The sequence below is a fragment of the Rattus rattus genome, chromosome 5, assembly GCF_011064425.1.
Source record: "Rattus rattus isolate New Zealand chromosome 5, Rrattus_CSIRO_v1, whole genome shotgun sequence".
In the NCBI taxonomy this organism is placed as follows: domain Eukaryota; kingdom Metazoa; phylum Chordata; class Mammalia; order Rodentia; family Muridae; genus Rattus; species Rattus rattus.
In genome coordinates, this window is record NC_046158.1 from 130421082 (window position 1) to 130482029 (window position 60948).

The window sequence follows — 60948 nt, forward strand, 5'->3', positions numbered from 1 at the left end:
CAATCTGCTTCTAGTTTTATGTGTCATCTTGTAATGCCTAGTGAATAACATCATGTTGGATGAACAGGGAGGCAGATATCCATGCATGCTGTACACGTAGGGACTGACTAACGGGTGACGTATGTGGTAGATTTAGCTCAGCTTTCCACAGATAATCGAGGGAACTAATCCTGCTAAATGAATCTGTTTTTCTCATGAAATTGGTCCCTACACTGTGCCTTAAGAAGATGTTTATCCTGCACGTGGATATACCCTACGTTCTGCAGATGGGAGTGGAATGTTGATCTTGCCCCACACTGTGATGCTAATGGCTCCTGCTAAGAGCATTAACTGTGAAACATACCACTACTGCAGCCCCAGGGTCACAGAGCCAAAAGTCATTTGTAATGGACAGTATCCACCTTATTGGTTTTTATTATTTTCAGTCCTAAAAAATTAGATCGAAAGTCTCACACATGCTGAGCAATGCTTCAAAACTGACTACCCTCCCAGGGCCTCATCTTATTTTTAAAATATCTTTCGGAGTTCCAATATTCTTTCCACAAAAGTCAGTGATAACATTCTCCCGTCTGGAAAGAAGGCTGCTGATGAAAGTGTGGGCTAGAGGCCTGGAGATTTGGCTAAGCGATAGAACGTGTGCTTAACTATCATGGGGTCCGTCTCTAACGCCAAAAGAAAAATCAATCAATCAATCAACCAATAAATAAGTAAATAACTGGAAACTTACCTCCAACAAGTTCTCCTCATCTTACTCAGCTGGTTGTTCTCCCAAGTATATTGGTCATAGCTACATAAAGGAAACGCTCTTAGAATTTCCTCCTGAAGGCTGGGAGATGGCTCGGTAGTTAAGAGCACTTGCTGTTCTTCCGAAGGAGCCTGGTTCCGTTCCCAGCACCCTGATTGGACAGTCACAGCCACCTGTAGCTCCAGCTTCAGAGAATCTAAAACCTCTTTCTGACCTCAGTAGGTCCCTGCATACACACACCGTATCCTCAGAGAGACGTACACACGCTTACATAAAGAAAACTCCATCTTTAGGATTTCCTCGTGACCTGTGCACCTACAGCAGCTCATGAGAGTGACTGAGCTTCGGAACATCACACTTCTAATGCCTTCCGTCTACTGCTGAAGGGCGGGTATGCCGTTAAAACCTTCTCTTTGAGAGAAAAAGAAGGCGCTAGAAACAGAGAAGCAGGAAGGACAAGGGTCCAGGGACACCTGTCCAGGATGCAGCTTTTGTCAGGTCTTTGTTTATTCATTAAATCATTAAAAGTGATTTAATACGATTTTATATGTATGAATGTTTTGTCTGCGTGTACACAGGGGAGCCGCCTGTGTGTACAGATCAGAGGAGGAGCCCTGGCTGTAACTGGAGTCACAGGCAGTTGTAAGCTGCCTTGTGGGTTGCTGGGAACTGGACCCAGGTATTCTGCAAAAGCGGTACACACCCTTAACCACTGAGCCACCTCTCCAGCCTCTACAGCCGCACTGCTCTGAGAAGCGTTCAGAGTTCTGAAGCAAGCCTCTCCCGGCTGGTGTCGGGGGGCCAATGTGTGATTATTTAGGATCTGGCTTAAGTTTTACGTTGTTCATTTTGTTTTTCACTTAGCAGCTTTGTGTTAATAGAAAGTCCACTCGCTGAAGGATTTGCCTGGGATTTCTGTAATAAAATAGAAGGATTTGCAACGAATGCTGAGCGAACCTTCAGCAGAAGTGGTATTTTCCAAGCGATTATAGAGCCTGGAACATATTGTCATCCCACGGCTGCGGGCCCAGCTTCCTCACTGAAAGGCTGACAGATGTCCCCCGCTAATGTCCAGTGATTAAATGTCACTCTGAGCCCCTTCCTATCTATATATCCTGTCTCTTGCTTTCTGTAGCCATAGTGGTAGTGTTGCCTACAAAACTCCCATTTCCTGAAAACCAGGGGCCTTCTCTAGAGGTGAACTTTGTGTCCGTAGCCGCCATGCCTTGCTTTATTCTGCCTTCACCTCAGAAGACACCTAGGGATGACGAGACTTACGCCAACAACTGGGAACTACAACCTTCCTTCAGTAGCATGTCCTATGGAGAGGGCTGTACTAGCAAGACATGCAAAGAAAGAAGGGGCCATAAAAAAACAAAAACTGAGAACATCTCAGAAATCCTGAAATGTTGATCCATTCACCGGATTGGATAAGGTGCAGTCATTTGGTGATGTGCAGTCATTTGGTTAAATGTGGCCAACTGACCCACAGTTTTCCCCTCATATTCTCATCGAAATTAAATAGAGAAAACCTAAAATAAAATAAAATTTAAAAGCAGAGAGAATGGGATAGGAGAAAAAACAACCAAGACCGTGCTGCCCAGAGGTCAGAAGAAGCTGGATACCCTGAAATGGGAGTATACACGGTTATGAGCCACCATGTAGGTACCAGGAACTGAACCCCAGTCCTCTGAAAGAGGAACCAGGGTTCTCAGCCACTGAGCCATCTCTCCATCTCCTTAAAACAAACTTTTGAAAGATGGAGAGAGAGAAGCCTTCAAATGAGTGTATGAAAATGAGTGGTCACTTCCTCGGGGTCTTCATCAGTAAGGTGAGCAGGTTTCCCTCAGAAAGTTTGAAAGTAAAGGAAGATGAAGAGGTTGGAGGGCTGGGAAGAACACTGCCAACTGAGTCTTACAGCCAATGGAGCTATTCTGGTTTGAAAGCACAAAAGAAATTAAAACGCCTCCAGACAGACCAAAGCTGAGGTGACTCATTGGCACCAGACCTCATCTGCAACAAATGCCCACAGTCCCGAAGGGCAAGGTGGACAGATGCAAGACAATAAGCCAACCTCATGAAGAAACGGGGATTTCCATGAATGTCCACGCAACTCTAAAGGCTACGATCACCCTAGTGACAATTTCTAACTCTTCCATAGGATTTTAAAAACTAATAAATATTTTGTGTTTAGATAGATTGACCCCAGGCCCACAGTCCTGCTTCAGCATCCACAGTGCTGGGATCGCAAGCCTGTACCGTCATAACCAGCTTGAGACAAAAAGGTATCCTTTTAAATTACTGATCTGAAAGATGCTGTCACTATAACTTGGTTTCTAACTCCACATCCTTATTAATTCTCCACATAATTTTTTAATTTTATTTTAGTTCTTAATTATCTTTAATTTTTTTACAGTCTAGTCATTATCCCCCTCCCATTCTGCCCTCCAACCTTTCTTCATCCCATTCCTTCATCCCACCACTGTCTCCAAGAGGATGTCCCATCCCACACACCCCACACACTCCCATACCCTTCCAGGCTTCCCCACTCCCTGGGGCCTCAAGTCTCTCAAGGGTTAGGTACATCTTCTCTGAGGACAGACCCAGCTTTTTACGTAATTTAAGAGAATAATTTATCTAAAGAAACATTCATTTAAAAAGAGCATACTGTGTTGTAAAAATGTCGTTTTATAGCATTGACGACTGAAAACAAAGAGTAAAACCCTGGAAAGGGTCCATCTTTGTACTGTTTCTGCCCACCTTTCAAAGTAACTTTTCTTCTCTTTCTGTCTTTTAGGTGCTTCCTCTAGTTCTCTCTAGGTAGCTCTTGATGTCCTGGAATTCACAGAAATCCATCTGCCTCTGCCTTCCAAGTGCTGAGATCAAAGTCATGAATTACCAAAGCCCCAACTTGGGCTGTCTCTCTAAAGCTCCCTTCCCCACCCTGTGGCTGCTTGTCCATGTCTAAATCAAACCAGCATGGCTCCTCTCTCTCCCTCTAAACCTTTTTACCCATGAATCTATAATATTCTTCTCTCCAAAACAAAACAAAAGACTGTGTCACTACTAAATAAAATCCATGATCTTTGGTCAAACTCTGGCTCGTAAATAGAACCAATTGTGTATAAATGCATTTTGTGGTGGTGGTAGGGATTTGAATATAGACTGAAGACTAGATCACAATCTATTATATGTGCCCACAGAGAGTGGTTTCAGAGTTCTATAGTGTGTCTCCAGCCTTCAGTAACGCATGCTGAAGCATTTGAGTGAGATGTCAAGATGTCTGCCACATATTTCAAACAGAAGGAGTACAGATACTGAAAGACGAGAGCAATTGCTGAATTCAAGTGGTTGTTTGTATAAGTTCTCATTTCGTGATTCTCAGTCTTTCTGAAAGTCTGAAACAAGAGGGCAGAGCAAACACAAAACTGATCCCTCTCAGTTGCTAGAACACAAGCAGAGGTTGAGCTCTTATTTCTGGTCCTTGTAAAGCCACCTACACGAGGTTGGCTGAGTTCTCTGAAAGCAGCCCGTTCTTCAGCGGACTCCGGATGTAGGAGGTTTGAGTAAAAAGCAGCAGGACTGGGATGCAGGAGGTTTCTATTGCTTTGATAAAACGCTTGCCCCAAAAGCAGCTTGGGGAACGAAAGGGTTTATTTGGCTTACAGGCTACAGTAACCCTTAGAAGCCCAGGAAGGAACCTGGAGGCAGAAAGTGAAACAAAAGCCATAGAAGAAGACTGGTACCTCTCCCCAAAAGATGGGAACTTTCCACATCACTCTCATCAAGAAAATCCTGGGGATGGGGATTTAGCTCAGTGGTAGAGCAAGCGCAAGGCCCTGGGTTCAGTCCTCAGCTCCGGGGGAAAAAAAATTAAAAGGGGCTGGAGAGATGGCTCAACAGTTAAGAGTTCTGACTGTTCTTTCAGGGGTCCTGAGTTCAACTCCCAACAACTACATGGTGGCTCACAACCATCTGTAATGGGATCCGATGCTCTCTTCTGGTTGTCTGAAGAGGGTGCATACACAAAATAAATCAATCTTAAAAGAAATTAAAAAGGGAAGAAAAAAAGAAAATCCTCACAGACATGTGCACAGGCCATGCTGATGAAAGCAATTCCTTGATCCAAGTTCCTTCCTCTCAGAAGACTCTAGTTTGTGACAACCGGACAGAAACCAACCAGCCCAAGTGCGTATAACAAGAAAAGGGAAGAAGATGAGGGAAAGGGTGATTTTTGTTTTGTTAATCAGAAATTTATTTTCTAGGGTTGGAGAGATGGCTCACAGTTAAGAGTATGTGCTCGGGGCTGGAGAGGTGGTTCAGTGGTTAAGAACATTGGCTGCTCTTCCAGAGATCCTGAGTTCAAGTCCCAGCAACCACATGGTGGCTCACAACCATCTGTAATGGGATGATGTCCTCTTCTGGTGTGTCTGAGGACAGCTACAGTGTTCTCACATACATAAAGTAAGTAAGTAAATAAATAAATAAATAAATCCAAAAAAAAAAAAAGAAAAAAAGTATGTGCTTCTCTTTGCAAAGGACCTGAGTTAGAATCCCAGCATCCACACTGGGTGTCTCACAGTCAATCCTCTGTGCCCTGTTCTGGGTCCTGTGAACACATACTGCTCTCCCTCACACACGACAGACACTTCATTAAAAAGAAATCTTTTTTTTTAATTATGGAACACTTAACAAATTTGCGTGTCATCCTTGCACAGGGACCATGCTAATCTTCTCTATATCTTTCCAATTTTAGTATATGTGCTGCCGAAGAGAGCACTAAAAATAAATCTTAATAGTAAGTGTATATTCTCTCAGTTCTGAGGGGTGGAAGTCCATGATCAAGGTGCTGATGGAGTCATGGGCTCCTGAGGTCCATCTGATGGCCTCTCTCCACAGCTATAGATGGTCACCTTCTTGCTGTGGCCTCACGTAGCCTTTATCTCCTGTCCTTTGTTTTGTTTTTGTCTCAATTTTCTTGTAAAAGACCCTGTCTTCAAACAGTCATGTTGGGAAATGAGGTCTCCAACATACGTATGTTGGAAGGATTCTACCAAAATTGCGTCAGTTAATTCTCTGTCACTGTGACCAAATTACCTGACATAGACAACTTAAAGGAGGGCTGATGATTTGGGCCCGTGGTTTCAGAAGGTTTTGTCCCTTATGTACCAGAGCAAAAGAGCTTGTGCCACAACTGGCCAAGGGAACAGAAAGGGGGGGGGTTGCTCATCAATACTCAGCTTTTCTTCCCTTTCCTCCTTTACTGTGTCTAGCCCTTGGCCTATAGAATGGTGCTATCCTCATTTCAGGATGGGTTTTAGCCTCAGTCAATCCTCTCGAGAGGTCAATTTTGATGAATTGAGAGGAGCTCGGGGTTCTGGGTGGGATACAGCTCCCAGGCTGCCTTAAATAAATCACTGAACAAAGTCACTGAGGAAAGAGCGTGGTAGCATCTATAGCTGAGACAGCTAAGACCCCAGGCCCTACAGCTACCACCTCAGAGCTGAGCTGCAAGTCCCTTTCAATGGGGTCTTTGAGGATAGTCCCTGCTACTGTAGAGATGGTCACATCCTGCTCAGTGCACACAGGAAGGAAGCTGCAGATCTGTGGTCTCCATTCTCCAGAGCAGAATACCACTGCCTTTCAGTATCCCAGGGGCCCAATTCCAGGACCTGGTAAATAGGTGGAGTGGTGGTACCTGTGCCTTAAACCCCAGCACTCAGAAGACAGAGGCAGGGGAATCTCTGAGTTTGAGGCCAGCCTGGTGTACAGAGCAAGTTCCAGGATGGTCACAGCTACACAAGGAAACCCTGACTTGAAAACCAAACCAAAGCAAACAAACAAATAAACCGGGACCCAGTAAATAACAAAACGTCACCCATGTTTAAGAGGTTGACATAAGGTGACTTAGTGTGTAACTATAACTACACACACCCTCATGTAGACTATAATCACCACTGCATGGCTGATAACACCCTGTACCATGTCAGGACTAGGAAGGGGACTGAAATTGACCTCTTATTAATTACCGATTTTTCTCCAGAGGATATGTGCTAGAAAGAGAAGTAATGCCATTGTTTAAACAAATTTTGCACAAACACTGTCTTTAGGAAGATTGTAACCAGCTTTACCCACTTTCCATCTAATCTGATTGAAGCAGATTTTCTACAAAATCTTTTTTTTTTATTTCGTTGCTATTAAAAGATCATCTATTTGGATTGGCCTCAAACTCATAAGTTACCGGGTCCAGTGTATAAGTTCACAGATGATCTAACCAGAAGCTAAATTAAAACAGAAAAAAAAAAAAAGGAGAAGACAAAGAAGGGGATTTTCCCATGCAGTGGAATTTGCAGGGGAACTGACAGGTACTGCATTACTGAATGCATAGACTGTTTTCCAGCTCTGTTATAAGTCGGTCATCAGAATGCCTTTAGACTCTCTGCACTTACTCCATAATAATTATCCTTTAATACTCTTATAAATGAACTTTCAGCTTATCTTCCATTAATTCTACAGAACAAGCAAAGCCATCTAGATAAAACGTTTAACCCTTCCGTGCTCTTCTCTATCAGAGGTAAAATAGAAAGCCTCTTGAATGGAATTTCGCCACACCCGTGCATACATGAACTTGAATTCGGTTACCCGCCTCTCCTCCCAGTTCCACGGGAGATTCACGGTAAGTGTGTGGAACGACTTGCCTCTAGGCATCTCCTGCGGGGAGGGCACCGTCTACATCTTCCTGCTGCTGCTCACGGCGTAGCAAATGGTGTCCAGGGTGTGGATGCTTGGCTAACAGGAGCCCACGGTAAGGTCAGATGCCAGAGGCAGGTGCCTTCCTTCATCCTCAGTGGGGAAGCTCCCAGGCAGTAGAAGGACTTCAGCCTCAAGGCCTACCCTGCAAAGATGTGGTATCATTCTAGGTAACAGACTCCCCCTCCTTGGCTCTGTGGCTTGTAAGGTAATAATGTCCTTCGTGTTTATTCCACAGATCCATGGCATGGTATGGTCAGGGCAGGCTGAACACAATACCAGAAAATTCCACTGTGCAGGTACTGTCCTACCTACTGATAGTGGAAACAATGTCTCATCTAAAGTGCAAAATGATTTTTGTCTAGTCTGGGAGCTCACTGTGAATGCCCCTGAGAGCAGTCCTCAACTGTAGGCAGGAGTCCTCGCAGGATCCCCTCAGGTCTACAGCACCACTGACTCTGGTGCAACAATGTTGTTCACGACAAAGCCAGCAGGGTGATGTGCAGGTTTAGGCTCCTCTCTCTCCTGCCCCTACCACAGTTCCCTGAGATTGTGAGGAATTCATTAGCTGTGGCTGTTTAGTCCCTGGGAATGAAGGCTGAGCCACCTCCAGCTGCCTCTGCTTAGCTTTCCAGCCTCACCTGGGGTGGTATCTTCCTGTCAGTCACCTTTGATCAAACCCCACCCGGGGCTGAGTTATCGTATCCACCTAGAGCTAGCAGAAGCATCTACCAGCTTATTCTGGGGGGTTCTCTAAGCAGATGAGTGTCTCCATTGTCTCTGGACTCCAGGGAGGCCCACACTATGCTTGATCTTCAGGAGCTACAAAAACAGACAAAGAAAAGGTCCAGTCCCCAGCTTCCCAGGGAGCTGGAGAAACTAGAATAGCTCAGAATAAACGTCCTGGTCTTAGGACCACGGAAGCACAGTTAAGTTAGGAATCCCTGTGTCAGGCTTACTTAGGTGTGCTCTCCAGGATACAGCAATACCCCAGCTCTAAGTGCTAGCACCAAGACAGTCCAAGATCAAGGGTTAACGGACTAGGCATCTATTAAGATTCGTTCTTCCTCATCAGAGGCTAAAACCAGACGCAAAAATGGTGGAAATGAAATCAACCTACACATCACGAAGAATACAGGCAAAGATCCCAAGCTAAGCAGTGACATGCTGAGTTACCCCCAGAGGTATCGTCCTCTTACACAAACATCCTGGCCCGTGGCAAGTGTGAACGACTATGGGCGCTTGACCTGCTGATATACATGAGCCGTGTCTGCTGCAACAGGCAACAGGCTAAGATCACTCCAATGTGGCGCGTCTACATGTGGAGAAGAGTGGACTAACTCCTGGGTTAAGGCAGCAAAAGGGACAGACACATAGTGAAGACAAAGATGACAAGTCTTTTATTCCATTTTAGTCATCCATAGAGTGTCTGTAGGCTCCCCTGAGGGTCAATGTTTTCTTTTGTTTGTTTGCTTGTTTATTGTTCGTTTTGCTTTGTCATTGTCTACATGTTGTTGTTTAGCAAGAATGAACCGTGAGTTTTTGCAAACTACCATGGGAATGGCTATAGTCCATACATCAGAGCTGTGATCTGCGGTGGGAGCTAACCATGTATGCTCAGCCACGTATCCTCCGGAATTTGAGATTTTTTAAGTTAATGAAGAGCAAATGCTATGATTTTTTTGTCCCGACAGATTGTCTGCCGTATGAGTTGATTCTGTAGGCTTATCAAGGGCATTTTTTCCTTGATAATAATCCCCTTACCTTTGTCATTTGTCCAGTTTTAGCTTGCTTAGTCATAAGGGCTCTTGGTCTGTAGAATTCTGGCCTTGTGGCTTAATCTGGTGTTTTATAAAAAAGCTGTAGAAAGCATGCTTTTTTTTTTTTTTAAGTGTGTGTGTGTGTGTGTGTGTGTGTGTGTGTGTGTGTGCGTGTGTGTGTGTGTGTGTGTGTGTGTGTGTGTAGCCATGCACATGCCATACTTCGTGTGTGGAGGTCAGAAGATAACCTCAGTTGTGGGTCCTCATCTTCCAACCTTGTTTGAACCTGGGTCTCTTTGTTGTTCACTACTATGTACAACCAGGATAGCTTCTCCACAAGCTTCCAGGGATTCTTCTGTCTCCATCTCCTATCATCCTGTCTTCATTCTTTTTTTTTTTCAGGGCTGGGAAACTGAGATTATGAAATATACATGCTCTCCTACCACATATGACTTTTACACAGGCTATGGGTTTTGAACTCAGATCCTTATGTTTGCATGCAAGCACTATCCACTGAGAAATCTCCCCAGACTTAAAGCTTTTAATGGGAAGCAGTTTAGAGTCCCAGTGTTTGTCTGCCTTTTATCCTCTTGTGGTGATGCCTACATCACAGACTGTACGTCCTAAGCATCCTGGCAGGATAGAAGTCAACGAGAGAAGGACACTGTGTCCTTAGATGGCAGAAGAGACTAAAGGACTTTGTCACTGTGATGACTAGTGTTGACTGTCAGCTTGCCACAACGTAGAATCACTTGGGAGGAGAGTCTCGGTGAAGGACTATCAACATTGGGCTGGCAGGTTGGGCATGTCTGTAGGGAAACTCTTAATTAAGTTCATTGACATGGGAAGATCCAGGGGATCCAACACCTATTTCTGGCCTCCATGTGCAACACACACATACACACACACACACACACACACACACACACACACACGGTACACACCAGCGAGAAAACTCTGCTATTAAGGTTCAATTCCACCAAGACAGGACAGCCTTAGGGCTCGGCTTATTATGGGAGATTCCCATCATTAGCAGGCTTTCTGACCTTGTCCAGGGAATCCTAAGCCCCCACACATACTCTACCTGAGGAATGTCACGTAGCCTCAATTACTTTATAGAACCAATTTCCTTTCTTCTGACAAAACCTGTTCAGCCAGACCTGAGATTCCTGAATGCTTCCCCCATGCTAATGAGACATTTCAGGTACCCTAAGTCCCCAGCCAGTGACCTTTGCCCATCCTGGATGTCCCTACCCTCAGTCCCCCAAAACCTTATAAGCCTTCGATCACCCTAAGTAAGGTTGATCTGCCTACATGACTTCGGGTCCCTGGCTTCCAAATCCCCTCTTCAACATCTCTGCTTTCACTGCCCTCATAGATTGTATCAGCCAATCCAGGAGGGCAGAGAGGCCCACACGTGCCCACAGATACACACATGTACACATAAACAAAAAGGAATAAGGAAGAATAAACCATGTACAATATGTTATGTACTAGGAGCCACATAATTAACTGGACAAAATGGTACTGAGTGAGACTTAGTTTCTGATCTATTTGGTCAACAAATATTTATTCAGTGGCAATGATGTGCTGGACTCTGATCTTTATATTCAGTAGACATAGACTGTCTTTAGTAGACATAAATTCTATCTTCATGAAGGATGTCTCTTCCTTCAATCTGAAATTCCTTGAGTCTCGTGCAATGTTGCGATCATTCCCTTGGCCTTGAGGAACTGGGCTCCAAAAGAACTGCAGAAAACGACAACTCTATTTCAAGTTTCAACACTCGTAAGTATTGAGGCATGAAACCAGGTGTGGTGGCTTGAAAGGAGAATGCCCCACCCTAAGCCCCTATGTTTGAATGTTTGGTCCTTAGTTGATGGACCTGTTTTAGGCAAGCCCTAATCAAATGTTCTCTTTTGTAAGTTGATTTGGTCTTGGTGTTTCTTCACAGCAACAGAAAAGTAACTAAGACACCACAGATGTGTCCTGGGCTCTCAAGCAACCCCAGAGAAAGGACCTCAGGGCTAGGACACCTTCTCTCTGGAAGCCTATAGGCAGTGCCTGCCTTCTAATTCAACCAACCAACCACATACTTTCAGATAGACTTTACCATTGAATTGAGATGCTGCAATATACCCAGGGTGGTGAGTCTGGTGTAAAGACCTAAATTTCAAACAATGTAAGGAATGCACTGGTGGCGGGTGAGAGTCTTGTCACCAAGTAGTACTTGGGGAAAATTAAAATTCCCACAAAAGGGACTAGGACCGGAGAAACTCACTAGCGCATCATGAACAACAGCACCCACCCCTTCCTCATTTTTTCCTCTTTCAGGTAAAGTTTCTTTATAGATCTATGACATTCTTCCATTGGCTTTGAAGACAAAAGTACGTAGCCACCAAAGCTCTTTGCAGGTGTCCCCTGGCCAGAGTGACCCACTTGTTTACTGCAGGCTGAAGAAATTGTTGGCTAGGAAAGGAATCGTCCTAAAAGCATTTTCTGGTCATTGTTAAGGAACTCAATCCTCTCTCTTAGATTAGAGATAAAGTCCTGATTACCAGAGCAAAGCACCTAGCAAATTCCATACTCATTCCCCCGATGGCATAATCCCCATGCCAATCAATTGACCACCAAGCATACATACCCCTGCAATGTCATGTGTTAATGTCAGAGAATCTAATTACCATCTGATTCTTTCTCTGTAAGGGGCAGAGCTCAAAACAACGTAACATAACCACATCATAAGCAGACACAAAATAAGATGCTCATCCATTCCATGTGGACTCCAACTGCATCTCCCCTTTAAAAATCATGTTTACTTTCTAAAGTGATCCTCATGTCTGACTATAGAACTTCCTGCTCTTGTGGAAAATGCAGAATATAAGAAAATAACGGTTTCTCATAAGCATTTGAACCATCAATAAGCCCTGTTAACAGTTTTGGTATGTTCTCTCTCTCTCTCTCTCTCTCTCTCTCTCTCTCTCTCTCTCTCTCTCTCTCTCTCTCTCTCTCTCTCTCTCTGTGTGTGTGTGTGTGTGTGTGTGTGTGTGTGTGTGTGTGTGTGTGTGTGTGTGTGTGTGTGTGTTGTTTTTGAGACAGGGCCTCCCTACATAGCTTTAGCCGTCCTGGAACTAACTATATAGACCAGGCTGATTTCAAAGACCCAGAAATCCACCTACCTCTGCTTCCTGCTGGGATTAACATGTGTGCCCCACCATGCCCAGCTTGGTACTTTACACAGTAATACTTTTCAGTCCATGTACAATTTTATAACTCATTATCACAGTGTAGGGACAATTTGTTAACTGTCTTCTTCACCTTGCATCATTTGACATTTTTCTTCCTGTGTACTTAGTATGTAGTTCATGGGTGTACATTCATGTTCACATATGTGTGGCTCCACATATGTGTGTAGCGTATACGCACATATGTGTGACTTTATGTAGAGACTGAGGTTGATGACCCTGCTCATTCTCCACCTTACTCACTCAGGCAGGAACTCTGAGTTGAGCCCAGAGCTTGCTGATGTGGCTAGCATGGCTGGTCCGGCCTTGCTCTCCCTTCCGAGGATGATAATTAGAGATGGCAGCCATGACTGCCCAGCACTCACACAGGTTCTGGAGAGTCCAACTCCAGGGTCTCATCCTTGTGCAGCAAACTCGAGCTGCTGAGCCATCTCCACAGTCCCTCCTTTATCGGTGTTTTAACTCTTTTGTAAGCATATATCTTGAGATATAAGTGATAGCCTCTGGGTAGTAGGGGTATTTTGCTTTTTGTTTATTTTCTTTGTTTTTAATGTCTGTATTTTCAAGTTTCTCTCTGTCTTTCCTCCTCCTTGTCTTTCTTCTCTTTCTTAACTTTTTCTGTGGCTTCTGGTTCTGTTCTGGTTCTGATTCTGTGGGATTCTGAACAGTGGATACGACAGGGTGGGGTTGACAAGATCCAACATCCTGTCCAGAGCAACAAGCAAGACATCACATGGCCCATCCGGTTCTTTCTGGTTACTTGGGAGTTCAGCTAATTACCAGTTCCTTTTCCTGACCCGCCCTGGGGAGCCCTGTGAAACTGGGGATCCAGAAATTGGAAAGACTTAGCCCCTGAGTATCCACTGGTAGGATTTCAACACCTAGGCTACATAACAGAGCTGAGGTACCCTGAGGACCTTGCATGATACTAAGGGCCAAGAGATTGGATAGGCCTATCTCACAACATCAGGTATTACTAGGAGCTGAGATGGAAACCTAAAAGGCCAGGCCTAACTGAACCAGGGAAACCTGATACTTAGGAAAGCCTCTGGTGGGTTCCTGAGTTGTATGGGGAGGTGATTGAAAAGAAGCCTCCTATTTGTTTAAAAAAACTTGGTTTAGCTATCGACTCTGCATGACCCCGATTGTTGTTGTTGCCCCCAAGATGGTGTTGTGTGGCTTTGTGTGTTTTGTTTGCTCATTTTTTTGGCCGTTTCTACCTCCCGTACTTTCTGTGTTCTGTGCATTGGTCTCATTTGTGCTTTCTCCATGTCTTGTGTGTTTCTGAGCCCCCATTAATCTTCTCCAGTTGCAAGTGGACTTGGGAGCCAGACCAAGCTCCAGCTGCTGCCTCGCCCAAACCACTGGATGGAGCAATGTGGGTTCCTCCTCCCGCCCTGGGTGGCTTCGTGTACACACACACACACACACACACACATGTACACACACGTACACACACATACACACACACACGTACACACACGTACATACACATACACACACGTACACACACATACACACACGTACATACACACACACACGTACACACATATACACACACACGTACACACACACACACAGCACACACGCACACAACCCTGTCGAGGCCCAAATCCACCACTGCCACTTGCCATGGCTGCTTCAGTAGCCAAGGCTCAAAATTTCTTTCTGGTCACTGGATTCAGTTTAGCAGGGAGTCTAAGGTCTTTTGGGTCTGAGTAATGGTTGAAATATTGTTTTATGCTACTCTGCTGTATTGGAAAGCTTGTTCTGGAGCTGGGAGTTTCTGTCCTATGTCAGGTGAGCCTATGTGTGTCCTACGCCACCTGACCTTGTTGCAGAAAGCAAAAGGAGCAAGGCAGAGCAGCTAAGAAAATTAAACTATTGGTTTAACTGCCTAAAAGTTTTGCTAAGATACAAACCTTATCTCAAGATTTGTAAGACTAGTATATGACCTTTCTATACCTCGGGATTTATAAGCTTATTGGGTATGTTTTTAAAAGCTATAGAATCTGTAACAAAAGTTGCCTTAAAATTTATAACACAGGGTTAATAATTAGAAAGTTATATAGGTAATCTTAAAACAAAGGCGGAATACATCAATGTCTATAGCTCTGGGCTAGTATCCAAATTTACTAACCTTGCTTTTTTTTAACTCCTGCAGTTCTGCTTCTGGCTAACTGTTCTAGAGAACATGGATTAAATGGATTAAATGCTTAAGAGCTTACCCTGAGAAAGGCTCAAGGCTATACTGGAATCCCAAACACTCCATGTAGTTGCCAGCCAACTAAAGTTAGGATCGCAACTGCTAAACACCAGCGACCAGGATGGTCCTGTCTCATGGTACAGCAAGACAATGACCTAAGCAATCTGCAAAGAGACTCTGCCATGTCTCCTTACCTAAGGCCTGTCCAGGCCAACAGAAGCCGACTTAAGAATGCACTGGTAGGGCTGGAGAGATGGCTCAGCGGTTAAGAGCACTGGCTGCTCTTCCAGAGGTCCTGAGTTCAGTTCCCAGCAACCACATGTGGGCTCACAACCATCTGTAATGAGATCAGATGCCCTCTTCTGGTGCGTCTGAAGACAGCAACAGTGTACTCATATACATAAAAAAAAAAAAGAATGCATATGCAATCTTCGTGTCTTTGCTAACTTTGTTAAGCTTTAGCTATCTTGATAGACAGGGGCCTACAAGAAACTGTGATATTCTGCAATGCTGCACTATGAGAGGACCGGGAAAATGAAGTTGGCAATTTTCCTATGGACTGTATTTATGACTTGAAGTTTTATTTTGATATTAAAAGACCTTCAATTCAAGAACTGTAATTTTTTTAAAGGCTAAACTTAACAGGGGCAAAACTGTAGAATCCTAATCTTAATAGTCACCTGATAGATGATCAAATTCTGTACAAATATAATTGATTCACAAGTAAAAGCTCTGCTTAGTCTCCTATGTGTTTTCAAAGCTAAACCTAAGATAAGTACTAAAAACAAGAAAAGCTTATTTAAAATCACGTATACTTAATAGAGGTCCCTCAAAACTCTTCAGAGATTTGCAAAATATGGTATTTAAAATGTTTAGTAGAAAGAGCTTCTATCAAAGTTTAGAGCAGCGACTCAAGGAATGGCCATTCAGAGCCTGCCCAAAGTTTAGAGCATGTGGCCCATATATACACAGCCACCAAACTAGATAAGATTGATGAAGCTAAAAAAATGCATGCTGAAAAAGGATTGGATATAGATCTCTCTGAAAGACACATCCAGAGCATGTCCAATACAGAGGTCAATGCTGGCAACAAACCACTGAACTGAGAACAGGACCCCTTGGGGGAATTAGAGGAAGGATTGAAAGAGCTGAAGGAGCTTGAGACCCCATAAGAACAACAATGCCAACCAACCAGAGCTTCCAGGGACTAAACCACTACCAAAGACTATACATGGACTGACTCAGGGCTCCAACTGCATATGTAGCAGAGAATAGCCTTGTTGGGGCACCAGTGGAAGGGGAAGCCCTTGGTCCTGCCAAGGATGAACCCCAATGCAGGGGAATACAGTGGGGGTCAGTAAGGGGGATGGATGGGGGAAAGTCTGGGATGGGGAGGGGGGATGGGGGCTTATGGACAGGAAACCAGGAAAGGGAATAACATTTGAAATGTAAATAAAGAGATATATCTAATTAAACAAGAAAAGAAAAAGCAGCAGCAGCAGCAGCAGCAGCAGCAGCAGCAGCAGCAGCAGCAGCAGCAGCAAGGCTATTCCTAGGTCCTAAAACTGTAGGAGAATACCAGGAAATGAAGTTTTGAGCAGGCAGCTACTAGGATGGGATGGTCTGCCCTGTACTAGATTATTTCTCACATTTACTAACCAGGATACTACTGAATTCTACAGGCTTCAGGGCAGAACAGAGACCTCAAACTCAGAAACTACTCTCTCGGACTCCAGAATGCTGAGATTTCCAACTATGTATCACCCTATGGAAGCAGGAAATAAAAAGAAACGATATTCAAGAAGAGAGAGAGAGAGAGAGAGAGAGAGAGAGAGAGAGAGAGAGCTTCTATGATTGACAGAGATGTCAGATTCTAGCAGCAACTCTAAAGTCTCCAAAGAAGACAGATGGGGCACTGCCAACTCTACCTGGGTCTGGCAGCCGAAGGCCAGTGCTGCTCTGAGTGGCAGGTAAAGATGGAGTACTGTTCTGTATGATAGCCGAAGGCTGGTGCCTGCCCCAGAGAAGCCCTCAAGGCCCCAGGAGCCTAGGGCAACCATCCAGGTAGCTGGTACGTGTCCGCAATTTTAGCTGATAGACCATATATTTCCTGCTATAATTTATCCTTCTCAGATCTCTGATGGTGTCTGACAGCTCACTGAAGATCCATCAATTTATCAGCTCCCTGGTCAATGCATTTCAGATGTAAAAACCAGGCCTTACTTTTCTGGAGCTATTAGGTCACCTGACGAGAAAGGCAGTGCTTTCTCACTAACGGGCTTCATATTAGAGGATAAACAAGTTTCAGATGTAACTTTTATTATTTAAAGAATTTTCTTTGCAAAGACTTCTCTCAGCAATCAACCACTTATGTCTATTTAACGATAAATAATTGGATAAAAAAAAAGTTAAAGTTTTCTATAAATTATAAAATTCTAAAAATAATTTAATTATAAACATCTGAGGATATAAAAGCCTAAATAAGTTGTAAGAGTCTAAAAAATATGATTTAAAATGTATAAATGCAAGGTACTCTATGCTATTGTTATATTAAGATTTCAAAAGTTCAGAGTTTTAACAGTAATCAATGGAGTTCTGATAATCTGGTAAAAGCATTGACTACTAGCATTAGTCATAAGCTCAAGATTTTCAATTTCCTCTTATTGTCTTCTAAATATAAACTTAAAGATGCTTCTCATCATACTAAAAACACCTCTGATATATACATATATACGTGTGTGTGTGTGTGTGTGTGTGTGTGTGTGTGTGTATTCATTCCTCTGGACAAAGAAAAATATGTTCATGCTTTTAATGCAAAGCCATAGCTTTTGCCCTGACTTGAAGGAATGAGTCTACTCCAGCTGTTTTACCTACACTTCTTTGCCTCTTTTTCTACATCATGGATTTCATTCACGTTACAGACAATGGTAATATAAGGTTCAGGGAGCCAAGAAGTCCTACGACTTAGATCCACCTCTCACAGGTCAAATGGACTCCATATAAGTGCTCCTGTCAATCAACAGCCTAAGCTTTCCTGTCTAGTTTCTAGAAACTAGAAACTCTAAACATAAACCTTTGTTCACATTATTTAACTTCTGTCCCAAGTCTGTATCTGCTCCGGCAGAGATCCACTCAGACTAGAAATCAGCAGCAGACTTCAAACTGCTCCAGAGGTGCAGTACTACCAGCCCCAGTGGTCCTACGAAACCAGAAATCTCTGTACTTGTGATGTAGGGCAGCCCAATCGATGTGACTGATCCTTCCTCTTCTCTTCAGATGGGTCGGCGGCAAACCAGATTCATTAGAAGATGAATATCCCACTGCCCTAATCCCCTCCCAGCCTCTGGTGAACATTCCAGCCTTCCTGGGCCCCATGACAGCATCCTAATTTCAGCAGGAAGTGGAGTAATAAGTTGCCCCTTATCCTTAACAGAAGGCTAGAAGAATAGCTTCAAAGGAAACTCCTTGGCAAAGGGAGCACAAAGGCCACCTATCAGACCTCCTAGCATACCAGTATTATGCAGCCTTAAAATATTTGTTCTATATATGCTAACCAAACAGGTATACTTTATGAATGGGCCATGCATCTTTTGATAAATTTCAAATGCTGTTTCCCTGTAGATAAAGAACGCTAAGACCCAACCAAGGACTTGAGAGGGACACATAAAACAAGGGTAGAATGAAGACCCAGCCTGCCTTCATCTTGGATTTAAAAGTCCTCTAATAGAAATGACAAACTAGCTTCATTCCTGTTTATCATGAAGTATACTTCTCAAAGGATTGGACCATAGCCCATCTGTAACCTTAACTAAAAATGGCTCTGTACTGCCTGTTTCAGAAATGGTAACCATGGCAACCATGGCACCATTTGCCTCCTTTGTTTCAGAGGCTGCAGTTATGACTAACTTGTTGTGTTATGTTCTGTTCCTGTAACCCTGCCCATTTTGCCTGCCAAACCCTCTATTTTGAAACTTCTTATCCCTGAGCTATAAAAACTTTGTCTTTTTCACATCCAAGGCTGATCTCTAGCATCTGTCTTTAGGGAGAGATAACCCGTGTTCATACACACAAAAAACTTGCTTGAATTAATTTAGCCATGGTGATTTGGATTAGTGGTCTTTCTCCTTGCATCTTTGGGATTAACATTTTCCCAAAGGAAAAATGTCTTTATTTGTGTGTTTGTGTGTTATATTACAGTAACCCAAGAGTGTGCAAGAACATAGGGAAATAGTGGGTAAACTCTTGGGCCCTTTCCTCTCCAACTTGCTTTTTCGTTGTGGTATTTCAATTATAGCAATAGAAACCCTAACTAAGAAAGGGTGGTCTGTCACAATCAGACCAAACCGACCATCTCTGTGGAATCAGCATGGCGTGTATTCCTTCACTGGGGTCCCAGGTTTACACCCTCATGGATATCGCCAATGTCCAGGACGACTGCAGGGAAGAGCCTTGGCATTCCCCAGGATAGACAGCATGGAGGTCCTTACCTTTTCTTTCCTGGGCCTCTTCACATCTCCCTCTCGTTTCATCTCGCCTCCAAACCTCCCAAGCTTGCTTTGTCACCAGCAATGCAGCTCTTGTGGCTCTACAGTCCAGGCCAGATGTCAACTGTGAGCTTCAGCCCTTGAAAATGGAAGCCACCTAGGGAAGTCAGAGTGATACAAGGTGGGGCCTTCATGGTCAGGAAGCCAGCTCCCTGCTCACTTTCCTTGTGCCTCCAAAATTTATACTTCGGAACTCTCTGGTGGTGGCTGCTCCTGAACTCCAGACAAGGGTGTTACCTTCTCAGGCTCCACGTTGAGTCCTTACCCCAATCAGTCTTTATATATGTCACTATGTCAGCATTGTAAGCACAGCTGGACCCCATCAGAGGCCCAATGGACCGACGAACAAGGCCTCTGTCCCCACTTCTGCCTGTCACCATAACTCTGGTCACAGCACCTTGTTTTTATTCTCCCCTATTGAATGTCCCTTCCCGAAAGACATTTCTGATCCCAAATTTCACCACAGCGGCTATTTTTTTCCTGCTCTGTTTGGATCTCAAACTGTTTCTGTGATACTGTCCCCCTGTGCTGTGCTGCGCTGTGCTGTGCTGTGCTGTGCTGTGCTGTGCTGTGCTGCGCTGTGCTGACTTTCTGAAGGACTTTTCCCTACTCACTGACTGTGGGGATCACGGAACTCTGCACACTGTGCACCCAGGTTGCCAGTCCCATGCGAGGTGCTGTGAGGGTCAAGTGTTTAAAGCAAAGTCTAAAGCCAGGGACAACCCAGCTCATCATCCTGAAGCATGGGTGTTATCCCTACCATTCAGAGGACACTCAAGAGTCATGGCTGCAAGTGGCAGAGAGGACCCTGAGAGCCAACACCTACAGAGCAAGGCATGAGTGTCAGCGACAGTTGTGACAGGGGAGAGGAAGGTGGCACCCAGAACCAACCTGGAGATCAGCCAGACTGGACTGCAGACTGCCTGGTTACCTAATTCTAGCCTCGGGTCCCTTGCAATGACTGTGCCCTGGGCTCTTGTATGTGGCTGGGTGGGTGGTGGTAATGACATGGATTTGGAAAGACAGCACTGGGCCATGTTCTTCTTGTCCTCATTTCCGATGTTTTTTCTAAGTTCTGTTTCTGGCAAGCACTTGTGAGAACAGAAGCAAACTTTTCAAAACTTTTTGTGTGTGTAGGTGCACATGTGTCACGTGTGTGTATTGGATGGACGTCAGAAGAGTCACCCTCAGGTATCATTCCTGTAGTGCCATCCCCCTTGGTTTCTGTTTGTTTGCTTTGAGGTAGGGTATCTCACTGGCCCAGAGCCCATTGACTTAGCTAAGAGTAGCTGGCCCTTCAGCAAGCCTCAGGGACCCGTCATTACTCCCAGCTTTTTACATGGGTTATGGAAATCAAACGTGGGTCCGCATGTTTGCCCGGAAAGTACTTTGTACACTGAGCCATCTCTCCAGCCCAAGAAGCAGATTTTTAAAGTCAGAATGACTTGACCTATTTTTTTCCCAGCAGGCATTGTTAAATTCAGGAGTCACTGAAATTTACTTAAGAGAGAATCCTGAATCGGGTGCAATTGTGCTGGCATTACCTGAAAGATGGAGGCAGAAAAAACAGAAATTTAAGGCTGCCCTTCACTATTAGTGATTTGAAGGCTAGCCTAGAATGCATGAGACCCTGTCTCCATTAAAAAAAAAAAAATTAAGAAAAAAATCTTTATCATCAGGCACGGGTAGTTCCTGACAAAGAAAGAACCAGATCCTCCCCCATTTCCCCAAGAGTCTCGCTATCATAATCTTACAGTTCTTTCCATCTCTCTAATTAAATTGTCTGATTGGGTTCCGACTCCCCGCACACTTCCCTCACCCTTTCCCTTCAGTCTCTGCACACATCCTCGGAAGGGGCAACTGACAAGCTGTTGGTGTGCAGTCTCCACTCCTCACAATATGCTGCACAGACAGGCTGGCCCTGCCCAGGGCCACTACCCTCCTTTGTGTGGAGGCCAACTGGCAAGGGGCAGTTGAATGTCTTCTGAGCAAACAAAAGACCTGCTCAAGTGTGTAGCTATTTGGGGCAGTGGCCACTCCCTCTGCTGGTGGTTAAGGCCGACCCTACCCAGGGCCAGCTGCTAAGTCCTGGGGAAAGAAAAGAGCAAGCATGTGGCCTTCACAAAGACTGCCGGCCCCAGGGTCGTCACCAGCCACTCCAGTGGAGCATCCCCAGCATACGCATCCCCAGGGCCCTCCTCCCAATTAACAATCATGACTTTCCTCTTCAGGACACAACAATATTCTGAGACCTTAAATGGGCCATGAAACTACATTAAATTCCCAAGGCAGCCTGAACCAAGATGCTAATTGGCTTGGCTGGGGGGTTTCTCCCCTTCCAGGAGACAGATTGGCTCATTTTTCAAAGGACTAATTATTAATTTGAAGCCATGAATAGAAAGAGATGGGAAGGACCTGTCACCTCCTGCTTAGTAAATGTTAAAGCTCTGTGATTTGTTTTAGTCACAACAAGGAGCTGAGGGGTCTGGGGTCTTTGAGTGGGCAGGAGGCCAGGTGAGGCTCTCCTACAGACTGCCTCGTATTATTAATTTCCTCTCTAAAACGTACGGAAGCTCTTTATAAAGAATGCCGCCATCCAAGTTTATGGGAGGCAAGGACCATGTCACCTTAGGGTCGCAACAAATTGATGAGCTCTCCAAACTTTACATAAAAGGTTAGGTTGGTACGGACATGGTGCGGTTTTGAGTTGACAGAATTCAAAAATGAAAAACCGCTTCATCCAGTGCTAATCCATGACCATACCACACCTTTGGTACTGCCATGTTACCAAAGTGTTCTCTGCTATCCTGTGGTTGGATGCCATAGCTTTACTGCATTGCATTTTAGCCTATTAAAGGCGTTTGCCTGTTATTAATGTACCATGATTTTACAGTGACCCATATTTCTCCGACATTTAATTTTTACATGTTCAAATATGTATGAGTTTTGATAACATTTATAGAGCTTCTCCATAGACACACCCAAGCCTCCGCCCCACAGGGAACTCTATTTTCTTTATCATATTCAAAATTCTTTTTGCTATTTTACTTTAATATTGGGGAGACCTCCCTCCAATTGTATGAAGGCGTGTCTCTGTATTCTCAGTTGTTAATTCTGTAATGGCAGGGAGCTAAGCGCAGGGTTTTTGTATTGTCATTTCTAGGGCCCATCACCGGCTTCTTAGTTGTGGCTGTCCTTTCACATCTGCCCCAAAACATGAAGGTCAGGCATGGTTCGTTGCCCAAAGGAACCTAAGAGGTGTTCTGGTATTGTCTTACTGCTGGCTGTTTGTAATCAAGAGCTGACCTCTCAGAGTTGAGACAGGATGTATGGGGGTGGCACTTCCGGGCAGGCAGAGAGAGGCGAGAAGGATGAAACAAAGGGGAGAGATTGAAGGAGACCCAGAAAGGAAGAAGATGGAAGGGAAGAGCGGAGGGTTAGCCACGTGGGGGACCCAGATCGGGAAATCAGGCTATGTTAGAAGCTAGCTGAGAGTCTGCCCCAGCAAAAGGTCCACAGCTTTAAACTACGTAAAAGTCTGTATCTTAGTGAGCCGCTGGCGGGATATGCGAAAGCCCCGAAATATTTTAATATATAGGAAACTTCAATAAATGAAATGATCTGTATTTTTCTCAACTCCTATTTAAATCGCCAAATTGTTAATATGACCATCAATATCTAAGGAGGCTGAGGATTATTCAAAACCAAAACTACTCTTTTAAGCCCACGTGTGCAAGGTGTGATTTTCTGCAAACAGATATGTTTTTCACATATCACTTCAGCAATGGCTGAGACATCCTGTACTAAAGGGCCTCTGAATCAGGAATATTCACAGGCGCTATTTTGAGAGGAGAGAGAGAGAGAGAGAGAGAGAGAGAGAGAGAGAGAGAGAGAGAGATCGCAATCAATATTTGAAATTAATGGATAGAAGTTTGGAAGATATGGGGGGCGAGGTATTTACTAGTCTGAAGTATTTCTTCACAAGATACTTACTGATTTCAAAAGGAAGTGTGGAAACTTACCAATGGAGGGGGTCTGGCAAAGCCACCTTAACCAACCAATGAATGAGCGAATGAGAGGCAGATGGAGGAGGGGCCAGATGGTGGTGGGAGGAGCCACAACACCAGGCTGACCAGAGGCACAGAGAGGTACACTCTCCTGTTCAGAGTATTCTTGACAAATAGGTAAAATCTGAATCTAACCTGTGTAATTGTTAGTTGAACCCATAGTAAGACAAGAAAGAAGAGGAATGAAAAGAAATTTCCTGCTCCTAACATTTTCTCCTACATGATGCCCTTGAGAGGGCTGGCGGGCAGAGTCAGCAGATAAGAGCATGAACTGCTTCATGCACTGCTCTCCCGAGCTTGGTTCTCAGCACCCACATCAGGTAGCTCACAGACACCCATGACTCCAACTCTAGGCTATCCAATTCCTCTAGCCTCTGTGGGCACTGCGTTCACATACCCACCTGCATGCACATAAATAAAAAGGAAATAAGATCTTAAATAAACAATAAAAAGATACTGTCTTAGTCAGTGTTCTATTGCTGTGAAGAGAGGCCATGATCATGCAACTCTTATAAAGGAGAGCATTTAGTTGGGCTGGCTTACGGTCTCAGAGGTTTAGTCCATTATCATCATGACAGGAATTGTGACAGCATGCAGGCAGGCGTGGTGCTGGAGAAGTCGGAAAGTCTGCATCCTGATTCACAGGCAGCAGGAAAAGAGAGCCACTGAGTCTGGCTTGGACTTCTGAAACCCCAAAGTCCATTCTCCATGACATATTTCCTCCAACAAGGCCACACTTCCTAATCCCTCTTGAGTAGCACCACTCCCTAACGAACGAGGATCCAAATATATGAACCTATGGGGACCACTGCTATTCGGACCACCAAAGATACCCTTGGTGACGTTGGTGAAACCCGAGAAGTGTGAGTTTGATTCTGGTTTTGTGCGAGTGTTGAATTTCTGATTCTGTTTTGAGACAGGGTCTGACTATGTGGTCCAGGCTGGCCTTGAACTCATGGCCTCTAGCTAGCCATACTAAAAGAGAATGCTGCCACACCTGGATACTTTCCTGATCTTGGTGAGCCACTGCCACTGTGTAAGAGTGTCTTAGACTGAGATTAACGAGACTAATTACAGCTACTGAACTCCTAAGCAATTAGAGCCGGTCTGGCACGGTCTAGTATTAAATGCTCTTTTATTGCCTAAGGATTTGTTGGATGGATGCTACCTCCCTGAGGGGGTTTTGCGTTTGTAACAATCAAGTTTAATACATTGGTAAATGTATTTGTTTTCGCAGCAGACTTTGGGCCACCAAGGGAATAACAGAGATAAGAGAGTTAGCACTGGGGTTGGGGGGATTTGGCTCAGTGGTAGAGCACTTGCCTAGCAAGGCTAGGCCCTGGGTTCGGTCCCAGCTCTGAAAAAAAAAAAAAAAGAGAGAGAGAGAGAGTTAGCACTGGCTGTTCTAGAATGGATCCACCTCGTGGGTGAAGCCGAGAGTCCTCACAGGGGCTAAAAGGGGAGCTGGAGATCTAAAGTAGGTAACGATGATTTAGAAATAGGAGATGAAAATGACCCAGTCCCTAGGTAAATAAATAGCATTTTAGGTCACCGTTGTGGATACTTAAGAGGGCATAACCAGGAATGGATCCAGGACAGTCATATACTCTCTTTCAAGTCACCAAAGGTTGGTGACGACCCAGGAGTGAAAACTGGCAAGCCACTGAAGATCTGTGTACTTCGCCACATGTGAAGTATAACTCAGTTTCAACAGAGCTCTCAAACTGTAGGGAACTTTCTGTGTAGGGGGTGTGTATGGAATGCAAGCTTTGACAGGGAGCAGGGGTTCCTGCTCCATGAAAAAAAAAGAGAGACAAACTTTCTTTGCCTGTGCCTGGAATCTTATGGGAAGACAATGGGAGTAATCACTTAGACAGAGGACCTGTCACAGCACTGGGGTGGGGAGTGCACAGATGGGGAGCAGGTTAACTCATTTTTTAACGCCAGGAGAAATATAAACATGGAAAAGTGAGAGAACCTCCATTAGTACTTTTGTAGGACCCGATCAGTCCTATGTCCAGGAGGTCCCACTCACAAAAACATGGAGATGGAGATCGATGCAATAAGCAAGAGGTTTAATGATCTAGTACACTGGGGTGGCCCTGTAATTAAGACAGAGGCAACCCCCAAGAACACAGTCCCACACCCTTTATACTGTCTTAGGGTATAGGCTTTAGGTTACAGCATGAGTTGGTTATTTCTCATTGGTGGGGCCTATTACTTTTTAAATTCATTGATGGCTGCCTATTGTCCTTTGAATTCACTGCAGGCCCTTGGTGGGGAAATATCTTTAGCATGCAGAGGGGGTGGTGAAGGACCCCTGCTAAGGGCGGTTAGCTCATTTCCTGGAACAGGGGGTTTTCCTAAATTCCACCTGGTGTTTGTCTAAGGCAGCCTTTGTCCTTAAGTTTGAATCTTACACTTTAATACTACAGGGTACCTGTTTACATGTGTTTAAACAGGTAAGACACTAACAGCTTAAAGGCATGAGGCTGATGCAGTCACATGATCTGGAGAGAATAATTAAGGAATCTGGCCAGAGAACGACTTGATCATACTTTTTCATTTTTAAAGGACAATTTAAAAAATTATATGTAGGGGGCTGGAGAAATGGCTCAGCAGTTAAGGGCACTGACTACTCTTTCAGAGGTCCTGAGTTCAATTCCCAGCATTCACATGGTGGCTCATAACCACCTATGTCCTCTTCTGGTGTGTCTGAAGACAGCTACAGTGTACTCATATACATAAAATAAATAAATATTTTAAAAACTATATTTATGTATAGAAAACATAACAGTATATGTTTTCTCCATAAAGGAAATATTTATGAGTCCCCAACTCAGACTCCAGAATTCACTTTATAATTGATTTTTTAACTGAGCTAATTTCCCATTCATTTTCATATATGAATCCATGAATATGTGCATACATGTATTTGTGCAGCTGGCTCTATCCTTTTTGTGGTCTTATACTGCCACCTAATGCTTGCAAAGGAAATTACCTCAGTCGGGCCTGCTGGCAATGTACCAAAACCCTCTGGAAAAGAAAAGAAAGACACCTCAGCAACGAAGATACAGACTACCTCAGAGCAAAGGCTGGAAAAGGGGTTTTCAAGCAAACAGACCCCCAAAACAAGCTAGAGGAGCCATTCTAATATCCAATAAAATAGACTTTCAATCAAGATTATCAAAAGAGATGGGGAAGGATGCTTCGTATTGATTAAAGGGAAAATCCACCAAGATGACATTCAATTCTGAACATCCATGCCACAAATGTAAGGGCACCAACATTCATCAAAGAAACTTTACTAAACCTCAAGTCACCCATTGAACCCCACACAATTATAGTGGGAGACTTCAACACCCTACCCTCACCAATGGACGGTTCATAAAACAGAAAATAGATATGGGAACAATGAACTAACGATCTTATTTTTTTTTTCCAGCATTTTTAAAAATCTTTCACCCCAAAAACAAAATAATATATCTTTCTTCAAGCGCTCTACCTCATGGACCTAAATCTCTCCAAAAAACTGACTTATAACCAAATAGCATCCAGCATATTTACAAAATCTTTAGACGCAAAACAAAATAATATAGGTCTTCTTAGCTAGGTAGAGCCTTCTCCAAAAGCTGACCATATAATCAGGTTTGGCCCAGCCCAAAGATGCAAGAATATTGAAGGAACCCTTGCATTCTATCAGATCACCAAAGATTAAGGCTGGACTTCAAAAACAATATAAATAACAGAAACCCACATTCTCATGGGCAGTGAACAACTCTGTAATCAATGATCACTTGGTCAAGAAAGAAATAAATTAAAGACTTTTTAGAATTCAAAAAAAGGAAGTCCCAACCAATCAAAATTTATGAGACAAAACTCGTGCCTTCATAAAGAAATTGGAGAGCTCTCACACAAGCAACTTAACAGCACATCTGAAAGCTCTAGAACAAAAAGAAGCAAACATACCCAAGAAGAATGGAGGGCAGGAAATAGTCAAACTCAAAACTGAAATCAATCAATTAGAAACAAAGATAACAATACAGAGAATCAACAAAACCAAGAGCTGATTTTTTGAGAAAAATCAACAAGATAGACAAGTCCTTAGTTAAAGTAAAAGACACAGAGACAGTTTCCAAATCATAGGTGAAAAGGGAGATGTACAAACAGAAATTAGGGAAATCCAAAAAAATCATTAGGTCTTACTTCAAAAGCCTTTACTCCACAAAACTGAAAATCTAAACAAAATGGATGAACTTCTAGACATCCACATAGCAAAGTTAAATCAAGATCAGGTAAATTATTTAAACATTTTAAACCAAGAATTGTTTCTGTCTGAAGGAAATGCAGGGACAAAAATGGAGAAGAGACTGAAAGAAAGGCCACACAGTGACCAGCCCAACTTGGGATCCATCCCATGCACGTACACCAAACCCTGACACTATTACTGAGGCCATATTGTGCATGCACACAGGAGCCTGGCATGGCTGTCTTCTGAAGGGATCCACCAGCAACTGACTGAGACAAATGTAAACACTTACATGGAGGATGATGTCATTGTGCAGGTGAAGGCAGGTACAAGATAGAACTAGGCCTGTCATTGGACGAGAAGGAAGGATGACGGGAGAAACGTTTTAGAGAGGAGGAGGAGGAGGAGGAAACCAGAGCGAGAGAAGGAGAGTAACCAAGAGAACATGGAGGCAGATGTTAGAATTCCTCTCTGCACATTTACAGGTTGTTATGAATGTTCTTAAGGGATGGGTGTGTACGGGGCTTTGTATGTCTAGGTGGGCAATTATATCTTATCAATTGGATCAGAGGTTATTGTGTTGTGTGTTCTTTCATGTGGTGATTTAATTGAATTCAAGAGAATGTGTGGTGGCTGGAGACACTGGGCCACCACAGAATTGGGATGTGTATGTCTGGCATGGTGGCAACCTGCCTTGGGAACTAGATGGGTAGAGAGATTGTTGCCAGGCTCAGAGGGTAGCCATCAGCAGTGTGATATGGGATGGAGCAAAGCAGGTGAGACGCTTTTGCTGCTTGAGATGAAAATATCTACCAGATGTGATGTGGCACTGTGGTGCCAGATCTAGTACAGGATAGAAGACAACTTTATTATAGTTTTACAGCAATACTTACAGCCAACCATTGGACTGAGGTCAGGGACCCATGTGGAAGAACCGAAGGAGCTGAGGGGCATCGCAACCCCACAGGAAGACCAACAGTGTCAACTAACTCGGACCTCTCAGAGCTCCCAGAGACTAAGCCAAAAGCCAGGGAACATACACTGGCTGGTCAGTGGCCCCAGGGACAAGCGTAGCAGAGGACTGCTTCATCTGGTCTCAGTGGGAGAGGATGCACTTAATCCTCTGGAAACTTGATGCCCCAGGGAAGAAGGATAGTGGTTGGGGTGAGGTGGAAGTGGGTGGGCAAGTAGGGGAGTAACCTCTCAGAGGTGGAGGAATCGGGATGGGGTGAAGAACCCAGGGAGGGGGAACTAGGAAGGGAGGCAACTTTTGGAATGTAAATAGATAAAATAATTTAATATTTTTTTAAAAAAGAAAGGGGGGCACGGGACCTTCCCCTTTCCTTGGAAACATTTAAAATAAATAAATAGCTGTATATAAAGATTAAAGTACTTGTTTGGGAGCTCAGCAGTTAGGAGCACTTTCTGTTCTTACAGGGGATCCAGGTTTGGTTTCCAGCACCCACATCAGTGGGCACCAGGAACTCGAATCAACTCTCCTAGACTCCTCAGGCACCTACATGAATATGGTACACATTAGCTCAGACACACATAAACTCAGTCAGATTCACATACACTGACTAGCTAGGAAAATATAAAGCTTTAAATGCCTTTATTAGAAGGCAGGCTGAAAATTAATGGAAAACATTTAGCTTAAATTAGAAAAACAAAAATGCGCAAAAAGAAAGTATAAAAAAGAAAAGAAAATTAAATTTATACTATAAAATGAAACATTACGGAAAAGCTCAACAGTGCCCAAAGTCAGTTTTTGCTGAAAGGGAGAAAAACAAAATGTCCAAATTTCTGAAACGAGAGAGAGAGGAGCGGGAAGGAGAAGGAGAAGGAGGAGAAGGAGAGATAGATAGATAGATAGATAGATAGATAGATAGATAGATAGATAGATAGATAGATAGATAATGTTTTGAGGAAAATGGAAGCTCCAACTAAAAGAAGATCTATGCATAATGTTATTCCAATAAAGACAGAAAGAGTGAAGTGGGAAATTTCCATTCAAGAAACTAAAATATCCTGGAAGCAAAATAGAAAACTTGGCCTTAGAAATGGAATCAGAAGTTCCAAGTGTCTCCAAAAAGTACGCACAGCTTATCCACTATTCAAGACACAGAAGACTCAAGCCTTGAATATTTAAAAGATTTTTAAAAATATCATCTTGGCTAATCAAATCCAGCGATTCATTCAAATGTGCTTTGTACTGGGAATGTAAAATGACTCAGTGTTAAAACTTAATTCACCACATTAATAATAAAATTAAACTGGTGGGGTGTGTATGAGCTGGAGAGACAATGTCGAGGTCCGGAGCAGGTACTGATCTTCCACGGGACTCACGCTCTGTTCTTAGCACCCATGCGACGCCTTACAATTGTCCATAGCTCCAGTCGCAGGGCCCCCAGCACCCACTCCTGGCCTTTCCGAGCATAAGGTATGCACACGGTGCATTTACATACACACAGGTAAGTACTCATACACATAAAATAAAACAAACAACTCTTTTTTAAGCCTTATGTAGTGGCATACACCTTTTGGCATGCACACACCTTTAATCTCAGCGCTCTGGAAACATAAGTAGGCAGATCTCTGTGAGTTTGAGACCATCCTGGTTTACCAAGTCAGTTCCATGCCAACAGAGACTATATAGTAAGACCCTCTCTCTCAAAAAAGAAAAAGGAAAAAAGAAAGAAAGAAAGAAGAAAAGTAAAGAAATAAAACAAACAAAAAACCAACCAAACAAACAAACAAAAACACTCCTGAACTAAAAAGAGAAGAGACTTTTCTTACTCTGACAATGGGTAGCATCACACTTACGGCTACAATGTTATGTTTACCTGGGGAGGAGACCATAGTGAGTCAACAGGACAATTCCACCAATCTGTACTCATCAAGGTACTTAATAAACCACTCAGGTCGTTAGGACCTGTTTTACAGCTGTACTTCTTGTCTCAGCCAGATTGTCACTGCACTGCAGGGTGCTCTCTGGAACATCTTGCCTCAGGAAGCCCGCAGAACCCACAGAACGGCTAGAGTGGTAGGTGAGAATAATAACCAGTGTAATGAGAACAAGGGTAAAGCGCTTGTTTCTTTTTCCTAGGCTTTATGATATGCAAGGCTCATCATGAACAAAGTACGCCTGAGGTTTCGGGGGAGATAGGAAGCATATATATGGTTGGAAAAGCAATAGTTTGAGGCAGAATCACAGAGGTGGGCTGGGGACATGGCTCAGCAGGAAATGGCACATGCTGCCAAGTCTGACGACCTGAGTTCAATCCCCAGAACGCACAAGGTGAGAACTGACTCCATGAAGTTATCCTCTGACTTCCGCATATGCCATGGCGTACGCGCATGCGTGCCCATACAACTAAAAGAATGTAATATTTTTAAATATAAGAAATGACGATCTTTTCCTAATAAGACTGTAAAATGATAAAGAATAAACGTGAGAAACAATGACCACTTCATAATAAGAGCACTGGAAACTCAGTAGTGAAATTGAGGTAGGTTACTTTAGGACCTTGCAAAGACCTGTGTCAGCCTAGAGTTCCAGGCCTGCTTACTGGGGCAAAGAACAATCTTTATATGCCCTAACACTTGACCCTTCCTGCTACCTGTGCCCTGGACTGCTTGCTGCCCCACCCTGCCTTGCCTTGGGGGTTGGAGGTGAAGTGACACCGACTTGCAGAGCAGGTGAGAAACGCTGCAGCAAGCTCATGTGAGCACTGCCGCAAGTTCCTTTAATACCCTCCACCCACGCCCCACTGGTCCCAAGAACGCATCTCTTCTAAACAGCAGTTCCTGTTTGGCTGGCATTGTCTGCGCTAGCAATCCTTGGTCTCTCAGGCAGTCCTCAATTAGGTCCTCCTGCAAGAGATGCTTTTCGGGCTGCGAGCCCCGCCTCCCTCATTTACATAGAGGTGGCCCCGCCTATCCTGCTACACCTTCCTCCCCTCGAACAACCAAGAGGTTGCAATCTTAGGCATCATCTAGTCTGATCTTCCCCTCTAGTCCCCTCCGTTTGTCATCTCTCAACATCCATACATGGGTTTATCTGTGTGCGCCTCCTGGTTCTTTTAAAGCCTATCATCAGATGCATGGCCTTGCAAGCAAACTTGGCTATTGGTAATTTTCTATTCTAAATTGCCCGTTTGTGTGGCGAGTGCGGGTAGAGGGGACTAACTAGACTGTCCGGCATTAGCAGGAGTTGTGTGTCTTCTGGTGGCCACACCTAAGCTGGCCCAAGGCATCACTGGAAAGTAAACCATCAGATTTTATTTCTAACAAAAAAGAAACCAGAGAGGCAGCTAGACTCTTTTTTTATATTGTTATCAAATGACCTATGGTCTTACATCTCGCCCACTCAGTGACCTCAGGAAACACCAGTAGAGGGATAAGAAAGGAAGACATGCCATTCTGGAAATCAGTCTGGAGGTTCCTCAGAAAATTGGACATTGAACTACCTGAGGATCCACCTATACCTCTCTTGGGCATATACCCAAAAGATGCCCCAACATATAAAAAACGTGCTCCACTATGTTCATAGCAGCCTTATTTATAATAGCCAAAGCTGGAAAGAACCCAGATGCCCTTCAACAGAGGAATGGATACAGAAAATGTGGTACATCTACACAATGGAATATTACTCAGCTATCAAAAACAATGACTTTATGAAATTAAATAGGCAAATGGTTGGAACTGGAAAATATCATCCTGGGAGCTAACCCAATTACAGAAAGACATACATGGTATGTACTCATTGATAAGTGGCTATTAGCCCAAATGCTTGAATTACCCTAGATGCCTAGAACAAATGAAACTCAAGACGGATGATCAAAATGTGAATGCAGATCGCTCCTGAAAGACACAACCAGAATACAGCAAATACAGAGGCGTATGCCAGCAGAAACCACTGAACTGAGAACAGGACCCCGTTGAAGGAATCAGAAAAGAATTGGAAGAGCTTGAAGGAGCTCGAGACCCCATATGTACAACAATGCCAACCAACCAGAGCTTCCAGGGACTAAGCCACTACCCAAAGACTATACATGGACTGACCCTGGACTCTGACCTCATAAATAACAATGAATATCCTAGTAAGAGCACCAGTGGAAGGGAAGCCCTGGGTCCTGCTAAGACTGAACCCCCAGTGAACTAGACTGTTGGGGAGAGGGCAGCAATGGGGGAGGGTTGGGAGGAACACCCATAAGGAAGGGGAGGGGCGAGGGGGATGTTTGCCCGGAAACCGGGAAAGGGAATAACACTCGAAATGTATATAAGAAATACTCAAGTTAATAAAAAAAAAATATTTAAGATCAAAAAAATCATATTTACAGTGAATAGAGAAAAAGAATATTGTATTTTAAGATTTATCTTATTTTTAAAAATTTACCTTGTTTTTAATTAAGCCAACTGACTGAGCAGGAGGGACCAATGTACTTGGTTGCTCTGTATTTAAGCTTCATCCACCTGGAGTTGCTGGGTCTGATTATTATTGCTTGGAAACAATTTTGTAGGTACATTGAATAAAGGAACATTCCCTTTGTTATTCAGGAAAAAAAAAAAGAAAGAAAGGAAGACATGAAGGACAGGAAGCCATATTTTGTTGCTATACGTTCCAGTGTTGATATGCCAGAGTCTAGTTGTCCTGCTTGGGAGGAAGCCAGGATATACACTGGCTGAAAGCTCCTCCCAGGATCTTTGCCCGGAACTTCCATTCACTGGGCTTTTCTCTGATAAAGAGCTTGGGTGTTCCCGGTGTAGTGGGGTGGATCAGGATGGAGGACACTGAGAGCCTCTGAAACCAAGGACCTTACAGAACCGTGTTGCCCCGATTCTTTTGTTTGTCTGTCTTGTTCTTTCAAAGTGCTAAGGCTTATACTCAGAGCCTCCTCATGCGAGGCAAATGTCTATAACTGAGCTACACCCTCAGCCCTTCTTTGACCTTTATATTTAGGGACGGGCTGTCCTGAAATTGTCCAGGCTGGCTCTGAACTTTCTATCCACCTGCTTCAGCCTCCTGTGTCCTAAAATAACAGGCCAGTGTCACCAGACCCTGTTCCTGCTTCATTGAACAGACTTAGAGCACGTGTAACTATGCAAGCTCATCTGAGCAGACGGTGTGCAAGACAGTGGCTCCCTGCACCCTGAGTCACCGAGTATGCTAAGATGGGGTAGGCGCTCGTTTACGTCCTCTGGCACTTCCTAAGTCCACAGAGCAGGGCCAGTCAGACACATCTGCTGTCGAGCACATGTCTACAATCTTGCTCTGCCCACCTCTCTGTCTGCTCCGTCTTCTCCAGCTTTGGAGCAGATGCTTCTCAGCATCTTCCTTCTAAACAGAGAACATTCCAGAAGCATCCTGATGAATCCATTCATTCCTTCAACAAACATTTTGATACTGTCTTTATTTGGGTTTCCCTGCATGCTGTTTGAGAAAGGAGCTTATAAGAAGTTATTCGACTGGTGCTCTCCCTGAAATGTGATTAAGGAAGAAGGGAAGGAATTCTGGGGAGAAGCCATTACTATGGTCAAGGGGTGGGGTGGGCTCAGGCCTGCTGTGGACTCAAAAAAATGTGCCTCTGTGAAGGGCAGGCAGAGATGTTTATCCACAATCACTTAGGAGCTGTTATGAAGCATGTGTACCATGCACTGTTTACCACCCTGTCTGTGCCTGAACATAGCACGTTAAGGCTCAACAATCTACATCAAATGCGTTTATATCCTGTAGATAAGCAGCCAGGGACAACGGCCTCCTAAACACATTGCTAGCCACCCCCTTCTTCCATTAAGGTCCAGACAGGCTGCTAGGATAGATGTCTCAATAGTACCTGTCATCTAATTGTACCTCAGAATTGGAAAAGCAGACCACTATGGATTTTATTAGTTTATTAAGAGGACTCACAATGTCCTGGACTAAACCACTGGAGAAGATACTGTTTCAATAAAAGCCCTAGCTCAAGCTCCCTCTTGTCTCAAGATGTTGCCTTCCTGAAGGTTGTTCCAAGACAACACAGAACTTGGCTGCAGTTGCTTCTGGGAAAGTTAAGCGTATCTCCTTTGACATCCAGATTGTGCTGGCTGTAACAAGCACTAAAGAGGACAGCAAAGAAACGGCAGTCATGGTGGGGACTCTTTACTACCATTACAGTGTCTGTGACGTAGGCAGGGTCAGGTTGAAGGCTTCGTATATGCAAACACTAGGTGCTGAGTAAGCACTATTGCTCAGGACAGACGCCATCTTTTGCCCCCGTGAAGAAGCTTACACTTCAGTAGTAAAAAAGAGACTGAACTACCAAACCTGCCAACAAATACTATTGGGCCCGACTTATTCTGTGAAGGAAATACACAAAGAATGATAGAGAATGGCTAGGAGAGGTCACTATAAGCAAAACACTCTGAGAAGGTGGCATTATGTTATTTTGAAAACGAGAAAAGATCTACAAAAGGAAATGCCTGAGAGAATAGCTTTCCAAGCAGTGAATGTGACCATATGTAAAGCTAAGACAAATTCTAGAGAACTTGAGAGAAGTATGGTGAAAATGGAGGAGGTGGTAAAAGAAGTGGAGGAGGCAGACAGAAGCAGGGTCCTTACAGGTCCACGAACAAACTTCAAAACACTAGACAATTAAGTGGAAACTGTGAGGTGCAGTTTTTCCACTACAAGTTAGCAAAGAACCCAGCGTTTGGAAGGATTCCGCTGTTGAAGAAGTGGGGGAAACCCACGCTTTCACACATTATTTGTAAGTGTTAATTAGTACAATGACTAGAGAGAAAATTGAGTCGTATCTGTGGAGTTGTTTTCACGGAGCTTATAGTTTATCATAGACAATTCCAATACTAAGACTCTCTCCTACAGCAAGATAGTCCTTGGGATACTGTAGCAATATTTACAACAAAACACCCGGGGAATGGGGGAAGCTTTTAAGATCTGCCAAATAAGAGACCATATAGATTACTATTGTAATCGGATCTTAGGGGTTTGACTAGTAAGACAAGGCAAGGTCCAATGAGCTGCTCACGTGGCCGTTTGCAATGGTTTCGCGGGGCTACTAGCGATTGCCAACCCTACTTTCACATAGCATCCCTGCACTCTGTGGTTAGTATCCACCCACTCACTTCCTGAATACTGTCTTGCCGTTAGAAATCCTTGCTTCTAGGCTTTCCCAGCCAATAGACAGGCACGTCTTCCAGGACCAAGGCCAGTACCCTGCACCCGATGTAAAGATGTCATCACATGTACCGGAAGAAGAGTCCTGGTTCAGTGGAGAACAGGCAACCAACTTGGGAGACATTCAGACAGATGAACTAGGGACATACATTCGGAGTCTCGCTGTAGTTATACGTTGACAACCTTGTGGCTTCTAGGAAGACATCAGAAAATATGGCCAAGGATCAAGGTTTGATAGCACCGCATTCTCTGTTGCGAATGCATATCCTATCATGTATTCCCTTGAAAATAAAAGAGGAAGCAACTTGGGTGTGGAGGGATCCAGGGGGAAAGCCTACAGAAGGACAAGGTGATGGATAAGATTGAAGTAACTCCTACACTAGCCAAGACAAGGCTCTGTTCCTCCCACGCCTCGGGACTTGTCAGAAGGATCCAAGATAAGTTTCTACTCCAGATCCCCCTACTGGCAGAAAGAAAAACAAACAACCAAATAACCATTTCGGAAGAGCACTTGGGTATTGCGCCTGCGTGGCTGGCAAGCGCCACAGCGCACGCGCCTCAACGCCATCCAACCCACCCGGTGACGCAAAGTGCACGTAGGCGGAGACAGCTCCTCCGGATCGGCTAAGGTCTGGTTCCACGCGTTAAGGCTCTGTTGACGCGGACCGGCGCTGGAGAGCCAAGCGCTCGGTGTGTGGTCGCTGTCTGCCTCGGGGTACGCCACTACCTGTCCTGAGGGGCCGAGGGCGCCGTGCAGGGTAAGCGGAGCCAGAGAAATGTGCTTGGCCCTGATGACTGACTACGGTTGGTCTCCCCACGCACGTGAGTGACGGGGTTCCCTGTGGTGCAGTTCCAAGTGCCTGACACCTCCCTGGGCCTGGAGACAGCTCCTGAGTGAGGCCTCAGGGTCACTTGCGCTCTCGGTCCACACAACTGGCTGTCTTTCTGTCCTGGATGAATAGCCCTCGCACATTTGCTGCATACTGTAGGACTCGTGAGCTACGCTATAGGCCAAGCAGCAGGGGTCTTTGCCCGTGTGCAGCCCACAGCCCTGTGGCGTCCATTCATTCTGCTGGCCTGTGCTGACCCGCCCCCAGCAGAACCAAGCCCAGGCACCGCCCCTTCTGCACTGGACAGTCCAGCTGGGAGGCTCAGGAAACCGGGGAAACCCTGTGTTCTAATTGTGCGGAAGGTGGGAACGGGGTGACAGCGAAGAGCTTGCCAGGGGTCAGGGTGGTTCTGCCTGAGTTGGTGTGTGGCCACAGGTGCTTAAGGTTAAATAAAGGAGAGATGTAGACACCCAGAATGTAGGACAGAGAATCAGCGGAAACACGTTTTTACTTTAAAAGCATCTGCAAGTGATCGGTTTTGGGACTACATTTCTGAGTAGGTCTCAGTGGACACAGCCCTTCACCCTGAGAGTCCATCCAAAGGAATCAGTCACTTGAAAATACCTGGGCCTTTTATGTCTCAGCAGGTCCTTATACCCCACAATCATGTGTGGTAAGGCTACACATCCTATATCACAGGGATTGTATCAAACTCTCATAGCCACTGTAGGAAAATCTCAGGACACTGGGGAAGGAGATTCCCTAGAGAGAGGTAGATGAATGTGATTACAGGGGCTCTCATGGGGGTGTTGTAGAGCCATGGGGAGGGATTGAATAGCATTGAATAGGGATTTCCTTATTCCTGCTACCAGCGTTTTAACAATGCACTTAGTCTTTGAAAAAAATGCAGCAAGCATACAGGTAAATCTAAATATTGGGATCCCCCCATCTCCTTCTGCCCTGGGAGAAATGTAGGCTAACATGGTTTGTATCGGAGTCCCTCCTAGAGCCTCATGGACAGAATCTGAGAGTTGCACGGCTCTCTGTGTACTTAATTCTGGAAGAGCCTATGTGCGCACGAGGCATGGGACCCTGTAGAAGAATCAGGAGGTAGTCTTCATGTATTTTCTTTTTCTTTTTACAACTACCAGGAGAAATATGTGATGCTTTGTTAACGTGCTTTATTTTTGGACACATATTTAGCATGCACAGCAGTCACTCGCAATCATGACTTGGTTCCTGTGTTTTAATGCAAACCTGAAGAAAAAAAAATCTGGCAGCTGCCAGTTCAAGTCAGACGGAGCATATTTCCAAGATATGGCTTCCCCTCCTCCCCTTCTAACACCACACCTACATTCTCTCACTCCAGTATCTACCTGACAGGAGGTGAACCTCTCCAAGCCACCTCTGTTTGCCTCTACATGGTGCTTCCTGTTCCACTTCCTGCTCATTCTCCACTTGGCTTTACTTCAAGCTGCTGCTGCTGCTGCTGCTGCTGCTGCTGCTGCTGCTGCTGCTGCTGCTGCTGCTGCTGCTGCTGCTGCTGCTGCAAAGGGTTCTGTAAAGTACAAACTAAGGTTGGGTCGTTCTCAGTGAGCTTTCTGGGAGTCTGATTAGCATACCACGGCTGCATGTTAGACATAGCTAGAGAAAAGTAATTAGTCCTTCCTGCGGGCTTCTCAGCTGTGGACAAACACTTCAACCTGACAATAGAGTAAAGTGTGTGTTTGGAGTTGAGCCTCTGAGACCTGTGTGTGTCCTATGGACCAGTTTGTCTGGTTCTGGTCCTGTGCCCCTAGGATGTGATGTCCTGTGTGGGTTGTTCCTATTGTCCAGAGCTTGTTCATACGTAAATGCAATGGTTGTGGGTCTGTGGAGTCCTAAGTGCTGTCAGGTTGTCTAAAGTGGAATCTTGTATTTACAGGTTGGGTGTAGGGCACTTGGAGCACAGGATGAAGATGTTCAGGCTGGGGAAGGCAGTGTTAGTAGGATTTTAGCAGAGGCTTTGGGATAGGGTGAGAATTGGACAAAATTGGCCCAGTTGACGGCTAGACATTCTGGGAATGGATAATAGTATGGGCACAAAGGGTCTGGGACAGGTAGGAGCTGAGCTTTCAGGGCAAAAAGAAGCACTGTGTTCTTGGGATGCTCGGGCAAGGATAAAAGGTGTGGCATGAGGTGCAAGTGCCAGGCCACCGCAGGGGGTGGATGAGGCGAGGTCATGAGAGCAGTGGGTAGCTCTGAAGTGCAGAGGAACCAAGTGAGGTCCAAAGTACAGCAGGAGCTGGGGTCTGGCAAGGGAGGCTTGCTCCTTGACATCTACCAAGAAAACCTTTCTGAGCCCTACATGCGGCAGGAATGGGAAAGTTTTGTCTTATTTTCTTGCCCCAGTTTGGGCCTCTTCCCTGGGCCTGGGCCCCAGAGGCAGCGTTCATATAACCTGGGCTGCTTGCCGTAGAGTGTTGAGTGTGACCAGAGATGGAACCAAGGAAGGCCTGCTCTGTATGCAATCCCATTCTACCTCTGTTTCACCTCGACCAGCCCAGGATGAGTTAGTGCCTCAGCCCAGGACTACTGTTCTCAAGCAGGGCAGCCACAGGGTCCTTCTGCCCATCATTGTCCCTGGTTCCCATGGGATGTGTCCTCTGCCCATGTACAAAGCCTGTAGGACTTACGTTCTCCATGACCATTGGAGAACATTGAATTCCAGGTTCCATTGTGAGCTGTGTGATGGTCCTTCATGAACAGCTACCCATCCTGCAGAGGAGACCTTTGGAGGAATTAGCCTGACCTAGTCACACCCTGCTGCCAGGTCCCACTTGTAGCCCCTACCACCAAGCCTCCTGCCCTCCCAGGATTAGCTGCTGCATTTCAATAACTGAATTGTACGAGGCTTGGAAAGACCAGCAGGAAGGGGCTTGCAACCCCATAAGAACAACAATGCCAACCAACCAGAGCTCCCAGAGACTAAACCACTACCCAAAGAGTACACATGGACTGACCCATGACTTCAGAGGCATGTGTAGCAGAGGATGGCCTTGTCGGGCACCAATGGAAGGAAAGGCACTTGGTCCTGCCAAGGCTGGATCCCCCCAGTGTAGGGGAATGTCAGGGTGGGGAGGTGGGAAGGGGTGGATGGCTGGAGAGGGGGAACAACCTCATAGAAGAAGTGGGGGGATGGGATAGGGGGTTTATGGATGGGAAACCGGGAAAGGGGATAACATTTGAAGTGTAAATTTAAAAATATCTAATTAAAAAAAAAAAAGAAAAGAAAAGACCAGCAGACATCCCTTGAGAACAAGAGAAGCCTTGAGACCAGGCCCCTCACTTCTCATCTTTTTGAGACCAGGAGCTAAAAAGAAAAAAAAAAATTGAATCCCCAAGGATGATGGTACTCACCTAGACTCCTGTCACTGAGAAGGCTGAGGCAGGAAGATTGAGGTTTGAGGCCAGCCTGGGCTACCTAGCAAGAACCTGTCTCAATAACCCTTCCCCAAAAATTGAAAATTATATTATAAAGATTGGCGAGTGATGTTGTTTCTAATATATTGGACCAAAACTGATGGTATCAGCTTATTTTGCTACCTGGCTAGAGTTTTATAGATCTCGAAAGTACCAGGCACCATTTACCCCATGAGAGGAATGTTTCTTAGAAATGAAAAGCGGTGCCCACTAAACTCCCAGAGAAAGGTCAGCTCAGTGTTTCATGCCTGTCACAGGTTCACTGCAGTTGTTCAGGTGGCCGGTTTTAAGCTCCCAGGAAAGAAAATCCTGAAGGTTCAATCCCAGAGTAGAAGTGTGAGTAAACATTGCCGTGGACCTGTCACCTGGAATGGCCTGTGGACACTGGGTTCTTTGATACAAGCAGCAGCTTGTTCCAGTGTGTTTGTTTAGATGTTTACCCAGTGTCCATGACCCTCAGTTCTGGATCATCCCTTCCAGAATCACTAAGAAAATCAAGAAAAGCCTCCGACTCCTGGGGAATGGGGTGCAGACCAGCATGGAGTTGCATATTTTGTCCCCAGACCTAGGAACCCCTGACATAACACCGGAGGCTGTAACACCGGAGGCTGCAGCCTAATGTGATTTACCTAATTCTTCTCCTCTCAACCAGCAGCGGCTACATAGTCCCTAGCAGACTGAGAAATGAGAAAAATACCAAACCATGGGACCCTGCGGATGACGAAGGTGGCGTATCCCCTGGGACTGTGCGTGGGCCTGTTCATCTATGTTGCCTATATCAAGTGGCACCGGGCCTCCGCCGCCCAGGCCTTCTTCACCATTGCTGGGGCTGCATCGGGAGCGCGGTGGACCCAACAGGCCTTCAGCTCCCCAGACTCAGCCACACGTGGTCACGAGGTCTTCTATGGGATCATGTTTGATGCGGGGAGTACCGGCACCCGCATCCACGTCTTCCAGTTTGCCCGGCCACCTGGAGGTATGTATGTGTCTGACTCTGAGCCATGAGGTATGGGCACAGACACAGGATCTGCCTTCCCTGCTGTCTCAGGGCAAGGCTCTTGAGAGTTTCTTACTTCAGAAGACAGTGTGTAGCTTGAGCCCTGCTCTAGAGTAATGTGGAAGGCGGCTCACATGAAATTATTAAGGCACTGGGGCAATACCCAGTGGGAGAAGCGCATGTAAGGCCCTGGGTGTGAGTACCAGATCACTTGAAAAAAATCGCAGTTACTAAGAGGTGCTTCTCAGTGGATACAAAGCCTGAGCCTCCAAAATCTCCAGGAGCCCAAGGCTCTTCTTACGCTAGTCAGCAGTGACTACCACTGATGGGGCGCTAAGACCCTACAGGGCATTTAGTAGCCTGTCCCCTCCCTATGTCCACAGCAGGCCTAGTGGCTGAACCTGTAATTTGGGCTATGTCATGTTGATATTGGGAGATCTCAAGGCAGGAAACAACGCCAGAGTCAGGCTCACAGAAGCCAGGAACCCAGGTGGGTCAGAACAGTAGCAGAAGCCTGGGACTGAGGCTTGCAGGATCTACTGCTCTAGGTCCTACATAGCACTAAGGGGTCTAGACCTCGGGCCCTACCAGCTTTGCTTCCCAGGAACGGGAACATTAGGCAGAAGGTGGTTCTTCGGTCCAGGATCCCTTGGCTGCCTGGGTCTTTGCTCAGCTCCTTTGTCTATTGCCGTACAGTCTGCCCTCTTTGCGCATCTGACCTTCAGTCAGTCAGCTTCCTGTCCTGCTTTGTTCCAGCCCCATATCCAGGTCCCTGGTAGCCAGACACCATCCTGGCATTAACTGCCCTGTCAGCGTGAGACCCAGCAACTCTTCCAGAACGACAGTAGCCTGTTTTACTTCCTCTGATTTAATAATTGTATCTTTATGTGTCTCGGCCAGAACTCTGCGTAAAAAAAAAAAAAAAAAAAAACTTTGTTGAGGTTAATTTAGATTTTAAAAAAGTCTGCACCCATTTAAGGTGTTACATTTTAACAGTTAAGCCGGGTGTGATGGCGCATGCCTTTGATTCCCGTACAGGCAGAGGCAGGCGGATCTCTGTGAGTCCAAGGTCAGCCTGGTGTACATGGTGAATTCCAGGATAGCCAGGGATACGTACAGAGACCCTGTCTGAAAAACAACAGTAACAATTTAATATTGATTTTTGCTGACTGAAAAGCATACATGATGCTCTGCCCTTCTGTCGATTTGTCCCATTTGTGCTCTGATATTTTTATACTTAGTGCAGTAGTTAAACATTAGACCCCAGATCTACTTACTCACCTCCAAAATTGGTTTTGAAACCAGATGAAATGGGTGGTTGGGAGGGATTGCTCAGTGGTAGAACACCTTTCTAGGTGTCTGAGGCCCTGAGTCAATTTTTAGCATCAAATTTTAAAAAAATAATCTAAGTTTAAGGCAGTACTAACAATAATCCAGTGTTTGTCTTTAGAGAGAACAGTCTTTTTGAAAAGTTTTGTTCCTGCTTTCCTGGTCCTGTTTTTCCTTCTTCGGTCCTCAGATTCATATATTGATATTTTGGACTGGTGTCATATTTACATATTGATATTTTGGGCTGGTGTCTTCAGTCACGGGATGCCTCTGCACACTTTTCTTGCTGCAATGTAGTCCATTCCTCCTAAATCACACCCTCAACTTCTTAAAAAGAAGAACAAACATTCAGAAGCTTGTTCAAGGCCCATATGAGGATAACATCTCATAATTATGGGCATCATCTTTACGTGACAGTTTAAGATCATTTATCTTGTTAAGTCAGCAAGAGTTAAAATATAATAAGTAAGTTAAAATATAATATAAGTTAAAATATAATTTAGTCCCCAGCTAAATGTGGGGTGTGAGTTGTTTGTCTGCGTTTTTGCAGTGCTGGAATCAACTCCAGGACCTCTAGCTTGCTAGCCAAACACACTCACCCCAGCCTACCTTTACACACATAGACACATACATGCACACGCATGTACGCACACACATTTAATAAAAGAGAGCTCTGGTGTAGACTTTAGGTCTTTTATTCAACTAAGCTAGACTGTAGAATTTAAACAAAAATAATCCCTCTTAGTTGGTCATCATGGTCGGGCCTCTGCTCTTACCATCAGCTAGTCTCTGTTGCGTATCCTCATAACTCTTCGTATATATTTATAGTTCCATCTTTTAAAAATGTTTTCCCTTTAGAAACTCCCACCTTGACCCACGAAACCTTCAAAGCTCTGAAGCCTGGGCTTTCTGCGTATGCCGATGATGTTGAAAAGGTAACCTTCTTCTTATATCTGTTTATCCTTCCAGTGCCCCCTAACAGACTTACTAGCTGGCCCCTCCTGAGCTGGATCAGTTGGCTATCCCCGGAGAGAAAGATATCTTCCTTACTGCCTGCAGTATGGTGTTCCCTGAGGATAGAAAGGTAGAGAGAGGTACAGGTCTCACCCACCAGGGTAGTTTACATCATGAGGCCCTCCCCTAAGCCTTATGCAGTTCAGAAGCTCACATCCACACACAGACAGAAGCATTATTTGTGGGGCTAGAGATAGCTCAGTGGTAAAGAGCACTGACTGTTCTTCCAAAGGACCCAGGTTCAATTCCCAGCACCTACATAACAGCTTATTACCACATGTAACTCCCAGTCCCAGGGAATCCATTGCCGCCTTCTGGCCTCTGTGGGCATGGCACATGCATGGTACACAGACACGCGTGCAGGCACAACACTCATACAAATAAAAATGTAAAATAAAATATAAAATATTTGTAATTGTCATGTAAGTTTTGTACAATATTCTGTGATACAGGGAGCTAGGGACAGAGCCCAGGGCTTCCCAAGGCCAGTGCTGTGATACTGAGCTTCAACTCCCATAGTGCATTCGTAATTTTAATTTTTCTTTGCAGTTCCTCTGGTTGGAGGTATAACATTTACTAAAAATGTTACTGTTAAAACCGTTAGGCTAGGGCCAGCAGAGAGGCTAAACTCAGTGGAGAGTGCTTGCCTAGTGTGCCTGATACCCTGGGCTTCATCTCCAATACCAGCCCCTCAAAAAATAAGTTCTAAATACAAAACACATAATTTATGAAAGCCACGAACCAAATAAATGAAATAGATTAAGTAAGTATAAAGCAGATTTCATTAAAGTGAAATAAGGATTGCTGTAAGTGTGTAGCATTGAGACTTCTGATGTCCTTAATGCTTTAATGTGCTGGCGTAGGTGAGCGGAGGACACTTGGCTTTCTTCTAAAGCAGAAACTGCTGCTCAGAGAGTTCTGACCGCCCTGTCATTCCTCTATCCCTTTCTTCTTTTAAAGGCTGCGTATGAAACCCAGGGCCTCTCGTGTAAGCCACATCCTCGGCCCAGGCCCAGCGTTGCTCAGAGCATGAGCTATCATCAGTCCTATCCACAGCTGTAGTGTGGTTTCAGACAGGTTGTACAAGGCTTGGCTATACAACGGAGGAATTAGTGACTCAAGGGTAGCCATCCAGTTAAAACAAATCGAATGTCATATGTGTAGATTCATTAACTAGGGAATTAAAAATCTGTAGATAGGTGACACACACTCAGTGGGACGGGTGCCCTGGCTGCCTCCAGTGCGTGCCCTGCTTTCTCACAGAGCCTTCAAGACCTGCTTTGTGTGTCCTTACACAAATATCTGAGACCTCTCCCTGTTTTTACTTTGCATACACAATAGAGAGGAACAGTCTGTCATCTGACACACTCTGTCACCCATTTGCACAAGGGCCTCTTTGGGTGGATTTGTGAAGTCGGAATTCTAGATAAAAAGAAAGTGAGTTTTCTCCTTGGACAGGCCTTACTGTTTACCCAGGTTTGCATCCGAGCCACCCTTTGAGCTTTCTGGCAGGTGGTGGGACCCCTCAGTGAGGTCATTCACGGGGCTCTCAGTTCTCTGAGTGACCCTAGTATTTGCTAGTTTCCCCATGCTCGTGACATACAGGGACATCACAACCCTGTAAAGTCACCTGGTGAGGAGTGGTGTCCCAGTTAGGGTCTCTGTTGCTTTGATGAACACCATGACCAGAAAGCAGGGTGGGGAGGAAAGAGTTTACTGAGTTTGCACCTCCACATTGCAAGTCCTATCAGTGAAGGAAGCCAGGACAGGGACTCAAGCAAGGTAGGAGGAGCCTAGAGGCAGGATCTGATGCAGAGGCCATGGTGAGGTGCTGTTTATTGGCTTCTTCATGGCTTGCTCAGCCCCAGGACAACCAAACCGGGGATGGTACCACCCAATGGGCTAGGCCTTCCCCATCAATCACTAGTTAAGAAAACGCCCTACAGCCGAATCATATGGAGCCATGTTCTTTTTTTTTTTTTTTTAGATTTATTCATTTATTATATATAAGTACACTGCAGCTGTTTTCAGATACACCAGAAGAGGGCATCAGATCCCATTACAGATGTTTGTGAGCCACCATGTGGTTGCTGGGAATTGAACTCAGGACCTCTGGAAGAGTAGTCGGGTGCTCTTAACTGCTAAGCCATCTCTCCAGCCCTGGAGGCATGTTCTTAGTTGACAACTCTAACTTTTGTCATGTTGACATAAAACTAAGTAGCACAGGGGGCAACAGGCCTGGCATTAATCTTACTCAGAAAGCATGGGAGTTATGTAAAAGGAGGCTCGGCCCATGACTCTTGACCTGTCTTCACATACCATAGTCTATCCAGGGGCTGTCCTCCATGTTCTGACCCCTTGTGTTCTCACATCTGGCCAGTGCAGCTTGGTGCAGTGCTCCTGCTGTTTTTTGAACATTAGAGAAAAGGGTCAGGAGGTGCGTATGTGGGTAAACGCACTGGCTTCACATGCCTGCTGACCTGAGTTGCAGTCCCAGAACTCACGTGAAAAGCCCAGTGTGGTGGGTCACGCGACTTGTATAAGACGTGCCATAGCAGAAACTAGAGAGACCCCGCCTACACAGGGTGGAAGGTGAGAACTGACGAGAACTGACTCCTGGAGTTTGTCCTCTGACGTTCCCCCAAATTTAATTCTTAAGTTAGATAATATTTAAATATGGATTTTAGCATGGTGGTACCGGGCAGTGTGTATAACAGCCTTGCTTTGCTTTCACAACATCCACAGAGCGCCCAGGGGATCCAGGAGCTTCTGAATGTCGCCAAGCAACACATTCCATACGACTTCTGGAAGGCCACCCCTCTGGTTCTCAAGGCCACAGCTGGTCTGCGCCTGCTGCCGGGAGAAAAGGCTCAGAAGTTGCTGCAAAAGGTAAGCTTAGCCGTCCCCCCAACTGGAAGGTGGCTAAGGGTCACTAAACACACTGGCCACTCTGGGCATGATGGTGACATCTGTCACCCCAGCACCTAGGTGGCCAGCGAGGTCGTAAGCCAGAGGCCATTATGAGCTGCATAGTGAGACAACATCTCGGAACAAAGTAGCCACTAACCTTCCAGTTAGTGTCAAGCAGGCAGGACGTAGAAGAGAAAACCATTGGAATTTTCACAGTATCACCTCAGGAATCTTCTTTGTGACATTTAAGAAAATGACTTTGTATTAAAATGTGTGTTTCTGAAGGGTGGGCCCCCCAAGTGTGTGAGCTGGGCTGGTGTCTTAGCCTGAGCTGGGTTGTGAGTACCTAAGAGACCCTCTGCCTCTTCCCCAGTCCTAGAGCTCCTCAGGGACACTTTGCAGTTTATACTAGGGCTGCGTCCTCATCCCCAGAATGTATTTCTAATTTTCTTCCCATCTGCCAAGTTTGGGAAGATAAAGTCTCCCGGAGTCAACTTCTAGATTATTCTTCTGCTGTTTGTATTCCTTTGTAGGCCCCAGGGGATGCAGGGGTGACCAGGCACACCGAAGTCTCCTGTCCTGGGACTCCTTAGAAAGTAAAGAAGCAAACCCAATGCTCACACCCCTCCTTCCTCCTCAGGCTCTGACGGCCATGTCCCTGGATAGTGCTCCTGCCTATATATGTGCAGACCGTACGATTGGTTCCCCAGGCTCAAGGCCCGCCTCATAGAACTTTTGCCCTTCATGTCCCCACCCAAAGCCAGGCAACGTTTGGGGACTCAGCAGCCTCAGTGCATGCCAACTCTGTCTAGGCTATCTTTTCTCTCAGAACTGCGCTATCTATCCCCACCAGTTAGAGGTGAAGTACCCAGAGTGTCCTAGGGATGTCAGCCAAGGACACCTCTATGTATAGATGACGGCAGAAGCTGGAAACGGTGTAAGCGTTGCCTCGCAGAACCCTGCAGAACCTCAAGGGTTCTGTCACAGCCAGCTGAAGGCATCCTTGGAAACTCGTGATCTTAATTCTGCCATGGCTTGGGGTGGGGGGTGAGATACTCACTGTGTAGACCAAGCCAGCCTCAAACTCCAGATCTCCTGCCTTCCAAGTTCTTGGGGTACGAGTGAAGTTCATAGAGCTGTAACTCCACGCTGGGCTAAGAAATGTTTCTTTTCATGCGTAGGTGAAGGAGGTGTTTAAGGCATCACCCTTCCTTGTAGGGGATGACTGTGTTTCCATCATGAATGGCACAGATGAAGGTAGGGTTGACAAATGAGCATCTCATCAATGCATGGCCCAGTCAGAGTATGACGCTGCTGCTGATGGTGATGGTGATGGTGATTGTGATGGTGGTGATGATGATGGTGATGGTGGTGATGATGGTGATGGTGGTGATGGTGATGGTGGTGATGATGATGATGGTGATGGTGGTGATGGTGATGATGATGGTGGTGATGGTAATGATGATGGTGGTGATGATGGTGGTGGTGATGCTGATGATGATGACGATGACAATGATGGGGATGATGGTGGTGATGGTGGTGACGACGATGATGATGGTGGTGATGATGGTGATGATGATTATGGTGGTGGTGATGGTGATGATGATGATGATGGTGGTGGTGATGATGATGCTGATGGTGGTGATGATGATGATGATGGTGATGTTGATGATGATGGTGGTGGTGGTGATGATGATGCTGATGGTGGTGATGATGACAATGATGATGGTGATGATGATGATGATGATGGACTCCAGGCCTGAAGGCACTGTCTTAGCCCAAGCTATGATCTTGTGTACAGTTTTGTTGTTAGAGACAAGTTCTTTTCTTGACCAGCACCAAACCTGGTACAGAAGAAGACTTTGAAAGCATCGTGTTTTAGGCTTAAGGGCATTTAAAGAACACCAGTTGCTGCCATGCTGGGAATAGTGTGGTTCTATAACTCATTCCCAAACGGACACTTGTGTTCATCCCTGGCTGAGGAAACGACCTTAAGAGTGCGCTTGTGTGGAGGGCAGAGGGAACCTGGGATTCTTTACCCGCCTCCTTTAAAAGTGGAAGCTGGTGACCAAATCCTGGAAGAGACATGGCGTTTGGCAGTGTGTTCTAAGGGTCCTGTGTGTGCCCAGAGGCCTTAGGTCCTTGGCTGGGGTAGCAAACAGTACCCACCATGCCCCTGGAATCTGGAAATGGGTAGTAGCCCCATGTGTCAGGAATTAAAACAGGGTCTGGAGAGACGGCTCAGCTGAGCACTGGCTGCTCTTGCAGAAGACCCAAGTTCGGTTCCCACCTTCCACATGGTGGCTCACAACCATCTACAACTCTAGTCCCGGGGCTTTAACCCCTCTTCCGGCCTTCATGGGTATTAGGCACACACAAAGCCCACAGAATCTACGTGCAAGTAAAACACCACACACACACAAAGTACAACTCAAAATCTTTCTTTGAAAGGAATTAAAACGCCCGTGCCATTCTCTTCCAGGTGTTTCGGCTTGGATCACTGTCAACTTCCTGACAGGTGCGTGCCTACAGATGGAAAAGGCTAATGGGTCACCGTCCCTAGGAAAGGAGTGACTGCCGGCCGGGCTTCCTGAAGTGCACAGGCCCCATTACCGTAACGCCCAGATTCAGTGTTGCTGGCTTGGAGGCAGACTGGGGTGGCGGCATGTCCACACAGGTCAGGCAGAGTCAGTCCATATGTGTTTGTAGCTCCTTACTATGTCTGCTCTTCTCTCAGCCCAACAGCCACTGGAGCTTTGACCTGTAGTCAAAGGGAAGCAGTGAATAAAACCTAGTCAGGGTCTGGAGAGATGGCCCAGGGGTTAAGAGCACTGTCTGCTCTTCCAGAGGGACTGAGTTCAATTCCCAGCACCCACATGGCGGCTCACGACCATCAATAGTGGGATCCGATGCCCTCTTCTGGCACTCAGGTGTAAGGTGTACATGCAGATAAAGTACTCAAATACATAAAATAAACCTTTTTTAAAAACATAGATTAAAAATAAACTAGTTGGGATTGGGGATTTAGCTCAGTGGTAGAGCACTTGCCTAGCAAGCGCAAGGCCCTGGGTTCGGTCCCCAGCTCCAAAAAAAAGAAAAAAAAAACAAAAAAACAAAAAACAAACAAACAAAAAAAGCTAGTCAGGTCTTAAAATACTGGATGTGGTGTGCATGCTGATCAGCTCCGGCAGAAGCACAGGCCCGTGGAATGTGAAGAGACACTTGTAGATTGCTCTCAGCGTGGCCCCTTTACTGGAGAAGGGCAGTGTGTCCGTATGTAGGAGGATGAATATGAGGGCCACCAATGTCAGCATAAAGATGCTGGCAGATAGGTTAGGGCCGTCTACTTCAGATGCTTTGGGAGGACTGAGTCTGGGATGGGGCTGGCCAAAGAGGATGCCTCGCAGACAGGAACTGTGTCAGAATAGCGACGTCAGTGTTTCTGGGCCGGTGACGCAGCCTTGTCAGAAGATAAGCAGTGTCAGGGTTTCTCTCAGTGGTCGGTGTAATTCTGTCATTCTCACCACAGCCACAGCTGCCAGAGCCATGGCTCTTAGATACCTTTTAAGTTGCCATTTTCTAAGTAGTTGCAGCAGCTTCTCTGCCCCCCTCAGCTCCCCGCCCCACACAGAAGGGCTTCTGACCTCTCTTTGATCTTCCTGGTGTCCTCATGTCCTTCCTAACGTGACTGCACTATCTATGCCTCTACTTGCTGTGATCTAGGCAGTCTGAAGGCCCCAGGAAGCAGCAGTGTGGGCATGCTGGACCTGGGCGGAGGATCCACTCAGATCACCTTCCTGCCACGTGTCGAGGTAACCAGCCCTGCCTGCCTCACCAGGTGTGTGTATCACAGTCAGGGGAGCTGCAGTCACACAGAGGAGACCCCTCAGAGAAGGCCCTCGGGCCCGGGAAGGCGCTCTGCCCCTCCGAGGTCTCTCACAGATAACGGCTTAGACTTTTAACTCTCCTACTAAAAACCAAACTAGAAACCTGCTCTTCAGTGAGGTGAAACCAGGTGATGACTAGTGTTGGGCTAGAGACGAGGTACCTCTCATCCTCCGCAAAGTTCCAGGAGCCAGAGCAGACAGTGTGGCTCCTAGGTGGGAGGGAGGTCAGCCTTCTTCAGGATCAACGTTCTAAATGAGATTTTAAAAAGGGCAACTTGCATCTCATGCCATCTATTTTAGATACCTCTCTTCTCACCCACATCTTGTTTCCAGTGTAACAACACTATGTAAATATATTTGTACACCTAGAAACTGAAGCTCTGGTCCTATTCACTTTTTAGAGACAGTTGCTTATCTCGTCTGATTGGACTGTGTGTGTTAGAAGAGGCAAGACGCAGCTGGTCTTGTGCTGTACGTCTGTAACCCCAGGCCTAGGGAGACTGAGGTTGGAGGGTTAGCCTGGGCAAGATAACAGGACCTTACCTCAAAATGATGACGGTGATGATGGTGGTGACAGTGATGATGGTAGTGATGGTGATGGTGATGATAAATGCTGGAGATGTTGCTCACCGGCCAAGTACTTAGAACTCAAAAGCCCTGGTTTGATCCCTAATATGGGAAGGAATACAAACAAAAGCTTCTTCTAAGGGAAAACACTCACCCTGGATGGATTTGTTTTTTACTCCTTACTCCTCGTTGTTTCATAGTCAAAAACGTAGTGGAAAACGCATTAAGCGTCCCTGTTCTTCCAAATGAGTCCGGGAGGAGGGCATGGTGTTCTCCCATGCAGGGGCAACAGCAGCTTCATGTTCTTCCTCAGGGTACCCTGCAGGCCTCCCCGCCCGGCCACCTGACAGCGCTGCAGATGTTTAACAGGACTTTCAAGCTGTATTCCTACAGGTGAGTTTGCGCACCCCTGGTGTACCACCCATTGATGCCTCATGGTGGGATCCTTTCCCCACGGAGATGCCAGGACCCAGAACCTCTTGTGCCAAGAGACCCCCTGGCCCTTCTTGTCCTGCCTCCCTCGCTCCTCCTACATGCTCTATGTAAAATTCACTGTAAAATCGCATTCTTCTTTGGTGCTTATCTTGTTCTACGTTGAAGGGAGGCTTGGGAAAGACTAACAGGTGAGGCGTGGGCTGCCCCTGGCCACATGGCTCTTGGAGTAGGTTTTCTTGCACCTCATAAAACGGATGGAATCTGCCTCCTTCACCGCCGTGTGTACAGATTCCATAAGAGCTCAAGGCAGGCTCTCAGTTCAATTAATGTTCCAGCCACAGGGCTCACAGGAAAAGCAGGGAAACCTTACATTGAGCCCAGGCAGGGGCGTGTGTGGCCCAGCCTAACCAGGATTTGTCTCCACAGCTACCTAGGGCTGGGACTGATGTCGGCACGACTGGCTATCTTGGGTGGTGTGGAGGGGAAACCTGGTGAGTAGAACATTTGCTCGAGGCTCTCCCTCCTCTCAGTGCCTCTCCTCCTCTTCCTGTTTTTCCTCATCTTCTTCCTCCTGTTTCTCTTCCTCCTCCTCCTCTTCCTCCTGTTTCTCCTCCTCCTCCTTCTCCTCCTCTTCTTCCTCTTCTTCCTCCTCCCCTTCCTCCTGCACTACACAGCAACATATCAGCCATCGGCCACCCATCGGTTAGCTGGGGTGGAATAGATCCAGACTTGTCACAACGCTAAGATAGGATATGAGTGGCGTGTTTTACCTTTGACCATTCCTCTAAGTTACCATTCTTGAAAGAGATACTAGGGGGTTGCTAGAGAGATGGCACAATGGTTAAGAGCGCTGGCTATTCTTCAAGAGGACCCAGGTTCTATTCCCAGCACCCACATGGGAGTTCACAACTATAACTCTGGCCCCAAGGCATCGGACACTGCAGCCCCCGCAGATACTGCACATGTGTGGCGCACCCACATATATGCAGGCAAAGCACCTGTATGTAAAAAAATAAAATGGGAGAGATGGGGTTGACTTTTGGTTTGGTCCCCAAAAAAAAGGGGAGAGATACTAGGGAATAATTTCTGAACCATGTCACCTGTGTTTGGAATCACCTCACGTGTCAGCTTTCTGTCCACTTGACAGTAGCTGAGAGGAATGATGCCAAGAAAGAAGAGTTTGACTTAAGTTCATGGTCACTTATTTAGGTTGCCTTTGGGCCTTCAGTGAATCAGGATATCATGAAGGGAGCATGTGGCAGGGGATACTGTTCACCTGCTGGTGTCAGGAAGCAGAGAATGAAAGAGACCCCAGGATTCCTTAATATAAATGCCCCGATGACCTAACTCCCCCTGGGACCCACCTACTGACGTTCTCACCCCAGCTCAGTAGTGCTAAAGGCTGGGAACAAGCTTTCAGTGCATAGCTTCTGGGCCTAGATCATGCTGTGGAGCACGGATTCACTCTGTAGCATGGTGACACCTGGTGGCTCCTCTCCGTGCCTCCCTACCAGTTACTGCCAGCCTCAGCCATCTGTAAAATCAGGCTGCATTAGTCTCCTCCCAGTAGGGTCGTTGCGGTAAGTGATGGAGTAGCACTTGGCCCAGTGTCTGGAACCCTAGATGCCTGGGGGACATGAGATGCTTCGTTTCACCCGGGCCACAGTCATGTTCCCGGGCAAGCACGATTGTCTGTCTGTCACAGAGCGGGGCTTTTCTCCAGCTCCTAGATTGTCCTAGGAGAATAGGTCTCATTGCACCCCAGCATCCTATCCTGTCTGTCTGTCCCAACCTAAAGCTCCTTTTAATGGTGACACAGTTTCCCTCTCATCTTCATGGTCCTCTCTATTTCAGCTGAGGATGACAAGGAACTGGTCAGCCCCTGTCTGTCTCCCCGGTTCAGAGGAAAGTGGGAGCACGCGGAGGTCACCTATAGGATTTCAGGACAGAAGGCAGGTAGGTGGCATTGCTCTTCAGATTCATGAGGGGCAGTGGTCCTCTGCTTCCGCCTGTTCCTCTTCCAGACACCTGTAAGAAGCAGACACCAGCACAGACAAGGCAGGAGCTTCCCCAAGTGCAGGCAACCAAGGGCTGTGGCAAGATTGCGAAGGCTTTTATGGAGAGCTGGGGCCTCCTCAGGCTACCTCCCTCTATGGGGTCTCTGCACAAAGTCTCCTTGTCTGTCACCAAGCACTTCTATCCAAAGAGCCCAGTTTCTGAACAGACCTCCAGTCGGGGAGGAACTAGCTGTCAGGGGACCTGAGATAAATAGTCACATTTGGGCTTCTAGCCCAGAAGCTCTGCTCTGGCCAGTTCTATGCAGAGAGAAAAGAAGGCTACCTCCTGCCAACAGTCCAGGATACACAGCAGCCCCCACCACCCTGTCACTGGCCTTCATCCTGCTCTTTGCTACTCTGAGTCCTTTGACTTTCTTCAAGGAGAAATGCTGGGATGGTTCTCAGGCTAGACACCAAACATGTGGCGTATCTGCCCTTGGCTGTGGTGTGGTCGTCGTGGATCAACTGTCAGTTTTGCAGGACTAACCTGTTCCTCTTAGAGGGTTGCACTTGGGGAAGGTACAGCCTTATGTTGGTGTCTGTCTGGAAAAGGAATGGGGAAGTCCAGGTCTTGCCACCACAGTATCTGCTTTCTGATAGGAGGAATTAGACGAGGAAGCAAGGACCTTGAAGCCAAAATGACCTGGCATGGGTGAGGCCTGGCAGATGGCAGTGTTAACCAGGAAGGCCCGTGCATGGCATTTGGGCCAGGGTGTGAAGAGATGGCATCAAGATGTCCATAGCTAAACAGTGTTCAGTCAAGGAAGCAGAGCATGCAACAGGTGGAACTCTGTTCCAGTGAGCAGTGAGGTAGTGAACAAGGAGGTAGTGTGGCCGATCTAACCAAGGTCAGAGAGAGCAAATGGAGTCTGGGAGCTGAGATCATAGCTCTGTAGCCCATGGGGAATCACTGCAGAGGAGAGGAAAACTGGTCGAAGCCAGTCTGAGGCAGGGTCATTAAAGCACCCATTGGACGATCACGGAAGTTGAGTGATCTCCGGAGCCTATCAACTTCTGGGCTTTCTGCCATCCAGGTACATGGCCTGGCAGATGGCCCATGGCTACTTCCTGGTTTGTGAGGTAGGGAGGTTGCGGTTGTGTGGCTACGTTGAAGGTCCATGCAAGCCGCTGAATTGACAAGTATGGAGTGAAAAACACCCATGTCCTAAGTGTAGAGGGTCACCCAGAGCCAGGCAACACACCAGTGTCTACAGAATCCTCTTGATGAGGGCTGTTCCCTGCCTGAGGACTTGTAAGTGCCTCCTAGGAGCAGTGTGTCCTGCGTGCCTCGGGCTTGCTAATGTTAGCCGTGTGCTTTCTCTTTGTCCTTTACAGTGGGCCTCTACGAGCTGTGTGCCAGCAGGGTATCAGAAGTCCTCCGCAATAAAGTACACAGGACAGACGAGGCGCAGCACGTGGACTTCTATGCGTTTTCCTACTACTACGACCTTGCCGCCAGCTTTGGCCTTATAGGTAAGGGGCAGGCCAATCTGAGCAGCGGGCCACTGCTAGCCAGTAGTGGCTTTGTTGGTTGGTATGTGTGGAGTGAGTGGGCTTAGGAGGCAAGGTGACAGAGAGGCAGGAAGGGACAAGCTCCTTCTTACAGGGAAGCCGGTTCCTCTGAGGCAGTAGTGAAGTGGAAACTGCCTGCTGCTGATACAGGTCCTGTTAGAGGTAGGGGCTGTTCTGCATCACTCCCCGTGTTTACCACTGGCCGTGCCCTGTAGCCTCAGCTCGAGAGCCACTTGGGATGGGGAACCCCGTGAAGGGCTCGCCTTGGTCTAAAGAGCCAGAGCAGAGTCGCAGTAAACCAGCGGGCTTTGTTGAGCCTCACAGTGGCCAGACTGCGAAGGGTGCAAAGCTACCTTGGTAATTAAAAAAGTTTTCTCTTTTTAAAAATTATTTAGGGGGTTGGGGATTTAGCTCAGTGGTAGAGCGCTTGCCTAGCAAGCACAAGGCCCTGGGTTCGGTCCCCAGCTCTGAAAAAAAGAAAAGAAAAAAAATTATTTAGATTATATACCTATACCTTTCATACATATAGGTGGATATATATGTTTTGCCCACAAGTATAAATGTACCATATAGCCTATGGAGGCCAGAAAAGGCCACACAGCATGGATACTGGGAACCAAATCCTCTGTGAGAACAACAAGCAATCTAAATCTCTGAAAGCTGTCTCCCCTGTGTGTGTGTACACGTGTGTGTGCGAGTGTGTACGTCTGTGTGCGTGTGTGTATGTGCGTGTGTGTGCGTGCATGTACATGTGTGCGTGTGTGTGTGCTCGTGTGTGTGCACGTGTGCGCATGTGTTGTCTGTACATATTTATATGCGCCACATACGTGCCTGGTCCATGGAAGCCAGAAGATAGCATTGGATCCCCTAGAACTGAGATACAGACGGTTGTGAGCTGCCACGTGGGTGCTAGGGTCAAACCTTGGGCCTCTGGAAGAACAGCCAGTGCGCCTACCTGCTGAGCGTTCCCTTAAAGAATCAATCGAGGCAGTCGGGATGCACTGGCTAAGGTAGTGCGTGCTGATTTTGCTTCCTGGAAGCAGGAGATTCCCGTGGCCTCTCCTCTGGCTCCAGGGCAGTGCAGAGTGGCCAGGCCCAGGCGGCGATGGCGTGTTAAGGCGGAGGCACTGTGCTCCAAGACAGCTCAGTTTGATTTAGTAGCTCCAGAGCTGGAGCAGGGGACACTCACTTGCATACTCCTGACCACACCAAAGCTATGGGCATTTCAGTGCAGGGCTCCCCACTCCAGCTTAGCTTTGCAGCCTTCTGAGGGTGGGGGTCCTGCCTTGGGACCAGTTCTGTGAGGCCCTTGCCTTGCTTTCCTACGAATAACTTCAGCTACGTATGTGGCTGCTCTGATGAAGGAAGATAACCCTACAGTCACATGCCACCACTTACCACAGGCTGTCCTTACTAAGAGGCAGACATCTCACCTAGGCTGTCCTCGGGAGCTATAGGGCTGTCCAAACGTGATCCCACTGGCTGTCATGGTCACGCTGGACTTTGAAAGAGTTTAGACTGCCCATGACAGTGACACGTAAGAAACTCAGTGCCTCCAGAGTCCAGAGAAGTTCACTCACTCCCTGATGCAGCAGTCTCCTTCCCAGTTGAGAAACTTACATTAGCAATTCTTCTGATGAGCCCAGAGCGAGCTCAGGAGGCTTTTCTGCTCTGTGCTTCCCCTGTTGCTAGTTTCAAGCACTTGCTTTTTCCTGGGGCCCAGACATACTGGTGAGGCTCCTTGGGGGACACTGCAGAGTGAGGGATAAGGTGGTCCTCCTTAGCCCCCTATCCTGGATGGTCCTTGAAGTCAGAAGTGAAGGCCTCTAAGAAAGACCCATGTCTGCACGTTTGTGTGTGCCATGGAGTTCCCTGTACGGGGTCACCATGTACAAGCCTGGGACATCAGTGACGTCTCGTGGTTCTAACATGTTCCTGCTAACTGGGGGCCCATCTTATCCAACAGATGCAGAGAAAGGAGGCAGCCTTGTAGTTGGAGACTTTGAGATAGCAGCCAAGTATGGTGAGTAGTGCTGTAATTGTCAGGGTGACAGGCAAAGGGCTTGTGGGAGCAGAAACCCCATTTGCTGGTGATGGGCACAAGGCCTAGAATCGTTAGGTTTGGTACCTTGTTCTGTCCAGTGGACAGGGCTGGGAAGTGCGTAAGGGCAGGGTGCAGAGTGTACTAGGGTTACCTAAGGCCCAAATCCAAGATGCTGCCTTCTGGTGGAAGGTATCCCCAGATGTGAAAGGCCCAGTGCCTGTCCTCGCTCTCCTTCCTCTGCCCTTTCTGTACCTGTTCTGTGTCACGTCACCCTAGTGACATCTCCACATTCGGCCCTTCTGGTTGCTGCTCCCAGTTCGCAGTTGAAGGCTCTGAAGCTTTGCAGCTCTCTCCACAGGAAGTCTTCTTTTCCTCCCTCCTCCCATCACTTCTTGGCTTTCCTCGGACTTTGGGTGTCTAGGTGGATTTGCCCCTCTATCAAGAATAGATTCTGGAAATATAGAAATGTTTTGAGAGTGTTTGCTGCACAAGCATGAGAATCTGAACTCAGATACCCAGAACCCACATAAGAGGCTGGGTGTGGTTGCCGATGTTTGCAAAGCCCAGGCCGAGCGGGAGAAGACAGAGAAGACAGCAGGGTTGCTGAGGTGTGCTGGCCACCAGCTCAGGTTCAAGGGAATAAGGCAGAGAGTGCGACGCAGGAGAACAGTTTCTCCTCTGTCTTCTATGCCCACACAAGGGCACACACACAAGAGCAGATTTGGAATTAGCTTCATTGTCGTTATTGGAAAGCTTGATTCTAGGTATGTTGACACCCAGAAAGTGTCATGCATCTCAAATACAGAGATGTGGCCAGGAGATGGGGTTCCACTGTGAGCCCAAGGTAAGACATTCCAGACGCTCTAGGTCCTGGTGCCGGCCTCGTCCCTGTCGAGGTTGAGGCAGGGGGATGACTCCCCTAGAGGTTGACAGTAAGCTAAACGTGAAGAGCACTGGGCGGCGGCAGCACACACCTTTAATCCTAGCGCTTAGGAGACAGAGGCAGAGACAGGCAGACCAGCCCGGTCTGCAGAATGAGTTCCCGGAAAGCCAGGGCTATGCAGAGAAGCCCTCAGAGAAATAAATAATAATAATAAAGAAGTGAAGGGCAGCACCCACGGCAGCTGGGGACAGGGTTGCTGCTCCATCCCAACTAGAGGTTGTCTAGAACGTGACAGAAATCGGCCTCTCTCCCAGTCTGCCGCACTCTGGAGACACAGCCTCCAAGCAGCCCCTTTGCTTGCATGGACCTCACCTACATCAGCCTCCTGCTCCACGAGTTTGGTTTCCCCGGGGACAAGGTGCTGAAGGTAAGCATTGCATACGGGGTGCCGCCTTCCCCTTGTGGGGAGGGTGCCGGGAACTGCCGACCCTGCTGTTTGAATTTTTATCTCCTGCTCCCATCCCTACCTTTAAGAAACACCCCAGTGAGCCTCCTCAGCCTCAGCCTTTTCTGCAGACACCACCCAGCCTCTGCAGCTCAGGCCTGTGACATTCTCTCCTTTCCTTTGTCTTCTCAAGCTGGCTCGGAAAATTGACAACGTTGAAACCAGCTGGGCTCTGGGGGCTATTTTTCATTACATCGACTCCCTGAAGAGACAGAAGGTTCCTGCCTTGTAGCAGCCGCGAACTAGTCCCCACCCTAGCCAGATTTCCGAGGCTCCCAACTCCACGGACCCCTCTGTCTTGGAAGTGACACCATCCTTGAGGAGCCTGCAACTGGTTGAGACCCGCCTCGTGCCTGCAGTGTCATCTCCTGCAGATTCGCCTGGGACATGACCCATGTACTGGCTCTGCTACACCACACTAGCTGGGGCAGGGCCAGGGTAGGAATGCTGCCTGGCCTGAGGCCATCTCCCTGTCTTACCTCCAAGTGGGCAGGGAGCCAGCTGGGGCCCAGGGCACATGCTAAGGTAGAGACGCAGCCCTGCTCTTATCCCGTCCGTGTGCAGGATTGTGGCTGCTTTTGTGTGTTTCTGTGACTTGAGTCTTGTTTTGTCTCCCAGCCCCCGTCCCCTCCTGAGTCAGGCCTCTCTGCCTTCCCAGGGTTTGGGGAGATGAGGTAAGCTGGCCCAAACGCAGTGCAAGGGGAGCACATTTTGAGTGTGGCCATCTCTTCCTCGGGATAGACGTGAAGTTACCTGGAGGTTTGCTGTCCCACCTTTGGATGGTAGAGCATTCATTGATGTGGGGACATTGAGTAGGAAGGAGATGGGACAGTGCCTCTTGACAGACCCAGCGTGCCACCTTTGCAGAGCATGTGGGTGTGAGCAGAGCTATGAGAATGTTCAGGGCTGCGTGCTCAAGTACTACCTTGCAAGCTGTGAGCGCTGTACGTTAAAACTGAGCCCCTCTTCTGGACACAACGGTGTCCCCGTGAATGTATTACTGCTATGAGCCACTTGCAGACCAGTGGGGCAGATTAGAAAGCTCAGCCCTGGAACCAGACTACCCCTCACCCCACCCCCTCACTTGGCTGCAGCTGGCTTCCCCGTGGTCCCCTCAGTGAATGTACAGTTCATAGAGTGAGCTGAGCCACCACCGTTCAACTCCAAATAAAGGTTTACAAGGGTTTCTCTCTCTTGCCTCCTTAGTGAGCACCCAGCGTTTAAAACCTGCCGAGTGGGACGACAGGGGGCAGAAACCCAGCAGCAGTGGCAGCAGCAGCGGCCAGGGGCCCGGGCTGTTTCAGGGTTGGGGGCTCCCTGTCCCAGCTCCTCCCTCTCCTGAAACATGGCTGGCAGTGTGGCTAGGGACAGCTCTGGGTACATCACCTCCAGGTCACTCTGTGCTCAACAGTGGTCTAGTTTGATTCTGCATGGTTCCAAAGGTGCCACATACCAGGGAAAAGACAGTGGGCCCACTGATGCCCCAGATGCTCACAGCCACCAAGACTGTGGTGTGTTCACTGGTTTGGCCCTGAAAAACACTCCCTACCTCCCACCTCCTACACCAAGAATTCCACCTTCATTGCCCAGTGCAGAGGAGCAGAGTTTCTGCGGGCAAAAGCACCAGTTCCCTCCCCTCACTTCTCTGACACCTTTTCCCTGCTACTCAAGTAACTCTAAGAGGACCTTGCCTGGAGTGCTCACAACCTCATGGTGATCAGGAGCCCCTGAAGAAGCTTGGTCCCTGCACAGTGGAGCCTGGGTTGCAGGGCTATATAGCTGGCATCTTGGATGACTTCTGAGCACAAAGTTAGTAGCTTTACAGGTGATGGATAAGACCTAACAGTCCTGGGAAGGGGTGAGGGGTAGTCAGTGGCACCCCAATTCCAAGGCAATAGGGAAACCCTTGAACCTTAGCAAAGCGAGCCTGGTTCTCGCCCCAAGATGAAAACGTGGAGGGGCTTGTAGCCATTGTATAACTTGGGTTCAAAAAAGATAAAGCAGATAAAAAGTCACCTGGGACCAGAGCCAGGAGGATTTTGCGTGGAAGGGCATGGAAGAACCTAGCCTTTTTCACACCGCGCCTCCCACTCCTTGGCAGAGTCCACACATCTCTTCCTCTATAGCTAATGGCCTGAATATTTAAAGACCTCCAGAGGCGAAGCATCAAAGCCACAGGACGGAAAAACAAAAGCAGACTCATTGCAGGTAAAGGTTAGTGAGCTCATGAGAAAGTAAACCACTGGATACTTCCCAAAAGAACACCAATTAGCTCAGGATATTTTTAGGTTCGGCAAAATATGCAAGTCACCTCACCCTTGGCGTCTTTGTTTTCTTTAAATAGCTGCATTGCTCTGACCTGTACTCCTGATGCCTCACTGTGTCTACCCAGCACACCCCTCGCACCTCCTGCCATGTGCCCTACCCTACTCTGCTCCTACCTGAATGGCAGATACCCTGGCCGCCAGCTGTGGTGGGTGGTGACAGGACCTCAGGTTGTCTTTCTGTCCAGTTAAGAACATTAGCACTTTAAATTGGACTGGACATCGCCAGTTTCTTTACACACACACACACACACACACACACACACACACACACACACACACACCTGGCAGACTGTAAAATGTCCTCCGATTTACATTTGTAGCTAAGTGCCAGCCGTGTTTCCTGTAGAACGTCTGTTCATATCTCCCATTTTTCAAGAACATTCATCTTTTTTTAAAAAAATAAACCTGATTTTTTAGGATCTTCATTAAGGAGATTAGCCCATTGTG

The 60948-nt window shown here is 46.6% G+C and overlaps 1 protein-coding gene and 1 non-coding gene across 4 annotated transcripts; one reads left to right on the forward strand and one right to left on the reverse strand.

The window, feature by feature from the left end:
* Positions 1-5418: 5418 nt before the first annotated feature.
* LOC116902465 lies at positions 5419-5525 on the reverse strand. Its single transcript, XR_004388083.1, has one exon. It is a non-coding gene; the product is annotated as a U6 spliceosomal RNA (small nuclear RNA).
* Positions 5526-36333: 30808 nt separating this feature from the next.
* On the forward strand, positions 36334-59363 carry Entpd6 (ectonucleoside triphosphate diphosphohydrolase 6). 3 transcript variants are annotated; one of them, XR_004388043.1, is made up of 14 exons: positions 36334-36453; positions 40683-41010; positions 43219-43295; positions 46120-46263; positions 47466-47541; positions 48767-48802; positions 50008-50122; positions 51052-51131; positions 51600-51664; positions 53028-53129; positions 54566-54703; positions 56709-56765; positions 57984-58096; positions 58308-59363. XR_004388043.1 is itself a non-coding variant. In XM_032904398.1 (14 exons), exons 2-14 carry the CDS (start codon positions 40719-40721, stop codon positions 58404-58406), a joined length of 1368 nt encoding a protein of 455 aa, XP_032760289.1. In that variant the 5' UTR covers positions 36334-36453; positions 40683-40718; the 3' UTR covers positions 58407-59363. The 3 variants fall into 3 exon arrangements, 2 of the variants coding, with proteins under 2 accessions (XP_032760289.1, XP_032760290.1); XM_032904398.1 differs by having other exon boundaries at positions 50008-50096; XM_032904399.1 differs by having other exon boundaries at positions 36352-36500; positions 40687-41010; positions 50008-50096.
* The last annotated feature ends 1585 nt before the right edge of the window (positions 59364-60948 follow it).

What these genes read in the sequence shown, in the direction of transcription:
- Entpd6 (XM_032904398.1), top strand. Translation starts at nt 40,719, where the DNA reads ATGAGAAAAATACCAAACCATGGGACCCTGCGGATGACGAAGGTGGCG. An exon ending in CCTTCCTGCCACGTGTCGAG is followed by an intron (nt 50,097 to 51,051) that starts GTAACCAGCCCT and finishes GTTCTTCCTCAG; the next exon opens with GGTACCCTGCAGGCCTCCCC. An exon ending in TGGTGTGGAGGGGAAACCTG is followed by an intron (nt 51,665 to 53,027) that starts GTGAGTAGAACA and finishes TCTCTATTTCAG; the next exon opens with CTGAGGATGACAAGGAACTG.